General features: G+C 44.3%; 1 protein-coding gene and 1 long non-coding RNA gene across 6 annotated transcripts; one reads left to right on the top strand and one right to left on the bottom strand.

Moving 5' to 3' along the window:
• Positions 1 to 30,752: 30,752 nt before the first annotated feature.
• Positions 30,753 to 67,803, top strand: LOC118371335 (A-kinase anchor protein 11-like). 4 transcript variants are annotated; one of them, XM_052493478.1, is made up of 14 exons: positions 30,753 to 30,847; positions 42,815 to 42,911; positions 43,028 to 43,138; positions 43,222 to 43,275; positions 43,368 to 43,499; positions 47,124 to 47,367; positions 47,507 to 51,195; positions 51,329 to 51,487; positions 51,594 to 51,898; positions 56,116 to 56,262; positions 57,969 to 58,052; positions 65,284 to 65,330; positions 66,413 to 66,609; positions 66,720 to 67,803. In XM_052493478.1, exons 2-14 carry the CDS (start codon positions 42,852 to 42,854, stop codon positions 66,897 to 66,899), a joined length of 5,409 nt encoding a protein of 1,802 aa, XP_052349438.1. In that variant the 5' UTR covers positions 30,753 to 30,847; positions 42,815 to 42,851; the 3' UTR covers positions 66,900 to 67,803. The 4 variants fall into 4 exon arrangements, with proteins under 4 accessions (XP_052349438.1, XP_052349436.1, XP_052349439.1 ...); XM_052493476.1 differs by having other exon boundaries at positions 47,121 to 47,367; XM_052493477.1 differs by having other exon boundaries at positions 30,777 to 30,893; positions 47,121 to 47,367.
• LOC127915065 (uncharacterized) lies at positions 67,569 to 71,444 on the bottom strand. 2 transcript variants are annotated; one of them, XR_008090084.1, is made up of 11 exons: positions 71,296 to 71,444; positions 70,970 to 71,025; positions 70,813 to 70,936; positions 70,125 to 70,598; positions 69,907 to 70,090; positions 69,687 to 69,778; positions 69,122 to 69,632; positions 68,499 to 68,699; positions 68,227 to 68,336; positions 67,729 to 68,170; positions 67,569 to 67,694 (listed from the first exon to the last, which is right to left on the bottom strand). It is a non-coding gene; the product is annotated as an uncharacterized LOC127915065 (long non-coding RNA). The 2 variants fall into 2 exon arrangements; XR_008090085.1 differs by lacking the exons at positions 69,907 to 70,090; positions 70,125 to 70,598 and having other exon boundaries at positions 69,122 to 69,778.
• Positions 71,445 to 72,089: the final 645 nt, after the last annotated feature.

Here is a 72,089-nt window from a genome sequence, read left to right as displayed (position 1 = left end):
GCACTTTACATACACCTTACATTATGATACTTTCACACCTCATTCCCTTTTCTTTGTTTAAAGTTAATAGTGTTGGTTTACAATAAAGAACCTTTTTGATTGGCCTATACCTGTTGTTTACGTCCCCTCATTTTTGCCACAGGCTATGAGCCAGCCTGTGACAGTATCCTCAATGAAGGGGCGGCAGGGTAGCCTAGTGGTTAGAGCGTTTGATTAGTAACCCACTGTTCCTAGGCTGTCATTGAAAATAAGAATTTGTTCTTAACTGACTTGCCTAGTAAAATAAAGGTAAAAAATGAAATTATAAAATATACAGATCACAAATTCCAACTGGCTTAAACTCTTTAACATCATGCTTAGTTCTGGAATCTTCCCCAATATTTGGAATGAGGATGATGTTAAAGATGTTAAATGATGATGATGTTAAAGATTTTAAGTACAGCCAGTTGGAATTTGTGGTCTGTATATTTTATAATTTCCTTCTTTTTTTTTTAACCTTTATTTTACTAGGCAAGTCAGTTAAGAATTTATGAATTTAATAAATTCCAGTTGGAATTTATGTATCAACAGCAACCTTTGGAAAATCCTCTGCATTATCCTTAACAGCAGAGTCGTACATTTCCTCAGTGAAAACAATGTTCTAAGCAAATGTCAAATTGTCTTTTTACCAAATTACCGTACGACAGACCACGTATTCACCCTGCATACCCTAATTGACAATCAAACAAACCAAAGTCTTCTCGTGCTTTGTTGATTTAAAAAATCCTTTGACTCAATTTGGCATGAGGGTCTGCATACAAATTGATGGAAAGTGGTGTTGGGAGAAACATACGACATTATAAAGTCCATGTACGCAAACAACAAGCGTGCGGATAAAATTGGCAAAAACACACACATTTCTTCCCACAGGGCCGTGGGGTGAGACAGGGATGCAGCTTAAGCCCTACCCTCTTCAACATATATATCAACAAATTGACGAGGGCACTAGAAAATTCTGCAGCCCCCGGCAACACCCTACTAGAATCTGAAGTCAAAAGTCTACTGTTTGCTGATGATCTGGTGCTTCTGTCCCCAACCAAGGAGGGCCTACAGCAGCACCTAGATCTACTGTACATATTCTGTCAGACCTGGGCCCTGACAGTAAATCTCAAAAAGACAAAAATAAGGGTGTTCCAAAAAAGATCCAGTTGCCAGGACCATAATTCCAAATTCCATCTAGACACCGTTGCCCTCTGGCACACAAAAAAACTATACATACCTCGGCCTAAACATCAGCTCCACAGGTAACTTCCACAAAGCTGTGAACGAGCATCAAAAGGAACATAAAATTCGAAATATACCAATTAGGATCTGGCTAAAAATACTTGAATCAGATAGAATAGAATACATTGCCCTTTATGGTTGTGAGGTCTGGGGTCCGTTCACAATCCAAGAAATCACAAAATGGAAAAAACACCAAATTGAGACTCTGCATGTAGAATTCTACAAAAATATAATCTGTGTACAAAGTAAAACACCAAATAATGCATGCAGAGCAGAATTAGGGCGATACTCGCTAATCATCCAAATCCAGAAAAGATCTGTTCAATTCTACAACCACCTAGAAGAAAGCAATTCCCAAACCTTCCATAACAAAGCCATCACCTACAGAGAGATGAACCTGGAGAAGAGTCCCCTAAGCAAGCTGGTCCTGGGGCTCTGTTCACAAACACAAACAGACCCCACAGAGCCCCAGGATAGCAACACAATTAGACCCAAACAAATCATGAGAAAACAAAAAGATAATTACTTGACACATTGGAAAAAATTATCAAAAAAAGAGAGCCAACTAGAATTCTATTTGTCCCTAAACAGAGTACACAGTGGCAGAATGCCTGACCACTGTGACTGACCCAAACTTAAGGAAAGCTTTGACTATATACAGACTCAGTGAGCATAGCCTTGCTATTGAGAAAGGCCACCGTAGGCAAACCTGGCTCTCAAGAGAAGACAGGCTATGTGCACGCTGCCCACAAAATGAGGTGGAAACTGAGCTGCACTTCCTAACCTCCTACCAAATGTATGACCGTATTAGAGACACATATTTCCCCCAGGTTAAACAGATCCACAAAGAACTCTAAAACAAACCCAATTTTGATAAACTCCCATATCTACTGGGTGAAATACCACAGTGTGCCATCACAGCAGCAATATTTGTAACCTGTTGCTACAAGAAAAGGACAAACAGTGAAGAACAAACATCATTGTAAATACAACCCATATTTATGTTTATGTATTTTCCCTTTAGTACATTAACTATTTGCACATCATTACAACACTGTATATAGACATCATTTGAAATGTCTTTATTTTTTTGCAACTTCTGTGAGTGTAATGTTGACTGTTCATTTGATTGTTTATTTCACTTTTGTTTATTACCTATTTCCCTTGCTTTCGCAATGTTAATATTTGTTTCCCATGCCAATAAAGTCCTTAAATTGAAATTGAATTGAATTGGGTAGGGGGAGAGAGAGAATAGGGCGAGAGAGAGAATAGGGCGAGAGAGAGAATAGGGGGAGAGAGACAGAGAGAGAGTAGGGGGTAGAGAGAGAGTAGGGGGAGAGAGAGAATAGGGGGAGAGAGACAGAGAGAGAGACAGAGAGAGAGTTGGGGGTAGAGAGAGAGTAGGGGGAGAGAGAGCGAAAGGGGGAGTGAGAGAGGAGAGTGCTGATCTGTCAGAACACAACCCTTGTCCCTCCTTCACCCCTCCTTCATCCATCGCTCCACATTCCAGAGTAATCGAGCAGATGATTAGTCTAATAATCAGCAACACAATACCAGCTGTCTGAACCTCAACCTGCATAAATACAGACAGCGAGCCAGGCTCAGGCTCATAGGGCTCTGCCTGCACTGGTATCACACTACCCTGGTTGAGTCCTGGAGGGGGAGGCTCTAGTCTAGGAGTACCCTATTACAACCATGATTTAGGTCCATATGGCAGTCATAACCGAAGCTCTATACCCCAAATCACCCCACCCTCTCCCTCTCATCCATACAGATCCTCTCTCCTCTAGTCATTGGAGCTAATTGTTTGTCCTCATGCCAGGCAGCAGAGTGGTTGTGAGGGGGTGTTATGCTGGTATTAAGTGTGTGTTTGGGTATTAGGGGTGGTGTAAGGGGTGTGGTTGGTACTTGGTAAGGGCAGTACTTTCTCTGTCAACAGTCTCTAGTGAAGCATGCTGGAACCGGTAGAGATCACATGTCCCCTGATTAGTGTAATTGGTCGTTTTTCATGTTTAAAGTGTCACCTTATCCCTCATTAATGAGCGTTATGAACACACACAGTTTGGAATACACAGGCAGCTGTTATTAAAAGTCATCAACAAGCTCAGGTAAAAGAGAGTATTTAACTGATGTTGACTTTCTCTCAAATTTCTCTGAGCATATTATCACCTCACCCAGCCTGCTTGACAAATTAATTCATGTGGTCAGACTAATCACACAGTTGAGTGACATCTGACATATGGCTTTACAAATCTCAACCACTGACACTGACACTGTTCACTGTTCAAGTGTTTCAACGAGTGTTTAACTCTGCATTTCCTCACCGCAGTGGAATCTGCCCTCAGATAGATGTAGCACTTCAATATGTTTGATTATGTCCAATAAGAAGTGGTGGTATCTCTCTTTCCACCGCAGGCTTGGTGTTTACAGTACACTAGCCATGGCGTGTGACACAGACTGAGGAATAGTTGCAGGGAGCTGTGAAATGACTGTAGCATGCATGTGGTCTGTTGGAACTAGCAGCTGACAGACACTGATGTTAAATCAAAGTGAAATACACAGTGAGACTTCAGGCTCAGATCTACAGTGATGAGTGTTTATGGTCTGTAGTAAGACTATCTTCTAACACATGGCTAGGCTAGACCTACTCTACTCCACCTGACCACCCACTGTAGTTGGAGAACAAATACACTGTAAGAGAAAATCCTGTACATTTACAGCAGGGATGCTGTAATATGTTTTTACAGTATTGTGTGTAGGGCTGTAATGCAACAAAAGGGGGAAAAAGTCAAGGGGTCTCAATACTTTCTGAATGCACAGTATTTACTAAAACAGTGTATCATTTGACAGCACGAGATTGGTGCCTGAAACTGATCAGGCATAAGCTATTACTGAAAAGAAATACCTTCTAATTACAACCTCCTAATTACAATTAATAACAGATTTTTTCAGCATTGTATCAATAATGCTGTGCAATCTACAGAAAAGTCTTACAATGTACCTCTAACATTCTCTCTCTCTCTCTCTCTCTCTCTCTCTCTCTCTCTCTCTCTCTCTCTCTCTCTCTCTCTCTCTCTCTCTCTCTCTCTCTCTCTCTCTCTCTCTCTCTCTCTCTCTCTCTCTCTCTCTCTCTCTCGGGGTGGGGTTAGGGGTATGACTGGGGTGTTGTAGCCAATGCAGAGCTGTATGTGGAGGAGGATAAAGAGTACAAATTGGGATATTGGGACCCAAGAGACAACTAATAGGAGCAGGGGATAGAGCATAAGAGGGATAAATGATAGAGGGATGAGGTAAAATATAGAGGGATGAGATAAATGATAGAGGGATGAGGTAAATGATAGAGGGATGAGGTAAAGGATAGAGGGATGAGGTAAATGATGGAGGGATGAGGTAAACGATAGAGGGATGAGGTAAATGATAGAGGGATGAGGTAAAGGATAAGAATTTGTATGTCTTATAAAATTGAGAGGGACAAAATGGATGGGCTCATGTCAATGGTTCATATGGAGAGACTGACCGGGAACGTACCTGCTTCTTGGAACACACACACCTGCTGCTTAGGGGTAGTATGTTAGGGGTAGAAGGTTTGTGACCGGCTTAGACATTTATTCATCATTATTTAAAATCATCAACAATAAGCACAACATCCTCTGACCAATGGGGATGCGCCAGGTAATTGCTTTGAGTGAAGTGTAACTTGACCGGTTCAGGGAGGGGTGAACGAGACTAAACCATGAGGAGGACCATCATCACTACCAGGCCTGGCCAGCTGAGACCCTGTTACCCTTCTCTGTAGGACAGTAACAATCTGTTATTAGCCCCAAAACCTACAGAGTGAGCATACTGAAATGATGAATAAATCACTAGACCTGTAGACAGAGACTTGTTGTCAACGGACCAAAATATTGAACATTTTTTGAATACTTTATACATAAAATTAAAGACCTACAGGTACCAGCAAAAATAAAGTAAGCACCAACATAAAGTGTCTTAATAGGGTGTTGGGCTGCATGGATCACTTCCTCATTCCCTGGGGAAGTTGGTGATGACATAGCTCCCAGCAGCCTAGAGGTGCTATTCATCCAAATCCAAAAAGTCTGGTGGTATTCACAACATATTTTCCATTCAGTGCATATGGCAGGGAATCTTTGAGTATATCCCTGTGAAAATGTATTGTTGTATAGAACTGTTTATGATTTCCATTCCAGAAGAAAGAGAGAGTTGTCTGTATCATGTTGAGAGTAGTTCATTCACAAAACCCTAGTAAAACAGTTCTGTCTTTAAACTCTTTCCTAGAGCCAAAGCCAACAGCCCAGTAACAGTAACATAGCTGGATAACCACCCAGCAGTAACATAGCTAGCATACCTCTGCTCTGTAATAGCAGACTAGTGGGCAGACAACACCTGTTTCTCTGACTCAATCTCTGGCAGAGGACTGCTCTGTCCCACTACTCTACTGTTCCACAATTCAGCCCCATCCTGGACAGGTTATCAAAGGCTATTCTGTATGTGGAATCACAGTTGTATGTAATACTGTTTGTGTGTAAAATGTGTGTGTATGTGTTCCTCTTCCCATCCCACTGCCCTGCTGGTCTCTGACAGACCCTACTGTGGAGAATCCCCCTAAATACACACACCCCTCCCTTCACACACAAAGCCATTGTTAGTTAACTGAGTTAGAACAGTGCTGGGGGTTCATATAGGAAGTGATCTGTCACAATCCTGTCACGTTTCCAATCAGACTGTACTCCTAACTACAGCCTGGCGTATTATGTATTAATAATCTATTTAATCATGTATTATTCCTCATTAATTATTATACTGCCGGTTTGAACATTTAGCAGGTCGTACATGGACCAAACTAGTACTGAAAGCCAGAGAGTTTCTCCACATCTGTACTGCACAGGGCAGATGGTAGGATATGTTTGCTGGAGTACATAACTGTATCTTATGAAGGTGTGTATGTGTTTCTGTAGAGAGTGTTCGTAGCTTCTGTAGCTGTTTGAATTCCTTCAGGAAGAACCCTGCAAACAGTAATAAGTCACTAAGTCTTCAGGACATTGTGTCATGGTCCCCTGTAGGTTTAGTCTAGTTCCTGGTTGGTGCCCATGATGTCCCCGAGGTCATTTTTAGGACATTCTTGGGATGTGTCATGGTTCCCTGGTTGTTTTGTACAGTTACCGGTTTGTCTTGAGGATGTCCCTGAGGAAGTTTTTAGGACTTTCTTGGGATGTCCACGGGACAAACTGGCAACTAGACAAAACCTGAAATGAAATGTGATTTAAAAGTACTTGCTGCTACTGTTCCGTGCTGACCATACCATATATACCACAGGCCTATAATGACTTACCACAGGCAGCGAACCCTGTCCGCAACCTATGTGTGTTTGTGTGTTTGTGTGTGTGTGTCGGCTAGCCGTGGTATCATACACTTCCCACACTGTGATCAGGCCAGCGGAGAGTGTAATCTCTCTGAGGAGAGAGAGGGATGAGAAAGGAAAGATAAAGGGATAACATCCTTTTTCCCTCTCATCCCTCTCTCTCCTCTGAGTTCTTCTCAGGCCTGACAGAATGACAAGTGTATAACTGTAGCCTTAAAGAGGAAATCACACTAATTGGCAGCTAATTCCTTACTCCCCTGAGCTAGTCTTTGTCCTGCTGTCCAGTCCTGCTCCCTACAGCCCAGGGAAGTCCCTCTGAGAGCCCCAGCAGGGCAGCTTGTCTAGGCCGGGTTCTCTGAGGCCTACCCACTGGGGCCTGTCACTGAAGCCTGGACCTGGAGTTTGGAGCCCCCCCTCACAGCAGGCACCCTGCTGGGCACATCTCTGCCAGAGCGACAGGAGAGCCGGCCCCGAATCAGCCAGCCCGGCCCCCCTTGTCACATAACCTTTCACTCTATTCACACACACTCTACAAATATATAAATTCACACACTCATATTATCGCTGAACACACATGCACACTCTGTAAAAATGACCCTAAACACATACTACAAATACACAAGATCTCTATAAAAGTAAATACAGCAACAAACTCTACAGACATACACACACTCTCTCCAGCTACTGTACTTCCACTCTGCAGGTGATTGACGGGTGTTTGCAGGGCTGCTGTCAGGAAGACATGTGACATATGTGAGTCCCGCCCCCCTGTCATGTCCGACTACCCATGAGGCCTTTGTGCTGCTGGCGCAGGTGGCAGGAGACGCCAGGACCCCGCCACAGAGAGACAGGAAGGGCTAGAATAACACACACACACACACATCAGTTGTCAACCTCCCCCCTCAGGTGTCCATGGCTGGGGCTATACTCCGGGAACGCCTGCCTCCTCTAGATGTCTCTATCCTGCCTCTCAGCACCCACAGGGAGAAAGACAGAGAAAGAGGGAGAGACCTCCAGTAGATGACAGAAAGTGGGGGAAAGAGAGGAATCTGGAGAGACAGAATGGGGCAAGAATAGTGGTTGAATGGGAGGAAGTGGTGTGTATTCTTTGTGAGGGGGCAGTGTGTGAGTGGAATGTGTGTGTGATAAAGGGCCTTGGCAGCTCTCCTCTGCTTGCCTACTGCTACAATGGTATCATTGACAGGCAGGAGAACGGGCTATTGAGGGATGCGGGTAGTGACACCACACAGTGTTGTGAATGTTTGGCATAGCTGGCATTGCATTCCCTCTCGTGCCCTCCACAGGGCTCCAGGCTTATCATACATTCTTCTCCACTTTCTCTGCCCCCTCAGCCTTTGTCTCGCTCTCTCTCTGTGTGTGTGTGTGTGTGTGTGTGTGTGTGTGTGTGTGTGTGTGTGTGTGTGTGTGTGTGTGTGTGTGTGTGTGTGTGTGTGTGTGTGTGTGTGTGTGTGTGTGTGTGTGTGTGTGTGTGTAGACATGGACATGACAAAATAACATAACATAACCAGTGGAAGACAAAACATAGCGGGAATTCAAGCAAGCATAACACAAGTATAACGTCTCTCTGAGCTCTGAGGGTCATTTCTGAGATGATAGTATTAAATGCCTGCATGATAGATGATAGTATAACATGCCTGTATGATAGATGATAGTATAACATGCCTGTATGATAGATGATAGTATAACATGCCTGTATGAGAAACTAATAAGTGGAACCTGAGTCCATCTGAGCAGAACATCAATAGAAGACCTGATTGAAAATCCAGAATCATTTAAAATCCTGGTCTTTCCTAAATGATGCATTGTCATGCTGTGTCCTACTGAAGGAGACTTGACCCTGCTTGTACAGAGACAGGTTCTGTTACCGAAGCGTTCTGAAGAGAGAGAGTTATAGTGTATTGTGTAGAGAGAAAATATGAAGCTAGCAGAGCTGTTATTGTGGGCAACTGATCCAGTCCAGGGGACAGGAAGAGATTTGGACTGGATCTGTGTCCTGCTCCTCCTACTTTCCCTCACCCTTTACACCCACTCAGCCTTCCTCACCATCTTACAAAAAACTACAGATTTTATAAAGAGAAGACAAACATTCCTGCCCCCAACCCCCAGCTCCCCCTTCTCCCCCCATCTTCTCTTCTCTCATGCAAAGTTTCACATTTTATTAGTCGTATGTACAGGATAGGATACACATGGTATACATCGTCCAATAAGAAGCTTACCTGCAGGATCCTTCTCGACAACGCAACAACAATAAGAAATAATAAAAGATAAGAACACAAGCATAAAGTAAATGGCTCAGTAGAATGGAATAAACAATTTAGCATCAGTATAATACAGGAAGGCACAGTTTATAGTCCAACATACAGCACACATGTGTTGGGGGGGAATGGGGGGCACGTTTTTTAAGAGTCTGGTACCTGCAGATGTGATGCGTGTGTAACGTGAATGTGTGTGCATGTGTGGATGAGTGTATATCTGTGTGGGTGTATGCGTGAGTGTATGTGTGCTAAGGTGCGGCGAGTGAGTGCAGGTGGTCAGTCCAGTTCAAGTGTACAGCAGTCTTATGGTTGTAGATAGAAATAGTCTCTGAGCCTTTTGGTATCAGACCTCATCCTCCGATACTGTCTGCCCCACGGTAAGAGCAGCCTGATGATGCTGTGGGCCTTCCTCAGGCACCGTTTCGAGTAGATGTCCTGGATGGGGGGGGGACACACGTGAAAGGTTGTTAACGTTGAGGGAAAGGTTGTTGTCCTGGCACCACAATGCTAGTTCCCTTACCTCCTCCCTATAGGCTGACTCGTCAATGTTGGTTATCTGGCCAACAACCATAGTGTTGATGATGGAGTTGATGTCGTGCAAAGCCACACAGTCGTGGGTCAACAAGGAGTACAGCAGAGGGCTGAGGACACACCCCTGGTGGGGCCCTTTGTGAAGAGTCATTGTGGAGGAGGTGTTGTTTCCAATCCTCACAGCCTGTGGTCTGCCCGTCATGAAGTCCAGGATCCAGTTGCAGAGGGTGGTGTCCAGACCCATGGTTCTGAGCTTGGTGTCGAGCTTGGAGAGAACAATAGTTTTGAGCGGTAGGCAAATTGGAGTGGGCCCAGTGTGCCTGGCATGCTGGCCTTGATGTGGGCCATGACCAGCCTCTCCAAGTACTTCATGATGACTACCTTGAGTGCGACGGGGCACTCGTCATTTGGCCATGTCACCTTTTTTTTCTTGGGCACTAGTACGATGGTGGTCTTCTTAAAGCAGGTCGGGACCGGTGATTTTAATGCAGGAAAACTGGATTCTGTCTTGCCTAATTTCGACCAGCATGTCACCTGTGCAACTAGATCATCTTTACTCCACACACAGAGAAACATACAAAGCTCTCCCTCACCCTCCTGCTTACAAGCAAAAACTCAATCAATCAGTGATGCACTCAATACGGAAGAGGTCAAATTAAATGGATGGTAAGCTACAGGACTGTTTTGCTAGAATGGAATATGTTTGAATATTTATTTGAAGTCCATTGAGGAGTATACCACATCAGTCACCAACTGGCATCAGAAGCCATGGATTACAGGCATCGTCAACACTGAGCTGAAAGGTACAGCTGTCGCTTTCAAGGAGCAGGACACTAATCTGGATTCTTAGAAGAAATCACACTACACCCTCCGACGAACCATCAAACAGGCAAAGCGTCAATACAGGGCTAAGATCGAATCTTACAACACCGGCTCTGATGCTTGTCGGATGCGGCAGGGCTTGCAAACTATCACGGATTACAAAGGGAAACCTAGCCGCGAGCTGCCCAGTGACGCGAGCCTACCAGATGAGCTTAATGCCTTCTATGCTCGCTTCGAGGCAAGCAACACTGAACCATGCATGAGAGCACCAGCTGTGTGATCACGCTGTCCATAACCGATGTGAGTAAGACCTTTAAACAGGTTAACATTCACAAGGCACTAGGGCCAGACAGATTACCAGGACATGTACTCTGAACATGCGCTGACCAGCTGGCAAGTGTCTTCACTGACATTTTCAACCTTTCTCTGACCCAGTCTGGAATACCTACATGTTTCAAGCAGACCACCATAGCCCCTGTGCACAAGGATGCAAAGGTAACTTCTCTAAATGACTATCGCCTTGTATCACTCTCATCTGTAGCCATTAAATTCTTTGAAAGGGACCCTCGGATTAAACACCTCCCTCTGTAACTGGATCCTGGATTTACTGATGGGCTGCACCCAGGTGGTGAGCGTAGGCAATAACACATCCGCCACCCTCAACATGGGGGCCCCTCAGGGGTGCGTGCTTAGCCCCCTCCTGAACTCTGTTCACCCACGACTGTTTGGCAGCACACGACTCCAACACCATCATTAAGTTTTCCGATGACGAGACCGTGGTAGGCCTGATCACCAACAATGATGAGACAGCCTACAGGTAGTAAAGTTGAGCACGGCCCCAACGGGACTGTAGTGGAGCGGGTCAAGAGCTTCAAGTTGCTCGGTGTCCAAATCACTAAGGTTCAAACACACCTTGGCCCTCAGATCTTCAAAGAATTATACAGCTGCACCCAAGGGCATCGTTAGGGTGGGGAAAACATGAATGATTTATGCCCCTAAATATTTTGAGAATTATTTGTTTATCATTTCAAAAACGCTAGATAAAAAAATCTGTGGTGAAAATTAAAATGTATAACCATAATCAGATCAGGCATCTCTACCTGACCATCCTGTTTGTACACCCCCCATAATGTGCATGGTTTGGTCCATTCTCCAGAAGGAGACAGTTGCTCCGGCATGTAGCCTAAGCATTCATGAGAGATAATCACTATGCCCCCCCAAAAAACGAAATTGGGTTTACAGAAAAGGAAAGAAAGGAAACAGAGACAGATACAGCAAAATTCAGGAAAACAATGACTCAATACGTTTTTTTCCCAGAAAAAAAACGAGGAGGATTTGAGTGGTAAGTCAGTGCAGACGGCCTGCCAAACTGAGTAGCCTAGCTAGCCAATATAGCTAGCTTGATAGCTTGCTAGCTACAGGTAGCTGCCTACCGTGGACCCACTTGGCTCGGTCAGAGCAGTAATTATTAACATGATGATGATGAGCTACCATTACCAGCTATGGCTAGCTAATTAGCTATTAGTTAGATATTATAACTGTATTCCTAAATATTTCCGTGATATTTTTTAGCTAGCTAGACTAAAGTAAAAACCTAACATGTAGCCTACTGTAGATACTACTACTGCTGCTGTAGACTACTGCTGTAGACAAACAGCAGACCTTGGAGGTGAGGTAGTTGTTTTGTAGCAGCAGCATAACTAGACCTTTTTAAAAAAATTGTAAGGTTAGGCACATGATGACTTAGACACACTTAAATACGTATTCTATTTGATATGTATACTGTTAAAATGTTTTTATTTCAGTCGTAGATTTTTAGTATTAGTATTTTTAGTACCTTTGTAGGAGCGAACATTAAACCTAAAATGCCCTTTGTTTACTCACTTCCTAATGCCTAGAGAGCCCCAGGTAGGCAGAATCTCAGCAGAAAGCTGTCAGACAGACTCTGATGCAGAGGAGATAAAGAGTAGCAGCACCAGATTTTTAACTTGGCAAGTCAGTTTAGAACAAATTCTTATTTTTAGTGGGTTAACTGTGTTGTTCAAGGGAAGAACTACAGATTTTTACCTTGTCAGCTCAGGGATTTGATCTTGCAACCTTTCGGTTACTAGTCCAATGCTCTAACCACTAGGCTACCTGCCGCCCCAGTGAAGGAGTGACAGAAGAGATTTAACAAGCAAGTAATAAGGGAGAGGAAGAGTATGGACAGATTCGAAGTGAGGAAGATGAGCTTTTAGATGATCCAGCACTGTGGCCAGAGAAAGTACAAGACCATAAAAGAGAAGCTATTGTGCTATAAGTTCAAGCACACATACTGCAAAAGAATCCACTGGCCACATACTCACCTTGTGCCTCTCATACTCTTAATCTTGTGGGTGTACATGCAGCTCAGTCGTGCCCAGAAGAATCAACTTATTTTGGCTGTGTAAATGGTCTTTCCAATCTGTTGAGTGCCAGCCCAGAGTGATGGGCCATTCTCAAGGAAAATACTGGCTGCTGTCTTAACTGCCTTTTACCCCCTTTTTCTCCCCAATTTCATGGTAACCAACTGTTAGTAGCTATTATCTTGTCTCATCGCTACAACTCCCGTACGGCTCGGGAGAGACGAAGGTCGAAAACCATGCATCCTCCGAAACACAACCAAGCCGCACTGCTTCTTAACACAGTGCGCCTCCAACCCAGAAGCCAGCCGCACCAATGTGTCAGAGGAAACACCGTGCAACCTTGTTTAACCCGCACTGTGCCCGGCCCGCCACAGGAGTCGCTGGTGCGTGATGAGACAAGGATATCCCTACCGGAGGCCTCAGACAGGAAATAATTATCTGGCTCACATTGAGGCGCTACAGGAAGAAATACAGGTTCTGCGTCATCAATGGGACGCTCTTCTGGCAGAATCCTCCATGGTGGCAAATGAAATGGGTGGAACTACTCAGTTTCACAGTGAACAGAGGAGCTGTCAGAAAAATAAAATGTTTCCCTGATGAGACTGAAGATGACGTAGTAAATTAACAGAAGTCAGACACTGGATTTCACAACACAGTGTTTTATGTGGCTCTGGATAGTATAATCAGTCATTTGGACATGCGCTTCCACACGATTGCAGCTATATGCAAAGAGTTTTCACCAATACTTACATTTAGGAAAATGACTGAAAACCATATTCATGAATCTTGCCACAAATTGAGAAACAAGTACTCCAAAGATCTCACAGATGGATTTGAAAATGAAGTGCGACATCTAAAAACGATATATGGTGCCCCTTTTTCAGATGGTCTTTCTCCTGTAGAGCTCCTAAATGCCATCCACAAGGTGCAGCTACAGAGCATTTTTGGAGAGGTGTGCACTGCACAGCAAATCTTCTGTACAATACCTGTAACAGTTGCTGGAGGTGAACGTGCCTTCAGTAAGCTGAAACTTATAAAGAACTATCTAAGATCTACAATGTGCCAAGACAGGTTGATCAGCTAGCTAAAACCAGTTAGCTAGAAAACATTAATTTAGAGACATTCTTTAAAAAAACTTTAACTAGGCAAGTGAGTTAAGAATACATTCTTATTTACAATGACAACCTACCAGGGAACAGTGGGTTAACTGCCTTGTTGAGGGGTAGAACAACAGAGTTTTACCTTGTCAGCTCCAGGATTTGATCCAGCAACCTTTTGGTTACTGGTTCAACACTCTAACCACTAGGCTACCTGCCGCCCCAATTGAGTTCGCTCCCAAGAAGGCTAGACGCTGGGCTCTTGGTGCAGTGTAACCTCTGAGTTTTGTTTACAGGGAACAAACACAAGAACAAATGCCTTAACCTGTTCTACCCAAGCCTGCCCAGGGACGGGCAAAATACTGTTTCAGAGTACGTTCTGCTATGGTTTATCTCCTGTACAATTTACTAAAGAATGCCCACATAATGTCTTGACACTACAGTTGCAGTTTCACAGATGCTTGTTCTCTGTAGGTACCACATTTATGCCTGCAGTACACATAGTTCAGGATTTTATTTTATTTTGGGTATGTTATTTAGACATATCTTTAGGAATTATAATAGGGCAGAAGATTGTTAGCCTTGTTTATAAGAATTGGTAATACATTATTTCATCTGAAACCTCGATTATTGGTAATTTCTTCATTAAAACTGACTACAATACCATAAATTTAAAAAGAAGTCACCAATTGTGTAGTTATTTTAAAAAAAGCATCATACAAATCTCATGACACAGACGGCTTTTGTTAACATTAGGATCCACAAATGTTTGCAATACTGTTAATATAGGCAAAGAACGAAGGTGGAAACTAGAATCGGCAAAATTATAGTAAGAAGCTTCTAGTTAGTATATTTAGTAACATATATTGTTCGGCACGATATTTTAACCTGACACATTCTGATTTCTATGTTAGGGGTCTGATAGTGTTTTTTTCATGGGGACCCAAAATTCTGGCAATGCTCCTGGCTGCACCACAGAAAGCATCTTGATTAGCTGAATCACCACTTGAGTGACCGCAAGGTGCTACAGATGGGAGTGTGTACAGCCCAGTACAGTGCCTTCAGAAAGTATTAATGACTTGTTCCACATCTTGTTGTGTTACAACCTGAATTCAAAATGGATTAAATATGATTTGTTTCTACACACAACAACACCCCATAATAACAAAGTGAAAATGTTTTGAAAAATTCAATACAGAAATATCGAATTCACATAAGTATTCACACCCCTGAGTCAATGCATCAAGTTTGAGTCTGTATTGTCTTTTTGCATCCCTAATGGGTTTGCGAAGCTCTTACCTGCTTGCCATGTATGCCTCACGCATCACCCACAAAGTCATTGGGGTTCGTTCTGCTGATATTGAATGCTGCAGCGCAGGCTCTCAGCATGGTACGGATTTTTCCGTTCATTCAGGGTTTTTGGTTGGGGTATGTCCGGCTTGTTATAGTGGGTACAACATCATCAACACATTTCCTAATGAAGCCTGTGACTGATATGGTGCCCACATGTGAGCCATCAGACACACAGAGCACATGCACGCACGCACATACACACACACACACACACACACACACACACACACACACACACACACACACACACACACACACACACACACACACACACACACACACACACACACACACACACACACACACACACACACACACACATACACACACACACACAGCTTTTGCTGTACCAGTTCAGTGCCAGGGTGTTGTAAGTCAGTGTTTGATCGCCTGGCGTTGCAGCTGTAACATGACTCTGCTGTTGTTTAGCGTGTGTGTGCACACGTGCGTGTCTGCGTGTGTGTGTGAGAGAAAGAGAGTGTGTGCTTGGTGCAGCTGTAAAGTAAGTCTGCTCATGTTCAGTATGTGTATATCTGCTAACGCTCTCTTTCTTTCACATGACACCTCACTACAAATATCTCAGACTGTGCTGTTCATAGTACGACTTGGTGATTAGTTTCAGACTGCTGCATTAAAGATCTGCCCTACAGCAAGTCATCAGTATCTCTGCATCTATTACATAGCCTTCATTGGCATACAAATATAACAGTGGTATTCACAGCAGACGCCTTAAACACACCAGATACTTCTAAATTGCTGTATTATGTCCTGAGCTCATACACACACACACACACACACCGCCCATTAAATCCTACGGTCTCCTGGGATGTTCCTGGAGCAGAATCAGAGCCTCTTCAACACCGCCCTGGGAATAACATTAACACAAGGAATTATCCATCAACCATTCCTGACACACCTGGGAATACTGTATAATGGGTGCTGTGTGTGTGTGTTGTCTGTTTCTGCACTGCTGAGTTTGCATTTGCAGTAACACATGAGACTGTGTATTATCTGTTTGGAGTGATAAAGCAGAGAGATGGAGGCGATGAGAGGAAAGTCCTGACACATTCTGCTCGAACTCCTGATAAGTGCACGTGGGATAATGAATGTAAACTCTGTAAAGGTGCACTGCAGGTCAACAGCACCAATTCAAAATTCACTCCCTTCATGCTCTGTGCCAAGCTACTGTAGAACATGAGTGGACCATGCACTTTCTGAATGTACTGTAGTCTGTGGAGTTTGGGCTCCAGGGAAGTTGCCTTCAGATTTAGGATCATCTTAGGCCTACCTCACACATTTCCCATCCTTAACCATTAGGAGGGAAAACTAAAGAACTGGCTTCAGATAAGTGTCTAGGGGTATTCTGGGGTTTGGCCCTGAGAACCCAGAGATTTAGTCCGGTTATTCCCAACCAGCCCCTGGCTTTCAGCCGACTCACATTCCACAACTTTTAGACTTCCAGACAACTCCAGATTTCCAGGGGAGACAGCATTGGAGCGCTCACATGACATTCCCAAAAAAGGCTGTTTGGCCCAAAACTACCCAGCATGCTCCACATGACTCAACCAGCCAGGAATTACAGTGAGAGACGCAGAGTGACCAGACCCCCCCCACACACACACACAGTCCTGCTCTCACACTCAGGGTCCTATGTTTGTGTCTGTGACAGTATTGGTCAGAGTATCCCAGTAGTGTATGAGTCTAATCTGCAGGCTTCTGACTAACGCCTGTTTATAACAACACTCTGTCTTCCCGGGCACTTCCCTGGCAGCTGCCATACACACTGGACTACTCATTAGCAGTGTCACATAGTTTCACATACACAGGAACACACACACACACGCCACATACTCGCACACACACACATATTACAGCTTTACACAGGCACACACAAAATCCGAGGAATGTTCTAGAAAACTAGAGCGGTTCTGTGTGTGTATGCCCTGTAGTGGGAGTAGAGGTCGGGAGCAGGAAGGGGCTTTGAACACACAGAGTGTGTAGTACTGTATGTAACCTAGTGAGTGTGTTAATGTATTTTCCTACTATAGAGTTTAAGCAGTCTATTTAACAGTAAAGACAGGTCGATCCCATTTCAGCAGTAGGACCAGCTGGGAAAAGGGAGTTTGACGCTAACTGAAAGTACTTTTTCAAGGATGGTTGGATACCTGTAATTTCTAGCCCTGACCAAGGTCTCATATAGGAGATTAGCAATGACTCAGCTGGGGTCAGAGATGAAACAAGCAGTACACAGCAGAGTACAATACAGTACGGCTCTCCGTGAGCTGCATGTGTCTATCATCCGGTCTCTGAGTTTAAGAGGACATTGGACAGTTTCTCTACGTACTACATTATATCCTAACCTTAACCATCAGGAGGGGAAATGCTAACTGACTTCAGAACAGCATCTAAGGGTTAGGTGCGTGAAAGAAAGGGTGAGAGAGAAAGGGTGAGAGTGAGAGGGATGGACAATGGACGATTCTCCTGAAGCCTCTCTCTCGCTCTTGCCGGCGGAAGAGAAAAACACTCCTCATTAATTCTCACTGACAACTTTGTGAAAACAATGAAATTCAATCATGGCCAATTACTGAGAACATGAGAGGAGTGAAGGGGAGAGCCAGACACAACAGACTTGTTTTTGGTAGGCCTGATAACCGTTGACGATGAGACAGCCTAAAGGGAGGAGGTCAGTGACCTGGCAATGTGCTGCCAGGACAACAACCTCTCCCTCAACAAGTAAAAGGAGCTGATTGAGGACTACAGGAAACGGAGGGCCGAGCACACCCCCATGCACATCGACGGGTCTGTAGTGGAGCGGGTAGAGAGTTTCAAGTTCCTTGGTGTCCACATCCCTCAGGAATGAACATGGTTCACACACACCAACACAGTCTTGAAGAGGGCACAACAACGAATCTTCCCCCTCAAGAAGCTGTAAAGATTTGGCATGGGCCCTCAGATCCTCAAAACGTTCTACAGCTGCACCATTGACAGCATGTTCACTGCAGTGGAGGCCGCTTAGGGAGGACGGCTCATAATAATGGCTGGAACGGAGTAAATGGATTGGCATAAAACGCATGGAATTTGATACCATTCCACCTATTCCGCTTCAGCCATTACCACAAGCCTGTCCTCCCCAATTAAGGTGCCACCAACCTCCTGTGGTTGGCTGGCTGTATCAATGTTTGCTATGGCATCTGCTTGGTATCCGACCGCAAGACGTAACAGAGGGTAGTGGGTGCGGCCCAGTACATCGCTGGGGCTGTGCTCCCTGCCATCCTGGACCTCTATACCAGGTGGTGTCAGAGGAAGGCCCTAAAAATGGTCAATGCCACCCAAGTCACACACTGTTCTCTCTGCTACAGCACGGCAAGTGGTACCAATGCACCAAGTCTGGAACCAACAGGACGCTGAACAGTTTCTACACCCATGCCATAAGACTGCTAAACACAGTAGTTAACCAACTAGTACCTGGATTATCTGCGTTGACTCTTTTTGCACAAACTCTTTTCACTCATCATATGTTGCTTCATTCACCTGACAGGTGTGGCATATCAAGAATTTGATTAAACAGCAGGATCATTACACACCTTGTGCTCGGGACAATAAAAGGCCACTCTAAAATGTGAAGTTTTGTCACACAACACAATGTCACAGATGTTTCAAGTTTTGAGGGAGCGTGCAATTGGCATGCTGACCGCAAGAATGTCCACCAGAACTGTTTCCAGAGAATTTCTCTTCCATAAGCTGCCTCCAATGTAATTTTAGAGAAATTGGCAGTACGTCCAAACTGCCTCACAACCGCTGCCCACGTGAAACCACGCTAGCCCAGGACCTCCACATCCGGCTTCTTCATCTGCGGGATCGTCTGAGCCCAAACACCCGGACAGCTGATGAAACTGTGGGTTTACACAACCAAATAATTGCACAAACTGTCAGAAACAGTCTCAGCAGGGTCTTGACCTCACTGCAGTTCAGCTTCTTTCCCGACTTCAGTGGGCAAATGCTCACCTTGGGTGGCCATTGGCACGCTAGAGAAGTGTTCTCTTCACGGATTAATCACAGTTTCAACTGTACCGGGCATATGGCACATAGCGTGTATTGCGTTGTGAGGGCGAGTGGTTTGCTGATGTAAACGTGGTGAACCGAGTGCCCCATGGTGGCAGTGGGGTTATGGTATGGGCAGGCATAAGCTACGGACAATGAACACAATTCTATTTTATCAATGTTAATTTGAATGTACAGAAATACCGTGACAAAACCCTGAGGCCCATTGTCATGCCTTTCATCGACCATCATCACCTCATGTTTCAGCATGATAATGCATGGCCCCATGTAGCAAGGATATGTACAGATGAAAATGACCCAGTTCTTCCATGGCCTGCATACTCAGCAGACATGTCACCCATTGACTATGTTTGGACAGCGTCTCCTGTGGCGGGCCGGGCGCAGTGCGCGCTAACCACCAAGGTTGCCAGGTGCATGGTGTTTCCTCCGACACATTGGTGCGGCTGGCTTCCGGGTTGGATGCGCGCTGTGTTAAGAAGCAGTGCGGCTAGGTTGGGTTGTGTATCGGAGGACGCATGACTTTCAACCTTCATCTCTCCCGAGCCCGTACGGGAGTTGTAGCGATGAGACAAGATAGTAGCTTCTACAACAATTGGATACCACAAAATTGGGGAGAAAAAGGGGTAAAAATTGTTAAAAAAACACACAAAAAAATAAATAATAATAATGTGAAATGTCAGTATAATAGTAGAGAGATGTCACGTTCGTCCTCTTCTTCTGACGAGGAGTAGCAAGGATCGGACCAAAGTGGTACGTGTTCATGACGATATTTATTCAACTCAGAACACTAAAACAAAAATAACAACGAGAGTGATAGGAAACAAAACAGTCCTGTCTGGTGACATACACAAAGACAGAAAACAATCACCCATGAAACACAATAGGAAACAGGCTCCCTAAATATGGTTCTCAATCAGGGACAGAGATTGACAGCTGCCTCTGATTGAGAACCATACCAGGCCAAACACAGGAATAGAAAATCATATCAAAACTAACATAGCCAACCCACCCAACTCACGCCCTGACCATACTAAAACAAAGACATAACAAAAGAACTGAGGTCAGAACGTGACAAGAGAATGATTTATTTCAGCTTTAATTTATTTAATCACATTCCCAGTGGGTCAGAAGTTTACATACACTCAATTAGTATTTGGTAGCATTGCCTTTAAATTGTTTAACTTGGGTAAAACGTTTGGGGTAGCTTTCCACAAGCTTCCCACAATAAGTTGGGTGAATTTTGGCCCCTTCCTCCTGACAGAGCTGGTGTAACTGAGTCAGGTTTGTAGGCCTCCTTGCTCACACACGCTTTTTCAGTTTCAGTTCTGCCCACAAATGTTCTATAGGATTGAGGTCAGGGCTTTGTGATGGCCACTCCAATACGTTGACTTTGTTGTCCTTCAGCCATTTTGTCACAACTTTGGAAGTATGCTTGGGGTCATTTTCCATTTGGAAGACCCATTTGGGACCAAGCTTTAACTTCCTGACTGATGTCTTGAGAAGTTGCTTCAATATATCCACGTAATTTTCCTTTCCTACATCATGATGCCATCTATTTTTTTAAGTGCACCAGTCCCTCCTGCTGCAAAGCACCCCCACAACCAGATGCTGCTACCCCCATGCTTCATGGTTGGGATGGTGTTCTTTGGCCTCCCCCTTTTTCCTCCAAACATAACGATGGTCATTATGGCCAAACTGTTCTATTTTTGTTTCATCAGACCAGAGGACATTTCTCCAAAAAGTGCGATCTTTGTCTCCATGTGGAGTTGCAAACCGTAGTCTGGATTTTTTTATGGGGGTTTTGGAGCAGTGGCTTCTTCCTTGCTGAGCGGCCTTTCAGGTTATGTCGAATAAGGACTCTTTTTACTGTGGATAAAGATACTTTTGTACCTGTTTCCTCCAGCATCTTCACAAGGTCCTTTGCTGTTACTCTGGGATTGATTTCCACTTTTCACAACAAAGTGCGTTCATCTCTAGGAGACAGAACGCATCTCCTTCCTGAGCGGCATGACAGCTGCGTGGTCCAATGTTGTTTACACTTGCATACAATTGTTTGTACAGATAAACATGGTACCTTCAGGTGTTTGGAAATTGCTTCCAAGGATGAACCAGACTTGTGGAGGTCTACAATTGTTTTTCTGAGTTCTTGCTGATTTATTTTGATTTTCCCATGATGTCAAGCAAAGAGACACTGAGTTTGAAGGTAGGTCTTGAAATACATCCACAGGTACACCTCCAATTGACTCAAATGATGTCAGTTAGACTATCAGAAGCTTCTAAAGCCATGACATCATTTTCTGGAATTTACCAAGCTATTTAAAGACAGTCAACTTAGTGTATGTAAACTTCTGACCCACTGGAATTGTGATACAGTGAATTATAAGTGAAATAATGTGTCTGTAAACAATTGTTGGAAAACTTACTTGTGTCATGCACAAAGTAGATGTCCTTACCAACTTGCCAAAACTATCGTTTGTTAACAAGAAATTTGTTGAGTGGTTGAAAAACTAGTTTTAATGACTCCAACCTAAGTGTATGTAAACTTCCGACTTCAACTGTACATATCCTACCACACTGGCTCTGACGCTCGTCGGATGTGGCAGTGCTTGAAAACTATTACGGACTAGAAATGGAAACCCAGACGAAAGCTGCCAGTGACGCGAGCGAGCATTCCAAACGAGCTAAATGCCTTTTATGCTCGCTTTAAGGCAAGCAACACTGCAGCGTGCACGAGAGCACCAGCTGTTCTGATGACAGTGTGATAACCCTCTCGGTAGCCGATGTGAGCAAGACCTTTAAACAGGTCAGCATTCACAAAGCTTCGGGGCCAGACTGATTACCAGGACGTGTACTCAGAGCATGCGCGGACCAACTAGCAATTGTCTTCACTGACAGTCTGTAATAACTACATGTTTCAAGCAGACCACCATAGTTCCTGTGTCCAAGGAAGCGAAGGTAACCTGTCTCAATGATTACCGCCCCATAGCACTCACGTCATTAGCCAAGTGTTTTGAAAGGCTGGTCATGGTTCACATCAACAGCACCCTCCTGGGTGCCATAGACCAACTCTAATTCGCATACTGCCCCAACAGATCCACAGATGACACAATCCCAATCGCATTCCACACTGCCCATTCCCACCCGGACAAAAGGAACACCTATGTGAGAATGCTATTCATTGACTACAACTCAGCGTTCAACACCATAGTGCCCACGAAGCTCATCACTAAGCTAAGGACCCTGGGACTAACCACTTCCCTCTGCTACTGGATACTGGACTTCCTGATTGGCTGCTCCCACGTGGTAAGGGTAGGCAACAACACGTCTGCCACGCTGATCATCAACACCAGGGCGCCTCAAGGGTGTGTACTTAGTCCCCTTCTGTTCTCCCTGTACACATGACTGCGTGGCCAAACATGACTCCAACACCATCATCAACTTTGTGATGACACAACAATGGTAGGCCTGATCACCGACAACGATGAGACAGCCTATAGGGAGGAGGTCAGAGAACTGGCAGTGTGGTGCCAGGACAACAATATCTCCCTCAATGTGAGCAAGTCAAAGGAGCTGATTGTGGACTACGGGAAAAGGCAGGCCTAACAGGCCCCCATTAACATCGACGGGGCTGTAGTGGAGCGGGTCGAGAGTTTCAAGTTCCTTGGTGTCCACATCACCAACGAACTATCATGGTCCAAACACACCAAGACAGTCGTGAAGAGGGCACGACAAAACCTTTTCCCCCTCAGGAGACTGAAAAGATTTGACATGGGTCCCCAGATCCTCATGAAGTTCTACAGCTGCACCATCGAGAGCATCCTGACCAGTTGCATCACCGCCCTGTATGGCAACTGCTCGGCAGCTGACCGTAAGGCGCTACAGAGGGTAGTGCGTACGGCCCAGTACATCACTGGGACCAAGCTTCCTGCCATCCAGGACCTATGTAATAGGCTATGTCAGAGGAAAGCCCATAAAATTGTCAAGTGGTACCGGCGTGCCAAGTCTAGGACCAACAGGCTCCCTACTCGCTGTTTATTATCTATGCATAGTCACTTCACCCCTACCTACATGTACAAATTACCTCAACTAATCTGTAGCCTCGCACACTGACTCGGTACTGGTACCCCCTGTATATAGCCTCGGAATTGTTATGTTAATGTCTTACTTTTTATTATTTTCTCTTTTCTTTATTGGTAAATATTTTCTTAACTTTTTTGAACTGCACTGTTGGTTAAAGGCTTGTAAGTAAGCATTTCATGGTAAGGTTTACACTTGTAGTCAGCGCATGTGGCAAATAAAGTTTGATTTGATATACAAAGGGAATACCATATGGTGATTAGGCTTAGATGTAACTGTACGGAACCAAACCATATGGATACACTCAAGTACTGCCTGAAAACCCCTATCGGTATCATGAGGATAATTATGTGATATTAAACAGCTAATCTAAAAGTCTGATTAGATATTACGGTCATTAAATAATTCAGATATTTCCAGACATTTTTGCCAAAACATTGTTTTTAGAGTTTAAAACATTGATCAGGTTGACTCTACTCTACTGATCCCTCTATCCCTGGAGGCTGCTACACCACAGCGGGTTGGAGGTAAACACTTAAATATTCATGCATCAATTAAACCTGATTAAATGAATCTCAGAAATAACACCTGACAAAGCTTTCCTAACTGCTATTACAACTGTTTTAACTCCAACTTTATTATGAAGATAAATCCTGTCCTGTGCTGCCTATGGTCTATACTGTCTGTACCCAGTGATACTCATCAACATTTTTCACTGCCAGGTGGTTGTAAAACAAGACCCTTCTAGTAGCACCCACTAAGATAGAGGCAAGCTAGGCCCTAGGGGGACTGCTGCGCTCTCGGGTGTCTCGTCAGGGAGCAGGACTGAGTTACAAACCCTGTAAGTCTCTGGGGGTGAGGGGCTGGGGGTGAGCGGCTGGGGGTGAGGGGCTGTGGGTGAGCGGCTTGATGTACTGTATATGTATTTGGGGAAGGGGTGAGGGGTTATGGGGTTTCTGGGGGTATCCCTCTTCTTGGCCCTGGTCTGAAAAGTGAAATTGCTCGGTCTCTCTGAGCCTCTGCTCTTCCTTACAGCTGTATTAACATATTTAACACATCTCCCAGGACCCACTTAACCTAAAAGCAATCATTTTCACAGCAGAACACTGGCATCACAGATTAAGCAGTGTGTGCGTGTGTGTGTGTGTGTCTGCATTGCTTTGTATCAGGAGACAGGAGATAATTGCCTGAGCAATAGAACATGTTAAGATGCTGGTAATTCAGTGATTGCTTCTGTATGGTTAACTCCCCAGACTGGCTGTGTGTCAGAAAACAGACGGTAGAGACAGTAACTGCTGGACACACACACACACACACACACACACACACACACACACACACACACACACACACACACACACACACACACACACACACACACACACACACACACACACACACACACACACACACACACACACACACACACACACACACACACACACACACACACACACACACACACACACAGCTCCAGAATCAATTGAGCAGTAGGTCAGCTGAGAGCACACCCAGGGGATTCTTCATGGCCATGCTATATTAAAAAGTGAATATGACATTACAGTCTGCCAACAGTGCTGCTGTTTAGACATAATCCCATCCCACCTCCCCTATTAATTTACAGTATGTCTTTCTCACAGCAAACCTATATGAGGCTTTTACCACACAATCGTTTTTTCTACAAATCAGGGAGACAATAGGAGAATGTTTATATGTTAGTTAATGACTGGGTTCTGTCTGTCTCATCTTATGCACCATAAGTATCTCTCACTTTCTTTCACAAGAATGACAGTAACAAATGTTCCCTCCACCTGAATATGGTTTGATACTGTTCCATAATGCTCAATGAGACTTGAAAGAGCATTATACTCCTGCATAAGGACCACAGGAGGTTGGTGGTGCCTTAAAACCTTTGAAGGCTCCTGAGTGGCGCAGCGGTCTAAGGCACTGCATCTCAGTGCTAGATGCGTCATTACAGACCCTGGGCTGTATCACAACCGGCCATGATCGGGAGTCCCATAGGGACAAATGGTCCAGCGTTGTCTCCCACAAATGGCTCCAGCGTTGTCCAGGTTTGGCCAGGGTAGACCGTCATTGTAAAATAAGAATTTGTTTTTAACTGACTTGCCTAGTTAAATAAAGGTTGAATAAAAAAATATGGGCTTGTGGAAATGACGGGACCGGAATCAGTGGAATTGTAATCAAATACATCAGACACATGGTTTGTAGACGTTTGATGCCATTCCGACCATTATTATGAGCTATTCTTTACTCCGAAGCATCCTGTGATAAGAACATATAGATAAAGGACATATACGTAAATACAAGGGGTAGATATGACATGGCTTGTCCTGGGTGTGCAACTACTGCCCCCTTCTGGCCAAAATCTGACAACACAGTCAGATCTGTTAGGTCAGGAAGACAAGAATGGTATGCATTTACTCTCCTTTGTCTGATTATAGAAAACCCACTCAATTTCACAGTTTAAATTAACTGACAAAGTCAATAGATATCATCTAGATAAGTCTGAACTGTGCAATTAGAGTGATTGGCTAGATGTGTAACCTCGGGGACAATGGGATTGGCTGAAAATGGTTCTAATGATGACTGCCTACTAATTACCCAGAGAAAGGCATCCATCTTCCAAAAAAAAGAGTGAAAACTACCAGCTATGGCCACCAACTCACTTCTCACAGTAACAACTATGAACACAGAAAGCTGAACTATAAACAGCCGAAACTGAGCAAAACAGCTGTCGTTGGAAGGCTATGTGATGCCTACAATGCTAAAAAGAGGGGAGACATGGTTTTATGGGGAAGAGTCCAACACAGTCAGGACCAGCACATTAACATCACTAAAATGGTATACCGAACCTAATAACACTATCATTTTTGCAGTCCCCACTATAGGGTTACGGTGTCCAGTATAGTTGCTTTGCATGCACTAATGCCCATTGGAATTAGATTGTCGCGGTACAGTGGTTGTTAGGCATGGCCATAGAATTAGAATGCGTACATTCTAAGAATGTAACATTGAAGAACTACGGCAGGCAGAAGGTGACCCAGGTCATGGTCTGGGTCACCTTCTGCCTGCCGTCGTTCTTCAATTCCAACAGTCTAATCAAACATTCCAAACATCAGATGTCACCTATCTCATTTGGTGTGAGGCTTCTTTTTCAATTTGATCGGATTTTACTCTTCATTATTGAGAAATGTGTTACTATTGTTATCTGGGTGGGTGTTTTGGCATTACACATTGGAGTCCCAGATAGTGAGGCTCTTTGTAAGGCTTGGATGCCCCCCATGATCCCAAAGCAGTGGGCCAGCGCCTCACCTATCAACATCGACACACACACACTGTTCTAAGAAACATGGAATCAGGCCACTATCAGAACTCACTTCTCACCAGATCACCAGAGATACTACGCCCAGCTTTTCAGCCATGTTTGTAAAACCTCTTACCCGGTTAACTGAGCTGAGGAGTGAGGAAAGAGATGGAGTGGCAGAGCTTGTCTGGAAGAGGAAGGTTGGAGAGGTCCATGGGAGAGCTGAGAGGATGAAGGCTGCAAGATGTGTGTTCTGTGGCCCCTTTGCTCACATCTACCGTCTGTTGGGCGGCATGGGACTGATCCGTTTCTGGTGGCTTCTACAGGTACAGTGATGTGAAGGGGCACAGGGGGCATGAGCCTATAGGAGAACACCACAATGTTACACATTGGCAACAAGGCAATAAGATGAATGAAAAATTGCACTTTATATATAACTTTTCTTCTATTCCATCGATGGGGGATGTGTCAGAGGTGTGAGACGCACAAGAGAAGAAGGGTGTTGAGTGGAGAACTGACAACTGTAAAGCAAGCGAAGCTCATCCAGTATCAACCTCCCAATGTTTCACCAAGAGAGGCTGTCGCTCTCATCAATATGGGACATCATTCATGCTGACATTCAGAATTCAATTAGCTAATAAAATATACTTTTTCTTTGCACTGAATTGTCTCCAAAAAAGAATCAGTAGTTTGAGGAGGGTTGAAACGATATAAATTCTAAAAGTAGTCAAAGTATTGATATGTGACAAAGGAAGGGTACATGCAGGGGGGGACTGGGCTGGTGCATATTAGCCTGTCTTTTGCCCAAAATGATGGGGGCCTCAAGGAAAGAAATGGGCCGGTGTGTTAGAAATGCCAGAGACGGCCCCTGCGTACATCAAGAACAGTGGAGGCTGCTGAGGGGAGGACGGCTCATAATAATGGCTGGAATGGAGAGAATAACTATGTGTTTGATGTATTTGATACTATTCCACTCATTCCGCTCCAGCCATTACCTCGAGCCCGTCCTCCCCAATTAAGGTCCCAACAACCTGCTGTGATCAAGAACCATTAAAGCTGAGGTTCTCTGATGATGATGCCCCACATTAGGACATGCCTGCGCCTGTGAAACCCTACCACCTGCTGGTCTGTCAGTGAAGTGCACCTGGCTGCAGGGGAGAGGTATAGTGCATTAATCACCAGGACTAACTACTACTCTAACCCAGGCCATTTCAACCAGAATGAAAACACTGGAATTAGCTGAAGTTGGTTCTCATTAGCACCTCTCCCTAAAGCTACGAGTTTAATAATGAAAATGCTCACTCATAGTCAAACCCTATGAAACCCTATGATTAACTGGCTAATTGGGAGGAATCAGACACAAGACCTAGCCTAATGATGGAGAGTTTTAGACACACATACAGTCCAATACTAGCAATCCCCTCACAGTCTACTCTACACCATCACAGCCTGTATATGTCTTTATGTATAATTGCAGAGTATTGAAGGTGCTGAAAGTCATTTACAAAATCCTAATAATTGTAGAATGAAAAAGAAAAAAGGTGTAGTGGGTAGTTTCTCATCTGACTGAAGAGATCAATGTGTCTGTGTAGAGTAGCACTGTAGAGAGGATTTATCCACTAACTCTAATGCACATTAAACGGTTTACATTCTGTCAATGCTCTTGGCAATTGTTTATAAAACCAGACTCATTGTTTGAAAAAACAAGCCTTTATTCATCGACATTTCTAGCATTTTGAGGGCCCTAAACAAGATTTGGTAGGGGGGCACCTCGCAACAAAACATTTTAGTGGCCCCCCCCCTCTTGACGGCGGAGATAGAAATGTGTAGCTTTAAAGTTAATTTCTTGCAATTCCACACATTTTGCCATGGGGCGTAGAGAAAATGTTGCAGTTTTAAGGCACATCTTCTGCAATTCTACCAATTTGTCTATGGGGCACAGAGAAGATTTGGCATCTTAAAACAAATTTCATGCGATTCTACACTGTGCCATCCTCTTCACATTTTGCGATGTGATGGAGGGAACATTTTTCCAGTTTTAAAGCTAATTTCCTGCAATCCTAAACATTCTGCCATGACTTAGGCCATGTTCATATGATATCTGAGTGAGAATCACTAACAAAATCAATAGGGGCCCGCTGGAGGTCAGAGTCCCTGGGCTCATGCCTTGTGTTATGATCATCGTTATGATCATGCTGTTTAATCAGCTTCTTGACATGCCACACTTGTCTGGTGGATGGATTATCTTGGCAAAGGATAAATGCTACCTAACAGGGATGTAAACAAATGTGTGCACAAAATTTGAGAGAAATAAGCTTTTTGTGAATATGGAACCTTTCTGGGATCTTTTGTTTCAGCTCATGAAACATGGGCCCAACACTTTACATGTTGCATGTTTGTTGAGTGTACTTTAAAATGACTAAAGCCAAATCGAAACTGTGTAGAAATGATAATGGACCTACATTCCTAAAGTTCCTTGACTGTGTCCAGCTAGCTAATAACCACCGAAATGAAAGCTAGACAATCAGGGAGCATAGACAATTCCAACAACGATGGATAGAGAACAAAAGTCCTCTATCAATCTATACATCGGCCGACTTTATTTTATACTTGATTTTTTATGCTGGCATGGCATCTCATCTCAGATATAACCATGGATATGACCATATAAATATCATTAATTAGAATGAAATAGTGTTAGCTCTATTTCTATGGATATCATGCAATCGATTAGTCTGGCTGCGCTTTCTTCCTCCCGGAGAAAGCGAGCGGTGTGTGGACCTGTGTGAAGCTAGCCACATTAAGGATTATCAACAATAGTGGAACAAGCTGTTCGACTTCAAAATAAATGTTCCCCATTGAAAGTGATTCGAACTACATTAATTTCACATTTCCTTTCAAATGGTATCAAAAATATGAATATCCTTGCTTCAGATCCTGAGCTACAGACAGTTAAATTTGGGTATGTCATTTTAGGCGAAAATGGAAAAAAAGGGTCGGACCCTTAAGAGGTTTTTAATAAATTTTAGAACAAAGCTGTAACGTATCTAAATGTGGAAAAAGTCAAGGTGTCTGAATACTTTCCGAAGGATCTGTATATGCACTGTACAGGCTTACATATGGAACGTGGGTCCATGAAATGGGGTATCAGCCCACTTACTCAGTGACACCAACCGATTACCATTCTAAAAAGGTTTACATACATTTTAGTGTCAACGTCATCATATTAGGGAACTTTAACTGTGGGAAATCACCTAACTATTCATCATATTGTGGGTGTTGAACGTTCACATTGCAATGTACAGCCTTACCCCATTTCATGGACTCAAGATCCATAGGTATCAGCCTATTCGGTGACAGCATTTAAGATTCCCAATAATGGCAAAATCGAACAGAAATACTGTTTAATCAGTATTTATTTAAAGAAACAATTTGTGCGTCTACAACTTTCTAACTCATCATTATTCACGAATAATTCAGTACTATCCGTAATCATGGTAGCATCCACATTAAAGTAGAAGTGTTTAGAAACTTATTCAATTCTTATTTACAATAAAAGTGACTCCAAAAAAGGCACTACACATTATTTACTATTAATTTCTATTGGGCACAAAATAATCTGAAACACAACCAAAACAAGCAGCAAATCCTTACAACATGTTTGTAGAGTCACAGGCTTGATGTAATCATTGCATGTTAGGAATATGAGATCAAATAAGTGAATTTGTCCCAATACTTTTGGTTCCCTAAAATGGGGGACTATGTACTAAAGGTGCTGTAATTTCTAAACAGTTCACCCGATATGGATGAAAACACCCTCAAATTAAGGCTGACACTCTGCACTTCAATTTCATAGTAATTGTATCATTTCAAATCCAAATTGTTGGAGTACAGAGCCAAAAAAATAGAATACTTTCGGAGCTCACTGTAGGTGTACCCCTAATGCAATTCAAAAGTCGAATACATCCACAGTGTGATTTCAACAGATTGGTTCTTATTTTGTGTCAAATTAGCCAATTATTGTATTTTGTTAAAGTTAAAAAAAACAAAATGCTGACCTTGTTTAGCGTTATCTTGTCCAAATACAGCATGATGGCACTATTTGTATCCGTTTGTATCACTGTCAATGGGGGACCTTTATTTTGAAGGCAAACCGCAAATTCCACTGTTGTGGCTAAGTCTTATTGTGGCTAGCGCTGAGGGTGATTACTACTGCCTGAATCAGTCTTGTTTTCATGGAATTAACTTTTGTTGGAACATCATCTCGCTTCAACACGGTGGGAATAACATGACTGGAGTGGGAGGTTGAATGACGATGTTGTGGTGAATTGACAATACAATATTGTATATTCAGGATGTATTATGCAGTGATTTGTAGCTAAATGTTAACGCCAGCTAGCCAGCTGTTTTAACGTTAGTGTAATGTGACATGATGATGGGACCGAGGCCCATTGCTAGCTAGCTAGCTAGCGTTAGTAGTTAAAGTGTTTGACAGTTAGTTAAGCGATCTTGTTGACACTAACTAAGTAGCTCGCTAAAATAAGTGATTGATTTGCGCAGCGTCGACGCTGATTCAAAATGTGACAGCTACAGCTGTGTATTGGGATGTCACGTCAAATGAATAATTTCCATCCTGTGTGAAAATGCGACACTGCTCGTGTGATGGCCTGCCACAACGTTAAGCTTGATTGCCAGTTAGCGATGTGTGGCTACAGTTATTAATTAATAAGTTACTGATTAAAGACACGTTAGATAAAACTAAAAGTTGTTTACTAATCAAACCTATTTGGAGTCAATTCTAATGGTAAATTAAGCTAGCTAGCTCGTTGCTTGATCAGCTGGCTTGCTTGTTGTGGTCAGCTATGGCAGTTAGTTATGTGATTGTGGTTTCATAGCACGTAGGCCTGTCACCACCTCCCCAGACAATGTGGATCTGTAGTTAGGAAATTGCTATACAATATTCCTTATTTTCCAGCCTGATCTTGAATCGAGCTTCCAAGTAAATAACCCCCGCTCATCACACAATAGCAAGAATTAAGATTGCTAGCTACCACTCCCCCTATTGTCAGTAGACTTTATTGAATGCAGTTCCTAGTATCAGCCCAGCAGATGATGTTGTAGCTACACCAACAACAGCTGTACGATAGGAGCTTGGAATTCTGTGCTTCCAACTTTGTGGCAACAGTTTGGGGAAGGCCCTTTCAGCATGACAATGCCCCCATGCACAAAGCTAGGTCCATACAGAAATGGTTTGTACAGATTGGTGTGGAACTTGACTGGTCTGCACAGAGCCCGGACCTCAAACCCATCGAACACCTTTGGGATGAATTGGGGACACTGACTGCGAGACAGGCCTAATCGCCCAACATCACTGCCTGACCTCACTAATGCTCTTGTGGCTTAATGGAAGGAAGTTCCCGCAGCAATTTTCCAACATCTCGTGGAAAGCCTTCACAGAAGAGTGGAGGCTGTTATAGCATCGAAGGGGGGACCAACTCCATATTTATGCCCCTGATTTTGGAATGAGATGTGTGATGAGCAGGTGTCCACATACTTTTGGTCATGTAGCATATACGGTTCACTGAAAACGGTTCTCTGAATACTGTCAGCTGTAGTTTCAGTGCTGCTGCATTCCTCTTCCCCTTTCACCCCTCCGCCCACATAGCCACACATTCATGCTGAAACGCCTCAGACTGACCTATTTTAGCTCTTACACAATTCCTGCCATGGCAGATTGTGCTGCTACATCTCCAAAGCTGCTTACAAAGGCCCTAAACCAGTAGTAGGTTCCTATTCTGCCATATATCCCCACAGTTTGATATGGTCTCTGCATTGACTTCTTGTGCACTGTTAGCCCATTCTTAGATTGTAATGTAAAACATATACCGTCTATTCACAAACCTGTCTGCTGCCCAGTGGCAAAGCTTGGATATTAAAGGAGTAGGCTCTCCTACACTCCTTAACAGGTCATTTGTGGGTACAGTCTGTGATTTGAATATGAATATAAGCTTAAAAGTCTTTATTTATTTTACTAAAATGCTATAGGTTACATGAACTGAGCATCATCAAACTGTCATCATGAGGAAATACAACTTGCAACATAGAAAATGAGAGATAAGACACCTGTTAGACTTCCTAGTTCATTGGGGTCAGTGGATAGTGTGACGACCCTCCCACTCTGTCTGCCGTATTCTCTCTGTTATTTCCTTATTAGGATGCTGGTGGGTGGAGTTGGGAGGGTCGTCAGCTACATGGGAAACACCTGGGCCCGGTGTCTCCCAGGATAAATACACCACTTCCCCATTCATGGAGGAGACTCTCTCCATGCAGACACCTTTATAGATTTGGTTGTTTTACTTGGTGGTTTTTTGGTTGTTTGCTTTGGAACCTTTCAACACCCTGCATTATCACATTCATGCAAAACACGCACACTACTGACTACTGATTACAGACACCATTGTATATTATACTTAGTTACTTATTTAATAAATATTTTATTACTCCTTATCTCCACGTTGTCTCCCTTTTGTTACGGGCTTTGAGCCGGTTCGTGACAAGTGGGGGCTCATCCGGGATATTTGAACTATTGGTTTGGGAGACCGTGAAGGTATGCGTTTGGTTTGCATATTTTGTTTGAGTTTGATAGGCCCAGTATTGGTTGCCTTTGTTGTTTGGTTTGTGTGCTGTGTTGGAGAGAGTATAATGGTTAGTTTCCAGGCCCTGCCTAGCCTGAACTCTTGTTCTACTTTCTGTTGGGACGTCAGTCTGAGGTGAGTAATCGGCTGTGTACCTCGGTGGGAGATTTGGGTAGGGTAGTGGAACTTGCTACCCGGAGCTATAGCCTTTTTCCCCTGATAGGTTTAGCAACATGTTTCATTTTTTGGAATATGTTGGGCATGGTTAATGTTTGTTATTTTTGTGTGGCGTCTGTGGACTGAGCAGTTGTCTCGGGGGCACAGCCGTGGCTTGGTGGAATTTGCCAGCATGCTGGGGAGTTTTTCCTTGCCAGCGGGCTACAGTGTGTAAATTCCCACCGCAAATCTGCACGAAGACTAGGGTTGAGTTATTGTAGGTTTTGGGGAAGCTCCGTATCTCATCTCTCTTCTGTGGTGCTCAGGGTGATTGTCAATTCTCGGGTTATGGTCTGGTGTGCTCAGCAGAAGGGAAGAGCGAGAATTGTAGATAAGTTCATTCGCTCTCCATCAGAGGAATTGTTAGATTTAGGTACTAAAGAACAGCTGTTAAAGGTAGTGGAACACTACACGGTTGAGATTAGTGATAAATGTCTAAAGAATTCTATTAGGTTGATATTGAAGGCCAATCTGATGGAGAGTGGTATTCTTGAAGTTACCACCGGGCCAGCCTCTGCTGAGGATTTGTCATCTCCCCATAACGTTACAATGGCCATTCCATCGGTTAGTCCTAGTAGCCTTCTTTTTGAACAGCAGAAAGAACTGCTTTTGTTACAGCTGGAGCATGATCGTGAGAAGCTAGAGCATGATCGTGTAAAATATGAAAAGGAATTGGCATTTAAACAAGATATGGAGCGTGCTAAAATCAAGTTGCAACAAGAACGTATAGAGTTGGTTAGGGAAGGAAAGATCTCAGGGGAGAGTTTGTTTTGGGAAGGTGACCCAGATTTACCTAGGGGTAGTTCCGCTTTTGGTCGTGCCCCAGAGACATTTGATATTGTTGGGAACTTACGGTTATTGCCTCGGTTTAATGAAAGGGACCCCGAGACATTCTTTTCGTTGTTTGAGCGGGTTGCTGACGCTAGGAGTTGGCCTGATTCTGACCGCACTTTAATGTTGCAGTGTGTGCTGACTGGTAAAGCGCAGGAAGCATATTCAGCTCTTAGTGTACATGACAGTGCCAGTTATGATAAAGTTAAAACTGCTGTGTTACAGATTTATGAATTGGTCCCTGAGGCTTACCGCCAACGATTTAGAACTTTTAAAAAGGGATGATAACCAGGCTCATGTTGAGTTTGCGACAGTTAGCTTTACAGTTTAATCGCTGGTTTTCCACCTCTGCAGTTGTGACTTTCCAAGGGCTGTGTGATCTGATTATGTTAGAGCAATTTAAGGACACAATTCCTGATCGTATTGCCACGTATATTAACGAACAGAAAGTAAAGAATGTTGCTGAAGCTGCAGTTTTGGAGGACGAGTATGTGTTGACTCACAAAAGTGTCTTTGCAGAGCCCCGTATTCGGAAAGTTTGGTGGCGTTCGGATAGATTTGGGCTTCGCTCACCGAGATACTTTGGTTCTCGGGCAGAGTTCTATTCAACTAGGGTTGAGCCTGACTCCCGTGGTAAAGCTGACTTTGGGCAGGAGTGTCACTACTGTCAAGGTTCAGGTCATTGGAAAAACGAATGTCCACTTCTCAGGTCAAAGGGTGCTTACGCTAAATCTAAGCCTACTGCGTTAGCTGCACCTGTTCCACATCAGTTCATTCAGGACTCATTTCCTCAGGCCCAGGAGAATGTGAAAGTCCATATTGATCCAGACTCTTTACCTTTTATTACGGAAGGTTTTGTATCTATGTTAGGAAGTAAAGACCTAGTGCCAGTGAAGATCCTGAGAGACACAGGTGCCTCTGAATCATTTGTGTTGGAGTCTGTGTTACCCTTTTCTGCTGAGACTGATTTGGGGAATAGTGTTCTAATTAGGGGAATAGGTTTGAACACTCTGTCAGTTCCATTGCATAAACTGATGTTGGATTGTGGGCTGGTGACGGGTGAAGTTGTTGTGGGGGTGCGTCCTTCGTTGCCTATTGAGGGTATCGATGTTATCCTTTGGAATAACTTGGCTGGTGAGCGTGTATGGCCTGTCGTGTTTCCATCTCTAGTGGTCTCCACTAAGTCGTCATTTGTTGAGATTCCTGATGAGTGTACAGAGTTTCCCAGAGGTGTTCTCTGCGAGTGCAGTGACACGTTCTATGAGCCGTGGCGAACTGGTCACTGCGCCGACTAATGATGATAATAATACAAAGTATGTCACTGTTTTCCCTGTTATCCCGTTATCTGTAACCCGCTCAGATCTAATCAATGCGCAACGGGATGACCCCACGTTGGAAGAGTTGCGTGATCAAATTGTGCCTATAGAACAGTTGGGAGATGTCGCCCATGGCTATTTTCTCCAAGAGGATGTCCTGATGAGAAAGTGGGTGTCTCATGATAGTTGTTTTCTGGGGGAGGCAATTAGTCAGGTTGTTGTACCAGTTAAGCTTTGTGTGTTGGAAACTTCTCACAGCGACGTTGCTGGACATACGGGGGTGAGAACCTACAATTGCATATTGAGACATTTCTTTTGGCCTAGATTAAAGAGGGATATTTCTGATTTATCAAAACTTGTCACTCCTGTCAATCAACTGGTAAGCCTAATCAAGCTATTAAACCAGTACCATTGTTTCCTATTCCTGTACTCAGCCAACCTTTTGCGTATCTGATTATTGACTGTGTGGGTCCTCTGCCTCGTTCTAAAAAGGGTAGCAGTTACCTGTTCACTGTGATGTGTAAGACCACTAGGTTTCCTGCTGCCTATCCTCTCCGATCTATCACGACTAAATCGGTGTTAAAAGCTTTGACTCAGTTTCTCTCATTGTATGGAATCCCTAAGGTCATTCAGAGTGATCAAGGATCTAATTTGACCTCTAATCTGTTTAGTCAGGTTATTCAACAGCTCCATATTGAACACAATTTGTCTAGCGCCTATCACGCGCAAAGTCAAGGAGCACTGGAGCGTTTCCATCAAATACTTAAGTCTTTGTTGAGAGCTTATTGTACTGAGATGGATAAGGATTGGGAGGAGGGGTTGCCTTGGTTACTGTTAGCCGCTAGGGAAGTTTCACAGGAGAGCACAGGTTTCAGTCCAAATGACCTTGTGTTTGGACATAGGGTGCGTGGACTTTTATCTGTTTTCCAGGATAACTGGAAGTCTCCCGAGCCTCCTCAGTCCCTGTTACCGTATGTGTGTGATTTCCGGCGACTGCTGTACGCCGCTGGTGAAATGGCTAAAGAGAAGTTATCATCTTCACAGGAGAGGATGAAGGGCATATTTGATCGCCGAACTGAGCCTCGTCACTTTAGTCCAGGTTCTTGCTCTGCTGCCAATTGTTGGTTCTCCTTTTCAAGCCAAGTTTCTTCTTTTCAAGCCAAGTTTCAAGGTCCATATACAGTGGTGCGCCAGTACACTGAGCAAAATTATCTAGTTGCCACTCCAGAACGGAGGAAAGCACACCAGCTTTGCCATGTAAATCTGTTAAAACCCTATTATGCACGTTCCTCTGAGACTGAACAGTGGGTTTCTACAGAGGACGGTAAAACCTGTTCTTTTGGCTGATACTGTTGTTTCCTTGGGTTCTTGTCGTGCTAGATCTGTGCATGAGGAGGAAGATGTTCCTGGTCCTGACGATTGTATATTGCAGGGTAGATTGAAAAATTCAGAAACACTGGATATTTTAGACAGTCTTCTCACTCACCTACCTGTTGATGGGTGGAAAGAGATGGTTGGTCTGATTCAGAGATTTCCAGGTTTGTTTTCTGATACACCTACACGTACAAACTTAATAGAACATGATATTGACATTGGAGGTGCTGACCCCATTCGTCAGCGGTTCTATAGTTTCTTCAGAGAAAATACGTTGTCTGGATGCTGAGGTCAAGTACATGCTGGAGAGTAAGATAGCAGAGCCTTCTTTCTCCAGTTGGGCTTCTCTCTGTATCTTGGTCAGTAAACCGGATGGAACAAACCGTTTTTGTACGGACTACCGTAAGGTAAACAGTGTCACAAAGCCAGATTAATTTCCTCTTCCTCGGATGGAGGAGCGTGTTGATCAAGTCGGTGCAGCTAAGTTTGACCTGTCAAAAGGCTATTGGCAGGTGCCACTGACGAGTAGGGCACGTGAAATCTCTGCCTTTATTACACCCTTTGGTCTGTACTCTTATTCGGTTATGAGTTTCGGTCTGCGCAATGCACCTGCTAGTTTTCAGCGACTTATGAACAGGGTTGTCGCCAGTCTGACCGTGTGCGCTGTTTATTTGAACGATGTAGTGATATATGCAGATACTTGGGAAGAACATCTGTCCCGTATTCAATCCTTGTTCGAATGTCTGGCTGCGGGTCGCCTCACAATCAATCTGGCTAAATGTGAGTTTGCTCAGGCGACCGTTACATACCTTGGAAAAGTGTTTGGGCAGGGTGAAGTGCGTCCTGTTTGGGCTAAAGTGGTGGCTATTGATTCTTTTCCACCACCAACTACTAAAAATTAACTGATGCATTTCTTGGGTATGATTGGTTATTACCGTAGTTTTTGTAATAACTTCTCTACTGTGGTCGCTCCCTTGACAGATATGCTGAAAGCTAAGGCTGTTTACGTTTGGTCTACTCGTTGTCAACACGCTTTTGAAGAGGTTGCTTACCTCAACTCCAGTGCTGGCTGCTCCTCGCGTGGATTTGTCATTTACCTTTTAGGTGGATGCTAGTCATTTCTGGGGAAGGTGCAGTTTTGCTGCAAGCAGATGTGTCTGGGGTTGAGAGGCCTGTTAGTTTTTTTCCCAAAAAGTTTAACGATTATCAGTTGAACTATTCGGTTATTGAAAAGGAAGCGCTAGCACTCATTTGGGCGCTACAACACTTCGAAGTGTATGTCGGGTCGGGGGTAGTACCTATTGTGGTCTACACCGACCATAAGCCCTCACTTTTTTGCGATGGTGTTTATTTTTACAATCATTCCATCTCGATGTGAGGCACATCCGGGGGACTGAAAACGTGATTGCTGATGCGCTCTCTCGTGCGCCCTGTTCCTAAATGTTTACGTGACTGACCATTGTTTTGTATTGTCATGTTCTCTCTGTCCTGTTTGCTCCCTCATGGTCTTGTTTTCTTCTTTCCTCTTAAATGTTGCTTCCTGTGCGAAGGTCGCTGAGGTCTGGGGAGGAGGTTGGCTGGGGCAAATTGTAAGTGTGAACACGTAAACCCTCATCAATTTGTAGCGCAGAAGCTGTGTCAATTTGGAACTTAGAGGCTGGTATTTTGTTCCGGGGTCCTTGTTGGTCCCCGGTTTTATGGGGGGTGTGACGACCCTCCCACTCTGTCTGCCGTATTCTCTCTTGTTATTTCCTTATTAGGATGCTGGTGAGCGGAGTTGGGAGGGTCATCAGCTACATGGGAATCACCTGGGCCCGGTGTCTCCCAGGATAAATACACCACTTCCCCATTCATGGAGGAGACTCTCTCCATGCAGACACCTTTATAGATTTGGTTGTTTTACTTGGTGGTTTTTTGGTTGTTTGCTTTGGAACCTTTCAACACCCTGCATTATCACATTCATGCAAAACACTCACACTACTGACTACTGATTACAGACACCATTGTATATTATACTTAGTTACTTATTTAATAAATATTTTATCACTCCTTATCTCCACGTTGTCTCCCTTTTTGTTACGGGCTTTGAGCCGGTTCGTGACAATAGCAGAACAGCCTGGGGGGGTAAGCAAGTGGGCTGTCCATTATTTCTGCTGCTTGGTTCCCATACATAGAGGACAGTCATCCTGTCAGAGACTAATCGTCTAGACTCATACTCAACCAGCTGCTTTGGACAGCACCTCAAAGAACAGCTCACATTTCTTGGGAAACTTTCTTCCTCATTCACTATAAATATTTGTTCTTCCCTGGGTTAGTGTTCAGACTCTAGGTCCACACCCCAGTTGTCTCTACGGCTGTTTGATCATCCATGCAGGCCTTGGGTCTGAAGGAGGGTGTCAGGCATACATAGTTACTATGCCAACATCTAAGGCTGCTGGAAACCTGATAGAAACCTGATCTCTAATGTATTTCACTTCATCTGAGTGTTGTTTCAGTGCCTCAGTTCAGTTAATCTCCACCAGTCTTTATTTTAATGAGGGCTGTGCTGTTGTTGTACATCTAACCTCTTGACCTCTACAGCTGACTTCCTGTTATGACTGTTTCTCAGGGTTTGTGTTAAGACTGGATAAAAACGGAGGCTTGTCATCCATCAGTAGGCCCATCTCACTATTTTGTGTTGATTGCATGAACAGTCTTATCGTCTAACAGTATCTCACTATTCCCACTATGCTGGCAGTGGAAACTACCTGCTTTATCATACTGTTGCGCTGTGATGCAGAGTAGAATCTAGCAGCGATACAGAAAGCTTATGTTGGCCAGTGTCAATCTCTTTACTGACCCATTACAGTTATGTGTGTAGATAGACATGCTGCAGGTCCTTTCTAACCTATGTACAGGATAGGAGGCTGGTGGGAGGAGTCCCTGGAGGGCAGGTTCATTATAATGGCTGGAATGGAACAATCATCAACTCTTTTATTTGATTTTATTTGGATCTCTTTTAGTCCCCATTTGGACTAATCTTCCAAGAGTCCTTAAACATTAAAATACAAGTTATAATACGAACACATTTCCACATATAACACACTATTACAAACATACATAATATACTAACATAATGACCCAATAAATACTCAATCTAAAAAATATTGATTCTTCATCTACTATTGTCCCACAACATCTCTATATACTATATTTAAATTGTTTTTAAATAATGTTTACATTTTGAAAGGTTTCTGGTTTGCTCAGTTCATTTATTCCATTTCTTTATTGCTCTAAATCTAAATGTTATTTTGCCTATTTCTCTTTTCTGTCTGGACAACGCATAGATGGTGGACAATCTATATTCTCCAAATCTCATTGTAAAGCTTGCTGTACCTGTTGAACCAATTGTCTTGCTGAGTAAATTTTAGTATCATCTGCAAATATATTAGCTTGAGTTTCAGCTAAGGCATAGGGAAGGTCATTGGCATATATTAAATAGAGAAGTGGCCTAAGGCATAGGGAAGGTCATTGGTATATATTAAATAGAGAAGTGGCCCAAGGCCACTACCTCCTTAAAACCATAATGCATTAATTTTGTCAATTATTTCATGATCCACTAAATCAAATGCTGCACTGAAATCTAAAAATAGTACACCTACAAATTTGCCATTATCCATAGCATTGAGCCACTGGTAAGTCATGTCAACCAATGTAGTGGAATGGTTCATCAGATCATTCTTTTCCATGTATTCCTATATTTGTCTACTCACAATACCCTCCAATAGTTTACTGAGTGAAGGGAGTAGACTAATTGGTCAACTATTGGCAGGAGTAATGGGTTCTTTGCAGTCTTTTGGAATAGGACAGTTTTGCATGCTTCTATACATTTGCAAACATCCCCTTTTCCAGTGACCAATTAAACATGTATCTCAGTGGAACTGCAATCTGGGGAAAAGCACAGCGAAGCAAGAAATTGTCCATAAGATCATAACCTGTATATTTACCATCAGGTAATGACTTCAATAAGTTTAACACATCCAGTAACACCGTTTGTAGACTAAAAGAGCAGATCTTATTGCTCATAATATGATCATCAATCCATTGGACAATAGCTTGTTTGGAAGAATGTATGTCTACATTGTTGGTCAGTAATTACATTTTCTGTGTAAAAAAATCTGCAGAATGATTGTCAATATCAACTGGTTTTGTTATTATTCTCCCGTCAAACTCCACACTAGATGGGCATGATGAGATAGATGTACCAAGTAAGCCCTTAACTGTGTTCCATACCTCTTTACAATCATTTTTACAATCAATAAAAGCATTGTTGTAAAATAACTTTTTTTCCCTTTAGATTCAATTTAACTGCATAATTACGTAATGTTCTATAATTCTGTTCATCAATTTCTAATTTTGACTTGGCTGCTAAGACTTTTGCCATATTTCTTTGAGACAAAGCCTCACCCAGTTCATCATCAATCCATGGAGATGGACGGGCACCAACTGTACTCTTTCTTATAGAGGCATGATGGTCCATTACCTCAGTGAGCAAATCAATAAAACATTTTGTAGTGATTTAAATCACCCTCTAGATAAATCAGCTCCCAGGGTACAGCAGCCAAATTATTTAGAAATAGCTCATGATTAAATGTTTTAATATTTCTCTTGACCACAATTCTTGGGGGTTTCTTTGGAACCTTGGTGTTTATGGTTAGGGTCACAGTATTATGGTCTGTCCAGCCCACTGGCATTGATCTGGCTTTTAAGCATTGCAATGGTATATTACAGAAGATCAGATCAATGCATGTTTCTGAGTGATGACCCAACTTAATTGATGATCTAGTAGTATCATTAACCATATGCCAAGAACTGTGGTTTGAAACAAATCTCATTAATTTTGTTCTATTCAAATTATTGTGATCCTTCCAATTTATATGAAAATCACCCAAGATAAATACATCTCTGTTGGTATCTGTGGCCTGGTCAAACCCAGTACATAAGTCATCCAGATAGGACACCTTAGAGCTAGGAGGTCTATACACACATCCTACCAATATGGATGCCTGGTGAGGCAGATGTACTTGAGCCCATAGTGCCTCTATTTGACATACAGTGGGGAGAACAAGTATTTGATACACTGCCAGTTTTGCAGGTTTTCCTACTGACAAAGCATGTAGAGGGTCTGTAATTTTTTATCATATTCACACTTCAACTGTGAGAGACAGAATCTAAAACAAAAATCCAGAATATCACATTGTATGATTTAAAAAAAAAAAGTAATTCATTTGCATTTTATTGCATGACATAAGTATTTGATACATCAGAAAAGCAGAACTTAATATTTAGTACAGAAACCTTTGTTTGCAATTACAGAGATCATATGTTTCCTGTAGTTCTTGACACTTTACATCAAGCAATGTTTCTTTAAGTTGTTTGTTCTCCCTTTGGCACCACCTCCACCTTGCCATGAATAGAGTCTACAGTACCTTTCAGCGCCGTGTTCTCTTTCCTTGGATCATCAATCTGACGTTGGCTGAATTCTAGACTGGCACATAATGCATTGATGTCCTCTCGCAATATATCCAAGAATTGATATATGAAGCCCTTTTTACATCAGTGGAGTGCTTATACAGAAACCCAGCCTAAAACCCCAAACAGCAAGCAATGCAGATGTAGAAGCACAGAGCAGATGTCAATGGAACGGAGTCAAACGTGGTTTCCGTATGTTTGACTCCGTTCCATTAATTCCATTCCAGCCTTTACAATGAGCCCATCCTCCTGTTTTTCATTCTTATCTTAGAGACTTGTTAGTAAGTCAGAATTGAATGATATCAAAATGTATTTGGCGTGATCTCAACTCTCTCCTTCTCCTCTTTCTCTCCTTCTACAGGTGAGTGGCTAGTCCGTCACGCTGAGCCTGCATTGCCATGGACGCCTGTGCCCGTATCCGAGGAGTTCCTCTCAGGACCAGAGCCTCCAGGAAAGAGGTTTTAGTCAGAATGCCATCTTCGGATTGGTTGATTTAATATAATTCTTGAAGGCTTGGTGCTGTGTGTGAGGTCGTTCATGTGTGTAACCTGAGTTAACCTCTAATTGTGTGTAGGCGGTGCGTGACAGCGGGACTCCGTGTATGAAGAGCCTTCTGAGTAGCAGAAAGGAGCTGTGCAGCGTGGGATTGGAGCTGCAGACCAGAGACACTCCATGCCTGACTGAGGTATGTGTCACAGCTCTCACCCACACTTTGATAATGACTTCATGATATGCAGAATTTCTCTGATGTCCCATTTCTTCCCTCAGATCCATTTTGTGTGTTTGCCTGGCCACTCTGAAGGGGAGGATCTAACTCTACAGGTGACCTGCACCAGCTCTGACTTCTATAGTTCAATTAATATCTTATTAATTGATGTTATTAATGTGTTATTTGTGTGATGTTCTGTCCCCAGGCCCTTTCTTCTCTCCCGGGGGACCTGGCGGAGCTGCTGAGGTCTCTCCACGTCACCAGCCTGAGAAACGAAGAGGTGCTGCTACTGAAGGACAGCAGGAGATCAGCCGACAGGAGGGACTCTTCTACTCAGGTTAACATGACAGGAGAGGAAGTTTCTAATAGTTAAAGGGTCTGTAGACTGCTTCAGAGGAAATACGGTATTTGACAGGTAAATAAGAGTTCAATATACAGTACCCTTAAAGTTTGGACAAATCTACTCATTCAAGGGTTTTTCTTTATTTTTACTATTTTCTACATTGTAGAATAATAGTGAAGACATCAACACTAAGAAATTATACATGGAATCATGTAGTAACCAAAAAAGTATTAAACAAATTAAAATATATTTGAGATTCTTCAAAGTAGCCCTTTGCCTTGAAGACAGCTTTGCACACTCTTGGTGTTCTCTCTCCCAGCTTCTTGAGGAATAGTTTTCCAACAGTCTTGAAGGAGTTCCCACATATGCTGAACACTTGTTGGCTGCTTTTCCTTCACTCTGCGGTCTAACTCATCCCAAACCATCTCAATTGGGTTGAGGTCTGGTGATTGTGGAGGCCAGGTAATCTGATGCAGTACTCCATCACTCTCCTTCTTGGTGAAATTGCACTTAGACAGCCTGTAGGTGTGTGTTGGGTCATTGTCCTGTTAAAAAACAAATGATCGTCCCACTAAGCGCAAACCAGATGGGATGGTGTATCTCTGCAGAATGCTGTGGTAGGCATGCTGGTTAAGTGTACCTTGAATTCTAAATAAATCAGTGTCACCAGTAAAGCACCATCACACCACCTCCATGCTTCATGGTGGGAACCACACATGTGGAGATCATCCCTTCACCTACTCTGTATCTCAGAAAAATCTCAAATTTGGACTCGTCTGGCCAAAGGACAGATTTCCTCCGGTCTAATGTCCATTTCTCATGTTTCTTGGCCCAAGCAAGTCTCTTCTTATTGGTGTCCTTTTAGTAGTGATTTCTTTGCAGCAATTTGGCCATGAAGACCTGATTCACGGAGTCTCCTGAACAGTTGTTGAGATGTGTCTGTTACTTGAACTCTGGGCTGCAATCTGAGGTGCAGTTAACTCTACTGAACTTATCCTCTGCAGCAGAGGTAACTCTGGGTTTTCCTTTGCTGTGGTGGTTTCATCATAGCTCTTGATGGTTTTTGCAACTGCACTTGAAGAAACTTTAAAAGTTCTTGACATTTTCGGTGTTGACTGACCTTCATGTCTTAACCTTTCTAGCACAGTTCCGCTAGCGGAACCCCTCGACAACATTCCGCTGAAAATATATATTTTTGAAATATGTAACTTTCACAAGTCCAATACAGTAAATGAAAGAAACTTCTTGTTAATCTACCCATCGTGTTCGATTTATTTAAAAAAATGCTTTACAGCAAAAGCAAAACACATGATTATGTTAGATCACCATAAAAAAAAAACACAGCCATTTTTCCAGCCAAAGATAGGAGTCACAAAAAGCAGAAATATAGATAAAATGAATCACTAACCTTTGATCTTCATCAGATGACAATCATAGGACATCATGTTACACAATACATGTATGTTTTGTTCGATAATATGCATATTTATGTCCAAAAATATCAGTTTACATTGGCGTGTTTCGTGCAGTAATGTTTTGATTCCAAAACATCAGGTGATTTTGCAGAAATAAACATAAATAAATAAAATTAATAAAAGATACAAGTGTTATTCACAGAATTAAAGATAGACTTCTCCTTAATTAATGCAACTGCGGTGTCAGATTTTTAAAAAACCTTACGGAAAAAGCATAATCTGAGAACGGTGCTCAGAACCCAATCCAGCCAGAGGAATATCTGCCATTTTGGAGTCAACAGAAGTTAGAAATAACACTATAAATATTCACTTACCTTTGATGATCTTCATCAGAAGGCACTCCCAGGAATCCCAGTTCGACAATAAATGAATGATTTGTTCCATAAAGTCCATCATTTATGTCCAAATAGCCACTTGATGTTAGCGTGTTCAGCCCAGTAATCCATCTTCGTCCAGACAAAAACTCGAAAAGTTCCATTACAAGTCTTAGAAACAAGTCAAACGATGTATGGAATCAATCTTTAGGATGTTTTTAACATAAAACATCAATAATGTTCCAACCGGAGAATTCCTATGTCGGAAGAAAAGCACTGGAACGAGAGCTAACTCTGTCGGGAGCGCGCGTCACGAGCGTCACTGACTCAAACAGGTCTCATGAGCCCCTCCTTTATAGTAGAATCCTCATTCAAGTTTCTAAAGACGGTTGACATCTAGTGGAAGCTGTAGGAAGTGCAACTTGACTCCAAAGACACTGTATTCGGTAGGCCAAGCTTTGAAAAACTACAAACCTCAGATTTCCCACTTCCTGGTTGGATTTTTCTCAGGTTTTCGCCTACCATATGAGTTCTGTTATAGTCACAGACATCATTCAAACAGTTTTAGAAACTTCAGAGTGTTTTCTATCCAAAACGAATAACAATATGCATATATTAGCAGTAGGAGGCTGTTCTCTCTGGGCACGCTATTCATCCAAAAGTGAAAATGCTGCCCCCTATCCCAAAAAGGTTAAAGTAATGATGGACTGTCATTTTTCTTTGTTTATTTGAGCTGTTCTTGCCATAATATGGACTTGGTCTTTTACCAAATAGTGCTATGTTCTGTATGCCATCTCTACCTTGTCACAACACAACTGATTGGCTCAAATGCATTAAGAAGGAAAGAAATTCCTCAAGTGAACTTTTAACAAAGCACACCTGTTAATCGAAATGCATTCCAGGTGACTGCCTCATGAAGCTGGTTGAGAGAATGCCAAGAATATGCAAAGCTGTCATCAAGCCAAAGCGTGGCTACTTTAAAGAATCTCAAATATATAAAATTGATTTTGATTTGTTTAACACTTTTGGGTACTACATGATTCCATGTGTTATTTCATAGTGTTGATGTCGTCACTATTATTCTACAATGTAGAAAATAGTAAAAATAAAGACAAACCCTTGAATGAGTAGGTGTCAACATTTTTGACTGGTACTGTAGTTTCCAAGCTGATTCATTGGACCTTCCTTAGACTGTGTGCAAAAGGTCTGAGAGATTCTGTGTTTTCACCCTGTTGACCAGAACCAGGTGTACAGATTTCTGGGATAGTGTGGCTGCTTGTTTTCTCACCAGTGTTTGCCACGTTGTCTTGCCTTGTGTCTGCTAGTGTTCAGTCTGGCTCTGCAGCTTTGTGGTTACATTGTTTGTGACTGACAGACACGCAGACATATGTGTGGTTAGTGTGTGTGTGACAGGCAGATAAACAGAAAGGCAACAACTAAAACTCAGCCCCTCTACCCACGGTGGCCAAGATAGAAGTGGTGCAGAGTGTTTTATATTCTGCATATACAACAACACATCAGACCACATTCAGACATGCAGACATAACAGGGCTGTCCTAGTAGAGCCCCTCTCTCTGTAAGACACATACAGAAGAATAGAAAACACCTGTGTGAATTCCTGTGAGTTTCCATATCCAGATACACTCAGATGATTAGAAGGCTTTGGTCTGATACACTCCCGGACATGGCAGGCACTGACAGTCTGCAGACTCTGTTTACCAGTGGCAAGTGTTCGAGTTGTTTTATTCCTCAAAGAGCTGATTGTCCCTTTGCAGTAAGAATCAACAAGGCAGCCAGCAAACTTGTCTTTTCTCTCTCCTCCACAGCAGCAGTGCTGGCTGAAGGCGGTGTGTGTTCTGAGACCCAGCCCCAGCCAGGCCATTGTTGGTGTGTTGGTGGGCCTTCTGGGGCGTTACGCTGCAGGGGTCCGCTATGCCCTGGAGCTCCAGGCCCTCCACAAGGGCACGGCTGAGTCCTGCCAGCCTGAGGACGATAACACCAACCAGTCTGTGTCGTCCATCGAAGACGACTTTGTCACCGCTCTGGAACACCAGGAGGAGGAAGACGACAACTGTAGGTTCATCACAACTATGTAGCGGGATGTTCAATAGAGGTTGATGTGTTAATTTACTGTTGCATAATCTGAAGTGTTTTTTAAATTAAGACATCCTTGTTTACCACTGCTCTCTATCCCTCTTGTCTCTTTCCCTAGCCAATGGCTCTTATCTCCATGGAAACCAGCGTGATGTGGCCTCCCAGACTGTCCCCGCCCACAAGAGAAACAAGGATCTATCAGGTTCCAGGATCATAATCAGCTCTGCCCCAAGGAAGTCCTTAACCAAACGCAGGTCTCCCCCAGAGGTGTCCATTACCGTACAGCACTCCAGAGGAGCAGAGTCCCAGTGGACACTCTACAGCCCAAGAGCCCAGCTCCCCTCCCCCACACGACCTATCAGCGAATCAGAGGAATCGGATGGCTCAAGCCCTAGTCCAATCATCTTTCTAGATGAGGTTGGCTACCAGAAGAGTCTCAAAGCGACACTGGACATCCCTCAGATCCCTGGGGGACCAACAGACAGGGTGGAGGACTCTGACTCTGAGGTTAGCGAGTTCTTCGACAGCTTTGACCAGTTTGATGATCTAGACGAACTGAGCTCAGAGAGCTGTACACTCACTCTGCCTCTAGACCCGACATCTTCCATTTCTCCCACCGGCCTAGACCAGAAGAAGAAGTACTCTGAGGCTGGTACTGGCAAGTCAGGGTCCAAGAAAGTGTCCCGAAGCTGTTCCACTATGAACCCCCACCGGTTCGACCAGCGCACCCTACCGGCCAATGTGAAGAAACCCACCCCGCTCAGAAGCCCCCTTCCCCCTGGCTCTCCCTTCGGATCCCCTGACTCCCCCCGGCCGGCCCGGACCTCCTGTGAGGAGAGTGGAGGTCTTCTCTTCAGCCCTGTCAGCTCCTCAGCCTTCAGCCCTTTGGCAGACGGAGGAGCTCTGGATTTCTTCTGGAAGACCGAGGGAGAGGTAGGAGACATGTCAGAGCTACGGAAACCCCAGGACCTTTGTACCCTCTACAAAACCTACTCAGACTTTGCCAGCAGTTTGTCCAAGGAGATCCTGGGCTCTGTGTGTGGATACCAGTCTCCCGTGGACCTCAACGACAATAAGAACCTGAGCTGTGTCTGTCACAAGGAGTTCCAGAACCAGGCTGGACACGTCATGAAGCTGTCTGAGATCCAGGAGACGGTGACTGTCTCCAAGCTGCAGCAGAAGCCCCAGTCTCTGAAGGACGGCATCCAGAGGTTTGCTACAGACTTGGTAGAGATGAGTCTGGGCAGCGCTCTGAGAGACCTGCAGAAGGGAGTGTCCTCTTGCACTACCACCCTCTGCCACCTGGCTGCCAGACTCACCTCGTCTGTCTTCCAGATGGCCTTCCAGGAGATCGGCATGCGCCGCGCCTACGCCCTGAAGGAACGGGCCGTCAACGGACTGGCTGGGTTCCTGGTGGGAGAGGCGGTGTCAGGGGCTCTGAAAGACTTCCTGATGGTGAAGAAGCAGATGTTCAACAGCACGGTGACGCAGTTTGCCGCTGACCTGGCAGAGGAGCTGGTGTTTGAGGGGATGATGGAAGTGTGTCAGTTCTCCCATCCCTCCACCCCCCTCACCCCCAGCGATTGGTCCTTCGGGGTGGGGGAGGACGACGATGAGGAAGTGGTGTCTTCCTATGCCTCGGACCTCTCAGAGTCTGTCCTCCAGGAGGCCTTCATAGAACTGTCCCAGGCTGATGTTGCCTTCAGTACCCAGGCAGCCATCAGTGTCTCTGTGAACAACATCTGCTACGTCAGCGCTGTCGACACACACACCACCTGCAGTACCGCCGCAGGCCACCAGGCTTTCCATGTTAACCCAGCCGAGGAAGGCCCAGGTCCATCAGGCGAAGGTGGCTGTACGGTGAAGAAGGCGCTGTTCTGTGTGTCTGGAATGGCCAGCTGTGTACCGGTCCCCCAGGCAGGCCAGGCCATCTCCCACCTCCACGACTCAGAGGAGATCTGCCAGTGTAAGACCAGCCACAAGAGGAGCTGCAGCTCAGAGAACAGAGTGGTAACCACAACCTCCTCTGATGCTACTGCTGCCACACAAACTGACCTGCTGTCAAAGACCCGCTTTCATAACTTCTCTGGCAACATGGTGGATATGATAGTGAGTGAAGCATGTGAACTGATGACTGCCACAAAGATGAAGAAGAAGGTGGAGGACTGTGCTGACTTCCTTTCTAAGACCATAGTGGGTCGGGGACCTCCATCCGGACAGGAGGGTAGTGTCACTGACCAGACCTCCCTCTACTCTCTCCACCCTCCCGTTCAGCCCCCAGGAGGAGTGAACTCTGAGTCAGGCTCCAAGACTGGCAGAGCAGTCGCTGAGACCCTGCCTGTGATGATGAACACTCTAGAGGTGCCAGGGTTGGAGATTGGAGGCTGGGGAGGCAGGAAGATGACCACCTGCGAGGAGATGGTTCCCAGTCCTGGTCACAAGTCCAACAGGACCCCTGGTACACCCCCCTCGACCCCCAAGCAGCCCAGTGAGGTGTCCCAGGAGAAGCAGATCAAGCAGTTCTCCAAGAAGCTGAAAGAGAAGCTGGCCAAGGAGTTCTCCACTGCCACCCCTCCTCCCACCCCACACTACCAGCCAGGGCCCGAGCCCAAAGAATCCACCTCTGAGACAGACAAGGCTGACTTCATGCTCAAACTGATGAGGTCTCTGTCTGAGGAGGCAGATGGGAACGAGGAGGAGGAGGAGGAAGAAGAGGGTGGAGTAGAAGGGGTTAACTCTGTAACTGAGACAGGAAGCCGCATGCAGCCAGAGCTCAACTTCTTGGATGGAGGACACAAGATGGCCGACAAGGGAGCCCTCCATTACGCAGAGCGCCTGGCGTGCCACATCGTCTCCATGGCGACAGAGATAGACACCCTGGGAGGAGTGGAGGATGGAGGTAGAAGGACGGTGGAGGGCAGGGAGGAGAGGAGAGACAGCATGGCCCAGTTCTCAGCGCAGACCCTGAACACGCTGTGGATATACGCTGGCGAGGTGGCGGGAGAGGTGATCAGCGACGTGAAGAGGATAATGTGGTCAGGACAGTGTCGCCACAGTGCGCTCACACAAGGCAGCCAGGAGCAGTCGGGGGAATGCCCTCACCACCACCAACCCCAGCCCAGTGAACACAGCAGGGACTGCAGGGTGGGTCGTCTGGCTGAACTGTGGTCCAGTGACCTCCTCTCGTCTGTCCTCCACCCATCCACCTCTACCCCCAGCTCTGGTCTATCCTCTGACTACCCCAGCTGTGAGAGTGTGACAGATGAGTACGCTGGCTACCTCATCAGGGTGCTAAAGAAAGAAGGAGGCAGCAGGGAGCTGGTCCTGGATCAGTATGCCAGCCGCCTGGCCTATCGCTCCATCAAACTGGGCCTGGCCCATGCTGCCCGCAACATGAAGAAGAGACCCTCCAGGCACCACTCCTCCAGGAGGCTCCAGCAGAATGGCTGCAGGGGACCCAATGCCGAGCCATTCATACCCAGGGACGAAGCAGGGAGAGTGAGATCTCCTTCCAGAGACGTTGATGAAGGGAGCCAGAGGGAGTACATGGAGCTGGTGAACTTCGCAGAGTCGTTGGCGTGCAACATCACCTGTGACGTCACACGCAAGCTCTGTGTGCCGTCGGTCCGACTACCCAAGTCCCGGACTGACTCGTGTCTGTATAAGAAGTCCAAGCTGGAGGACATGGCAGAGCGCCTGATCAGGAACTCCTTCTCATGCCCCCTGCTGTACAAGGAGGGGAATAGCAGGCAGTACCACAGCACAGGCAGCCTGTACGACGGTGGCTACAGCAGTGGAGTCATGGAGGTTAGTTTGGTTTATTTCATATTTATATTTTAGTAGGCAAAGATACTGTTAACATGGAGAAATTGAATGAAGAAGTCTGATTCATTGTAGCATCACATCAGCTTGCTCTAATTCCCAGCGTTTGTCTCTGCAGGTCCTGGAACACTATGCCAGGAACATAGTGGACGACACGTTGGAGATGGGCCTGGCCTCGGCAGGAAACCCAGCCCTGCAGGGTCCATACAGACACCTCCACTCTGAGAGGCGAGCAGTGGGCTCTGCACTAGGGGAAACAACCTGCCGATACTGCCAGGTCAGGAAGTCTATTTTTTTCTATGGATTACTTATGAGGATCTAGCACCCACCAATTTTAGTTTTTTGGTACAGTCTTTGAGTATGCATGTTGTTTGTTATTCCAGGTCAGGGAGTGTCTGTTCTGCTCACGGCCCAACAGGCAGCACCTCCTCGGGGGAGGAGCAGGCCAGAGGAGGAGGCTGGAAGGGGATGTGGGGGTGTGCGGCCTTGAGATCCCTGAGATCCACATCAATCTGGACCGCAGGGCCGTGTTCGCAGAGGAGATGGTCACTACGGCGATGGAGGGGGCCAAGCGCGAGCTGAGCAACACCAGCCTGAACGCCGACAGCGGGATCGGACACGACGGGTACAGCTTCGCCGAGATCATGACATCAGCACTATCCAACACACGCCAGACCACCAACCTCAGGTACACTGTGACAACACCAGTATTGAAACCTTCCATAACTACCTTCCGGTGCATGCATTATAACATTGGCTGAAATAGTACTCACACACAACTACTTCATGTTTCTAAATGATTTCTTAATTCAGACAAAGGGTACTGCAATGGGATCCCCCGTGGCTCCTAACTATGCTAATGTGTATGTGGGTTACATGGAGAAACAGTCAATTCTCAATCTTCTCAAAAATGTTTTCTTGCCTAACATTATTATGTGGAAACGGTACACTGATGATATTTTTGTTCTATGGAGGGGTGATGCTAAACAGCTCCAGGCATTCCATGCTTTTACTAACTCTTATTCTGAGCACCTGAGATTTATTATGCAATCTGAGACACGTCAAATCAGTTTTTTGATCTTCTGATCTTGTGTGACGATAATGTTCTATACACTGATCTTTACAGGAAACCTACTGATCCTAACAGGGTTGATAGCTGTCACCCGCCTCCCTTGAAAAACAGTTTGCCCTACAGCCAATTCTGTCCAATCAAAAGAATTTGCGAAAAACTATCAGATTTCGACAGAAATATGACTGAGATGCAAAGAAAATTCAAGGAGAAGGGGTACAAAAATGGTCAGATTATTACTGTCATTGAGAGAAATCCAAAACAAATCGAGACATGATCTCTCAAGGACAGTCTCGCAAAAAGAAGCATTCTTGTGTTCTTACTACCTGCTATTCAAAGTGTTCTGAACAAATTAAGGGAATCATTCAAACGTTGGCACATTCTAAGATCCGATGACCGTATCGGTAATGTATTTTCAGACCCTCCCTTGATCGTATTCTCACGGGACAGAAATCTCAGAGACCAATTGGTACACTATGATTTACCACAATACCCCTGCACAACGTCTATTCACGCCCCTACTGGATGAAAACTACAAGTGTAATGGCTGTGCTCAATGCAAAGGCACTTACAAATGTAGATCCTTCAAACACCCTCAAACAGGGAAAGCGAGCCATTCCAAAGGCGTTATCACATGCTCCACTAAGGCAGTTATTTATCTGATACCGTGGCAAGGAAAAAGTATGTGAACCCTTTGGAATGACCTGGATTTCTGCATAAATTAGTCATACAATTTGATCTGATCTTCAGCTATTCACAACAATAGACAAACACGGTGTTTAAACTAATAACAAACATTGTATTTTTCTTATCTATTGAATATACAATTTAAACATTCACAGTGTAGGTTGTAAAAAGTATGTGAACCCTTAGGCTAATGACTTCTCCAAATGCTAATTGAAGTCAGGAGTCAGCTAACATCAAATCAAAGTTAATTTGTCATGTGCGCTGAATACAACAGGTGTCGTACAGTGAAATGCTTACTTACAGGCTCTATACCCATAGTGCAAAAAAAGGTGTTAGGTGAACAATAGGTAAGTAAAGAAATAAAACAACAGTAAAAAGACAGGCTATATACAGTAGCGAGGCTATAAAAGTAGCGAGGCTACATAGACACTGGTTAGTCAGGCTGATTGAGGTAGTATGTACATGAATGTATAGTTAAAGTGACTATGCATATATGATGAGCAGAGAGTAGCAGCAGCGTAAAAGAGGGGTTGGGGGGGGGCACACAATGCAAATAGTCCGTGTAACCATTTGGTTACCTGTTCAGGAGTCTTATGGCTTGGGGGTAAAAAAAAACCTGGAGTCCAATCAAATGAGACGAGATTGGAGATGTTGGTTAGATTTGCCCTGCCCTATAAAAAAACTCACAATTTGAGTTTGCTATTCACAAGAAGCATTGCCTGATGTTTGTTTATTAATTTATTTCACTTTTATTTAACCAGGTAGGCCGGTTGAGAACAAGTTCTCATTGACAACTGCGACCTGGCCAAGGTAAAGCAAAGCAGTGCGATAAGAACAACACAGTTACATAAACAAACGTACAGTCAATAACACAATATAAAAAACTATATACAGTGTGTAAATGTAGTAAGATTAGGGAGGTAAAGGCAATAAATAGGCCATAGTGGCGAAATAATTACAATTTAGCATTAACACTGGAGTGATAGATGTGCAGAAGATGATGATGTGAACCATACCTCGAACAGAAGAGATCTCAGAAGACCTGAGATTAAGAATTGTTGACTTAGATAAAGCTGGAAAGGGTTACACAAGTATCTCTAAAAGCCTTGCTGTTCATCAGTCCACTATAGGACAACTTGTCTATAAATGGAGAAAGTTCAGCACTGTTGCTACTCTCCCTAGGAGTGGCCGTCCTGCAAAGATGACTGCAAGAGCACAGCGCAAAATGCTCATTGAGGTTAAGAAGAATCCTAGAGTGTCAGCTAAAGACTTACAGAAATCCCTGTTACCTGCTGGTACATGCTAACATCTCTGTTGACGAGTCTACGATACGTAAAACACTAAACAAGAATGGTGTTCATGGGAGGACACCACAGAAGAAGCCACTGCTGTCCAAAGAAAACACTGCTGCACGTCTGAAGTTTGCAAAAGTGCACCTGGATGTTCCACAGCACTTCTGGCAAAATATTCTGTGGACAGATGAAACTACAGTTGAGTTGTTTGGAAGGAAAACAACACTATGTGTGGAGAGGAAAAAATGGCACAGCACACCAACATCAGAACCTCAACCGCCTTCTGCATTCTGTGGCCCAGTCAGAGTCCTGACCTCAACCGCCTTCTGTGGCCCAGTCAGTGTCCTGACCTCAACCGCCTTCTGCCTTCTGTGGCCCAGTCAGAGTCCTGACCACAACCGCCTTCTGCCTTCTGTGGCCCAGTCAGTGTCCTGACCTCAACCGCCTTCTGCATTCTGTGGCCCAGTCAGTGTCCTGACCTCAACCTCATTTGAAAATGCTGTGGCATGACCTCGAGCGGTTCACACCAGACATCCTAAGAATATTTCTGAACTGAAACCGTTTTGTAAAGAGGAATGGTCCAAAATTCCTCCTGACCGTTGTGCAGATCTGATCCACAACTACAGAAAACGTTTGGTTGAGGTTGTTGCTGCCAAAGGAGGGTGAACCAGTTATTAAATCCAATCACACACTTTTTCCACCCTGCACTGTGAATGTTTATGCTGTGTGTTCAATAAAGACATGAAAACGTATAATTGTTTGTGTGTTATTAGTTTAAGCAGACCGTGTTTGTCTTTTGTTGTGATTTAGTTGAAGATCAGAACAAATTTTAGGACTAATTCATGCAGAAATCCAGGTCATTCTAAAGGGTCACATACTTTTTGTTGCCACTGTACGTGTCCTTGTGGTAAACATGATTTGGGTAAAACGAAGCGCGAATTAAATGTATGAATTTCGGTGCTTCGTAGCTCCATTAGGTGCAAAAACTCGACGTACCCTGCTGCGGCCCACTTTTTGGAAGCAAACCTTCGCTATTTCAGCATCGAACACATCACCCTGTGTGAGGGGGTGACCTTGACAATGTATTGTTAAAACGAGAGGCTGCCTGGATCTTTAATTTACAGACCCTTGCTCCATTCAGTCTCAACGTAGACTTTGATCTGAAGCCATTCTTGTGATTACTGTGATTCTACTATCCATTGTAAATATTTATAGGCCTATGTAGCCAAATGGTATCTATGATCGTATGTTATTCATTCATGCTTTTTATGTTCTATTATCTATAAATCAACCAATGGAATCAAGCCAAATCTATCCATGATTACAGACACCTGTGTGTTTCCTTTGACACTATATAAACTAGTGACACGCAGTGTTTGTCATTATACCCTGATGAAGAAAGATTGTCTGTCAACGTTGGTTATTAGGTTAAATGATTGCATCTGAGCTCCTAGAGTGTGTGGCTCTCCTTTTTTACAGTTTTTAAGACACAACATCACCACTCTGTGACCAGCGCTAATGTTGCAGAGTACAACCACATGCGGAGACAATTCCTGTAACTTTACATGACTGTTCACATGGGTTTCCTTATGGGTTAACTGCAATGGTTAGTAATAGGTAAGGCAAGTTCTTGTGACGCACCATATTGGGCAATTCATTGTAGAGTGAGTCCAAACATTTTTTATTTCCGTATTTGACCAGATTACACAAACATAGTAAAGGAGCCAAGAAGGGGTTCACCATCTTGATAACTAACTATTCTCTGAGTCCCTATGTTGATACTGTTACGAATGTGTATTTCTGTGTATAAAACTGATTTATTAATGTGTCTGGTTCCCTCCCCTGTCCCTGTGGTAGTTTCCCAGGCAGGGAGGCCACAGAGTCCTCTGTGTCCCAGCAGCTCAGTCTGAGTGTGGGAGATGACAGCCTGGGCAGCTGGTCCCGCCTCAGCTTCGAGGACGAACACCCTGACGAGACCAGCAGCTTCCTGCACCTCAGCGACAGGTAGAGAACACACAGAACATCATGTAGTCTCAAACTATTCTGCTCTGTTCTTTTAGTTTCTCTGAAGGCTAAATTAAATGTCTCTAGTCTAGATTAGCTGACTAATGATTCACCTCTTGAAACACTTCTCTATTGTCTTTGAGCACTGTTGTCTCTCTCACACCAGCGAATGACTCTAACCCATGTTCAATGTCCACAGATGGATAGATATGAGTAGTAGAGCTTTCGACTATGGTTGTGGCATTCAGCCTAGACTTAAATGAATGCTGAAACTAATGAATGCAAGTCAGTTATCACCGTTTTGGCTCCACTGCCAATGAGAAATAGGTGTATTTTTTTTCAGTTGAGAGGTCAAATGGTGTTTCCCATGTTGTTTTAAGGTGGCTGTGGTGATTTAGTGATAAGCTGTTTTGATCCTGTGAGACTGAGTTGAGATCGGTACAAGACAGGTTCCTCCATGTTGCCTGTCAGGCTGACGTTAGCAGGCCACTGGAGGATATGAAGTCACTAGGTCACTGACAGCAGAATGTATCATTTGGGAACCTCTAGAATAGTGCTATTACACTCTAACCAGGTCTAAATCGGTGCCTGGTTGGAGGTGAACGATTAAGAAAACACAATGGAACTGGCTTTGAGGTCCAGTGTTGAGTTTGAGGGATCTAATACCTTCCCCTGCCATGAAACGATTAACTTTGATTTGAGCAAATCTAGTCTCTCCTCGTGTCAATGTTATAGATTTTAAATGGCTGTTAAATGCCGAGTTCTGCTGAGATTGTTTGAGTAACTGCATAAGGATAATGTCAAGCTTTAAGAGAACTGGCTTTTCCTTTCTGATAGACACACACGCACACACACACACACACACACTGGTCTGTTGGTGTGAATCTGGTGTAATGCTCTGAGAGTGACATGGTCTCACCAGTCTATAGTCTCAGGATAGGAGTAGAGTTCTTGACATTCCAAGTCTCAGCCTGCTATCTCTTATTTTACAGACCCAGTACACATGTACACTTCTCTCCCCAGATAGTGAAAAGGAGACTGTGGGGAGATCAGCTAGTTACTTTGGCCAACAGCCTAGTGAAAGTATCATAATATTTTCTAAAGGTTGTGTCTGTAGCAGCCTGTCTCTTTCTCTGCCCCAGGCCCTTTTCACAGGAACAAAGTCCATCCATGTGTAATTCATTAGCCTCTCTCCCTTCAAAAGACGTATCCAACCATCTCCCATTTGTCAACAAAATAACCCAGGAAAGGAACGGCTTCATTTGGAAAGTATTCAAACTTTGAACGACCTTTCAGCATACCACTCTCACAAACCACAGCTCAAGAGACACTTCTATCTTAGCTGGGTCATTAATGAGCTAATTGACATAGATGGAGTTATTTTTAGATTTCCACATCATTCTCTACATACCAGAGCAGGTACCAGCCAGCCTGGTAATGGGGACTAATTACAGTGATAGATGTTGTGTTGTGATGGATGTCCTGGTGGAGAATGCAGTGATCTCACATAATTAGCAGTCATCAGTTGTTGCTTTGATTGAAAGTTCTTTCAGGACGAAGCCTCACATTTTATATGGACAACATTAATAATGGATGACTTGTTTTTGCCAGGTAAGAGACCTTTGTGTTTCCAACACCTCAGACTGTGTGTTTGTTTGTGCCCAGTGTTAGCTGCCAGGGTTGAGCAATGGTCTTGTCTCTTGCAGCAATGGGAACAGCAGTAGTTGGAGCAGCCTGGGGTTAGAGGGAGAGGTGTATGAAGACCGCTTGTCCTTCTCTCCCTCTGACAGGTCGGTCCGTACATACAGCTAACCGTGCTAATTCTAACCGCTAGTCTCTTTATAGCTCCAGATCTAGGGTCAGATCCTATCCCCATATCCTAACCCTTACCATTACATCATCTGACCCGGTCTCAGTAGTTAGGGCCAACTTCTGCTTATGCCCCCTAATCACTGCATGATGTCAGAGCTGTGATCAGCAAAGCTGTAGAATGTGACTGTGTGTCTGTGTTTGAGACAACAGCTTCTACCCTCTACAGATCCCTCTAGATAACCATAGAGGACAGAGCATGTCTTTGTCACAGTGTGTCCCCACTTTGTCGGCACACTAGTGGAATTAACCTAGGCAATGTAATCTGTGTGTGTACAGTGGCAAGAAAAAGTATGTGAACCCTTTGGAATTACCTGGATTTCTGCATAAACTGGTCATCAAATTTGATCTGATCTTCATTTAAGTCACAACAATAGTCAAACATTATGTGCTTAAACTAATAACAAACAAATTATTATATTTTTCTTGTCTATATTGAATACATAATTTAAACATTCACAGTGTAGGTTGTAAAAAGTATGTGAACTCCTAGGCTAATGACTTCTCCAAATGCTAATTGGAGTCAGGAGTCAGCTAACCCGGAGTCCAATCAATGAGACGAGATTGGAGATGTTGGTTAGAGCTGCCTTGCCCTATAAAAACACTCACAAAATCTGAGTTTGCTATTCACAAGAAACATTGCCTGATGTGAACCATGCCTCGAACAGAAGAGATCTCAGAAGACCTGAGATAAAGAATTGTTGACTTACATAAAGCTGGAAAGGGTTACACAAGTATCTCTAAAAGCCTTGCTGTTCATCAGTCCACGGTAGGACAACTTGTCTATAAATGGAGAAAGTTCAGCACTGTTGCTACTCTCCCTAGGAGTGGCCGTCCTGCAAAGATGACTGCAAGAGCACAGCGCAAAATGCTCATTGAGGTTAAGAAGAATCCTAGAGTGTCAGCTAAAGACTTACAGAAATCCCTGTTACCTGCTGGTACATGCTAACATCTCTGTTGACGAGTCTACGATACGTAAAACACTAAACAAGAATGGTGTTCATGGGAGGACACCACAGAAGAAGCCACTGCTGTCCAAAGAAAACACTGCTGCACGTCTGAAGTTTGCAAAAGTGCACCTGGATGTTCCACAGCACTTCTGGCAAAATATTCTGTGGACAGATGAAACTACAGTTGAGTTGTTTGGAAGGAAAACAACACTATGTGTGGAGAGGAAAAAATTCCTCCTGACCGTTGTGCAGATCTGATCCACAACTACAGAAAACGTTTGGTTGAGGTTGTTGCTGCCAAAGGAGGGTGAACCAGTTATTAAATCCAATCACACACTTTTTCCACCCTGCACTGTGAATGTTTATGCTGTGTGTTCAATAAAGACATGAAAACGTATAATTGTTTGTGTGTTATTAGTTTAAGCAGACCGTGTCTGTCTTATTGTTGTGACCTAGATGATCAGATCCAATTTATGCAGAAATCCAGGTATTTCCAAAGGGGTCACATATTTTTGCCATTGTACGTGTGTGTTTACGTGTGTGTTTACGTGTGTGTTTACGTGTGTATTTACGTGTGTATTTACGTGTGTGTTTACGTGTGTGTTTACGTGTGTGTTTACGTGTGTGTTTACGTGTGTGTTTACGTGTGTGTTTACGTGTGTGTTTACGTGTGTGTTTACGTGTGTGTTTACGTGTGTGTTTACGTGTGTGTTTACGTGTGTGTTTACGTGTGTGTTTACGTGTGTGTTTACGTGTGTATTTACGTGTGTGTTTACGTGTGTGTTTACGTGTGTGTTTACGTGTGTGTTTACGTGTGTGTTTACGTGTGTGTTTACGTGTGTATTTACGTGTGTGTTTACGTGTGTGTTTACGTGTGTGTTTACGTGTGTGTTTACGTGTGTGTTTACGTGTGTGTTTACGTGTGTATTTACGTGTGTGTTTACGTGTGTGTTTACGTGTGTGTTTACGTGTGTGTTTACGTGTGTGTTTACGTGTGTGTTTACGTGTGTGTTTACGTGTGTGTTTACGTGTGTGTTTACGTGTGTGTTTACGTGTGTATTTACGTGTGTGTTTACGTGTGTGTTTACGTGTGTGTTTACGTGTGTGTTTACGTGTGTGTTTACGTGTGTATTTACGTGTGTGTTTACGTGTGTGTTTACGTGTGTGTTTACGTGTGTGTTTACGTGTGTGTTTACGTGTGTGTTTACGTGTGTGTTTACGTGTGTGTTTACGTGTGTGTTTACGTGTGTGTTTACGTGTGTGTTTACGTGTGTGTTTACGTGTGTGTTTACGTGTGTTTTACGTGTGTGTTTACGTGTGTATTTACGTGTGTGTTTACGTGTGTGTTTACGTGTGTGTTTACGTGTGTGTTTACGTGTGTGTTTACGTGTGTGTTTACGTGTGTATTTACGTGTGTGTTTACGTGTGTGTTTACGTGTGTGTTTACGTGTGTGTTTACGTGTGTGTTTACGTGTGTATTTACGTGTGTGTATTTACGTGTGTGTATTTACGTGTGTGTTTACGTGTGTGTTTACGTGTGTGTTTACGTGTGTATTTACGTGTGTGTTTACGTGTGTGTTTACGTGTGTGTTTACGTGTGTGTTTACGTGTGTATTTACGTGTGTGTTTACGTGTGTATGCGTAAGCCTACTAGTAGCTGTGGAAAGGGCTGAAGCTGGTTTCTCTGTTTGTCTGCATGCTGCATGTCTGAGTGAGGCAGGCACCCTGACCAGAGCTCTCCTCAGACTCTCCTCAACTAGTGGAAACTGATGACAACAGACTCAGTTAGACCTCCCACCCTAGTCCTGCAGTAAGGGATATCTAGCCAGTAGACAGTACAATGAGAGAGCCCAACCTACTCCAGGAGGAAAGTCATATCTGTATACAGTATAGGCTAGACAATGGGAGAGGTTAATGATCCAAGTGTAATGGAATCTGTTGCCCTGGGATCTGTAAATAAATGTACAACTGTAGATGTATTTTTATAGGTTTGCCGCTTGGCACATCACACTGTAAATATTTGCATTATGTATACACTACCAGTCAAAAGTTTTAGAACACCTACTACTCGTTCAAGGGTTTCTTTATTTTTTAAAACTATTTTCTACATTGTAGAATAATAGTGAAGACATCAACACTGAAATAACATATGGAATCATGTAGTAACCAAAAAAGTGTTAAACATATCAAATTATATTTTATGTCAGATTTTTCAAATAGCCACCTTTTGCTATAACAGCTTTGCACACTTTTGGCATTCTCACAACCAGCTTCATGAGGTAGTCACCTGGAATGCATTTCAATTAACAGGTATGCCTTGTTTAAAAGTTACATTTGTGGAATTTCTTTCTTTCATAATGCGTTTGAGCCAATCAGTTGTTGTGACAAGGTAGGGGTGATATACAGAAGATTGTCCTATTTGGTAAAAGATCAAGTCCATATTATAACAAGAACAACTCAAATAAGCAAAGAGAAACGACAGTCCATCATTACTTTAAGACATGATGGTCAGTCAATACGGAACATTTCAAGAAATTTGGAAATTTCTTCAAGTGCAGTCGCAAAATCCATCAAGAGCTATGGTGAAACTAGCACTCATGAGGACCACCACAGGAAAGGAAGACCCAGAGTTACCTCTGCTGCAGAGGATAAGTTCATTAGATTTACCAGCCTCTGAAATTGCAGCCCAAATAAATGCTTCAGAGTTAAAGTAACAGACACATCTCCACATCAACTGTTCAGAGGAGACTGTGTGAATCAGGCCTTATTGGTTTAATTGCAGCAAATGAACCACTATTAAAGACTACCAATATAAAGAAGATCCTTGCTTGGGCCATGAAACACGAGCAATGGACATTAGACCGGTGGAAAATTGTCCTTTGGTCTGGAGTCCAAATTGGAGATTTTTGGTTCTAACCCCATGTCCTTTTGTGGGTGAACGGATGATCTCTGCATGTGTATTTCCCACCGTAAAGCATGGAGGAGGTGGTGTTATGGTGTGGGGGTGCTTTGCTGGCAGCACTGGGATTCATTTAGAATTCAAGGCACACTTAACCAGCATTGCTACCGCAGCGAAACGCCATCCCATCTGGTTTGCGCTTAGTCCCACTATCATTTGTTTTTCAACAGGACAATGGCCCAACACACCTCCAGGCTGTGTAAGGGCTAAGAAGGAGAGTGATGGAGAGCGCTGCATCAGATGACCCGGTGTCCACAATCCCTGTACCTCAACCCAATTGAGATGGTTTGGGATGAGTCGGACCGCAGAGTGAAGGAAAAGCAGCCGACAAGTGCTCAGCATATGTGGGAACTTCAAGACTGTTGGAAAAGCATTCCAGGTGAAGCTAGTTGAGAGAATTCCAAGCGTGTGCAAAGCTGTCAAGGCAAAGGGTGGCTATTTGAAGAATCTTACATTTGGATTTGTATAACACTTTTTTGGGTTACAACATGATTCCATATGTGTTATTTCATAGTTTTGATGTCTTCACTATTATTCTACAATGTGAAAATAAAGAAAATCCCATGAATGAGTAGGTGTTCTAAAACGTTTGACCGGTAGTGAATATACAGTAGAGATATGGAAAGTATGATTTTATAAGTCCTTAGGCATTACATGTCATCTCCTGCTAATGGTTAAGCATAGTGAAGAGTGAATACTCACTATGGTAGGATTGTAGGACTATGAGAGAAGCTCTGACTCTTTCCACTGTAAGGGTCAGTTGGGGAGAGCTAAAGTCAGGGGACTGGGAGAGATGAGCATGCTGGGAGTTGCTGATGATAAATCAAATTATCGACACCGACCATACCAATCATTTATTGCATGGATTATGCTGATATTGTTCATTACGAGAAGTAACCTGTACTAGAGATGTGAAGTTTGGAAATTAAATAAATTTGCTAATATGGGTGATTGTTAACGGGACAATTGATGGCTACAACCATCAAACTCATTACTGTTATTAACTTATTGTTCTATTTATCATTATCGCATTCATTCAGGCAATTTAACACGATATGGATTTTTGTCAATGTCGCCCAGGTCTAGTTCACTAATGTAATGTCCCAGGTTTAGTTCACTAATGTAATGTTGTAGATATGACTGCAGACAGAAGTAGTGCACTATAACCTATTTGGAATTCAGATTTGCTATATGCCAATTTGCATGTTGGGAGCTGTGGTCTGTCTTGCATGCTGTGTGGCTCCAGAGTCTGCCTGCTCCCTCTCCCTCTCAACTATCTGCTCTCTCTCTGCTTCCTCTATTTGCTCCCTCTCTCTGCTTCCTCTATTTGCTCTCTCTCTGCTTCCTCTATTTGCGCTCTCTCTGCTTCCTCTATTTGCTCTCTCTCCCTCTCAACTATCTGCTCTCTCTCTTCTTCCTCTATTTGCTCTCTCTCTTCTTCCTCTATTTGCTCTCTCTCTTCTTCCTCTATTTGCGATCTCTCTGCTTCCTCTATTTGCTCCCTCTCTGCTTCCTCTATTTGCTCTCTCTCTGCTTCCTCTATTTGCTCGCTCTCTGCTTCCTCTATTTGCTCTCTCTCTGCTTCCTCTATTTGCTCTCTCTCTGCTTCCTCTATTTGCTCGCTCTCTGCTTCCTCTATTTGCTCGCTCTCTGCTTCCTCTATTTGCTCTCTCTCCCTCTCAACAATCTGCTCTCTCTCTTCTTCCTCTATTTGCTCTCTCCTTCCTCTATTTGCTCTCTCTCTTCTTCCTCTATTTGCTCTCTCTCTTCCTCTATTTGCGCGCTCTGCTTCCTCTATTTGCGCTCTCTCTGCTTCCTCTATTTGCGCTCTCTCTCTGCTTCCTCTATTTGCTCTCTCTCTGCTTCCTCTATTTGCGCTCTCTCTGCTTCCTCTATTTGCGCTCTCTTCTTGCTCTATTTGCTTGCTCTCTTCTTGCTCTATTTGCTTGCTCTCTTCTTGCTCTATTTGCTTGCTCTCTTCTTGCTCTATTTGCTCGCTTTCTTCTTCCTCTATTTGCTCGCTCTCTTCTTCCTCTATTTGCTCGCTCTCTTCTTCCTCTATTTGCTCGCTCGCTCTCTTCTTCCTCTATCTGCTCGCTCGCTCTCTCTCTTTCTCCATCTGCTCTCTCGCTCTCTCTTTCTCCTTCCTCTGTCTGCTCTCTCTTCCTCTGTCTGCTCTCTCTCTCTTTCTCCTTCCTCTGTCTGCTCTCTCTCTCTTTCTCCTTCCTCTGTCTGCTCTCTCTCTCTCCTTCCTCTATCTGCTCTCTCTCTCTCCTTCCTCTATCTGCTCTCTCTCTCTCCTTCCTCTGTCTGCTCTCTCTTCCTCTGTCTGCTCTCCCTCCTCTATCTGCTCTCCCTCCTCTATCTGCTCTCTCTTTCTCCTTCCTCTGTCTGCTCTCTCTTCCTCCTCTACCTGCTCTCTCTCTCTCTCTCTCTCTCTCTCTCTCTCTCTCTCTCTCTCTCTCTCTCTCTCTCCTTCCTCTTCCTTCCTATCTTCTCTCTCTCTCTCTCTCTCCTTCCTATATCTTCTCTCTCTCTCTCTCTCTCTCCTTCCTATATCTTCTCTCTCTCTCTCTCTTCCTATATCTTCTCTCTCTCTCTCTCTCTCCTTCCTATATCTTCTCTCTCTCTCCTTCCTATATCTTCTCTCTCTCTCTCCTTCCTATATCTTCTCTCTCTCTCCTTCCTATATCTTCTCTCTCTCTCTCCTTCCTATATCTTCTCTCTCTCTCTCTCCTTCCTATATCTTCTCTCTCTCTCTCTCTTCCTATATCTTCTCTCTCTCTCTCTCCTTCATATATCTTCTCTCTCTCCTTCATATATCTTCTCTCTCTCCTTCCTATATCTTCTCTCTCTCCTTCCTATATCTTCTCTCTCTCCTTCCTATATCTTCTCTCTCTCTCTCTCTTCCTATATCTTCTCTCTCTCTCTCTCTCCTTCCTATATCTTCTCTCTCTCTCTCTCTCCTTCCTATATCTTCTCTCTCTCTCTCTCTCCTTCCTATATCTTCTCTCTCTCTCTCTCCTTCCTATATCTTCTCTCTCTCTCTCTCCTTCCTATATCTTCCCTCTCTCTCTCTCCTTCCTATATCTTCCCTCTCTCTCTCTCTCTTTCTCTCTCTTCTTCCTCTATCTTTTCTCTTTCTCTCTTCTTCCTATATCTGCTCTCTCTCTCTCTCTCTTCTCTGTGTCTACAATGGTGCTGGTCAGTTCTCTTACGAGTGTAATATTTCTCACTCCACAGCGAAGGCACTGAGGACAAGGAGCTCGAGACCAAGGATGAATCATGCGGTATGACAGTTACTTCTATCATTAACTGCACCAGATATCGATGGCAAATAGGCTGCTTTATATTATCCTAGTAATTTCTACATGAAGCATTTGATAGTAACTTGGTTCCTATAAGCTACAAACAGTACATACCTTACCATGTTGCACAGCCACACTACAAACAGTACCACCTCAGCATGCACCTGAGCATCATGAAGACATATCCCTGTCCTTCTAAGTCCTGTGTGGTAATACATAGTTCCCTGCTATAGATTAAGAGTGGTTAGACTAGGAGACTTGGCCCTGTGTGTGTGTGTGTGTGTGTGTCTGTGCTGCTAGGAGGGGAATTCACCCACCGCCCACACATTCAGCCAAACTGCCACCCATTCATCTATTCTGCCTGAGGTCTCTGCCTGAGGTCTCTGCCTGAGGTCTCTGCCTGAGGTCTCTGCCTGAGGTCTCTGCCTGAGGTCTCTGCCTGAGGTCTCTGCCTGAGGTCTCTGCCTGAGGTCTCTGCCTGTCAGACCAGATTCCCCAGTGGACTGAGGGGTTAAGGCTCCAGGCTGTGTCAGACCCGGGCCCAGCCAGCCAAGTGGGGGAGGGAGTGTGGGAAACAGGCTTGGCCCACCACCAGAGGAGAGGAAACACGACTGTCGGACAGAGACAGGACGACTGTCGGACAGAGACAGGACGACTGTCGGACAGAGACAGGACGACTGTCGGACAGAGACAGGACGACTGTCGGACAGAGACAGGACGACTGTCGGACAGAGACAGGACGACTGTCGGACAGCGACAGGACGACTGTCGGACAGCGACAGGACGACTGTCGGACAGCGACAGGACGACTGTCGGACAGCGACAGGACGACTGTCGGACAGCGACAGGACGACTGTCGGACAGCGACAGGACGACTGTCGGACAGCGACAGGACGACTGTCGGACAGAGACAGGACGACTGTCGGACAGAGACAGGACGACTGTCGGACAGAGACAGGACGACTGTCGGACAGCGACTGGACGACTGTCGGACAGAGACTGGACGACTGTCGGACAGAGACTGGACGTGGGAGGAAGCTGATATCTCTTCTCTCCCCTTTCAGGTTCAGTGCGTGTGGGCCAGGCTCAGGCTTACAGGCACCTCCTGGTGGTAAATTCTGAGCTCAGGGAGATGACTCCTGACCCACAGCACATGACCTTTGACCCCCAGCTCAGGAGCATGCTGCAGTGGGCGGCGGCCTCCATGGCTGACTTGCCCATGGTTCAGCTGAGTCCTAGTGGCAGCAGGGAGCTGCAGCAGGTGAGTAACCTTAACCCTCGACCAAAGGATTACACACACAGTGGTACCTCAGTCTTTACTGCGGTGTATTAGTTACTGCTTGCTGAGCTGTGTTCTGTCTGCTCTTCCAGCTGCCTGCGGTGGTCCAGAGGCTGAAGGAGAGGGAGTGGAAGGTGGGAGAGCTGCTCCAAGCCCTGCTGCATTACTGTGAGGAGACCCAAACACACACCCCACCCCAGTCTGAACCCAGAGAGGCGGGGAGAGCATCCCACCACACTCCCCTCTTCCAGTGGCTCCTGGAGCATGCTTAGGCTCACTGCACCTCTCCTACCTCCCCTCCCTCCTTACCTCTCCCCAACACTACTTACTGTACAGTATATCTGTGAAGCCTGCTACATAGTGAGCACTACCTGTTAAACTAAACCCTGTGAAGATTCCCATCACTTCTCAGTGATGTGCAGCGTACCTGCCAAACCCCGAGCCCCCAATCTAGCCTCCTCGTACCGTGGATCCTGTCCCTTATAGGGCTGTACCCCCATCGTTACCCGGAGGGCGCTATTAAAAACAGCAATTCTTATTATTGTGTGCGTGTGTGGGCATATTGCCTACCGTAACTGAAAGCAATTGTGTATTTTCTTCTCTCTTCTCTGGTTTTGTTGTGGTTGTTTTTAAAGGGATTCTTCTGGATTTTCTATTCCCTCCGTCAGATGAACACCCGGATAGCGTTGGCGCAATGACTGGGAGTCTATGGTATCTACTAGCATGCCAGCAGTTACCCATAGACATCCACTCATTGCACTAACACTAGTTAGCATCTTTCAAACTGCACACAGAGGCATATCTGGTATCCATTGGTTTATTTGACTCTTCATTGCCAAAATCCCAAAGTATCCCTTTAACATTGGTCTGTATATCACAGGTTGATTAGTGTGCTGTTGTTGACGACTGGCTTTGTTAAAGCGTTCCTACCCTGGTTCTACAGAGAGTAACTTTAACCTCTGTTACAGACAGTAACCTTCTGTTACAGGGGAGGGTGAGAGTAACTTTAACCTCTGTTACAGACAGTAACCTTCTGTTACAGGGGAGGGTGAGAGAGTAACTTTAACCTCTGTTACAGGGGAGGGTGAGAGTAACTTTAACCTCTGTTACAGACAGTAACCTTCTGTTACAGGGGAGGGTGAGAGTAACTTTAACCTCTGTTACAGACAGTAACCTTCTGTTACAGGGGAGGGTGAGAGAGTAACTTTAACCTCTGTTACAGACAGTAACCTTCTGTTACAGGGGAGGGTGAGAGAGTAACTTTAACCTCTGTTACAGACAGTAACCTTCTGTTACAGGGGAGGGTGAGAGTAACTTTAACCTCTGTTACAGACAGTAACCTTCTGTTACAGGGGAGGGTGAGAGAGTAACTTTAACCTCTGTTACAGACAGTAACCTTCTGTTACAGGGGAGGGTGAGAGTAACTTTAACCTCTGTTACAGACAGTAACCTTCTGTTACAGGGGAGGGTGAGAGAGTAACTTTAACCTCTGTTACAGACAGTAACCTTCTGTTACAGGGGAGGGTGAGAGAGTAACTTTAACCTCTGTTACAGACAGTAACTTTCTGTTACAGGGGAGGGTGAGAGAGTAACTTTAACCTCTGTTACAGACAGTAACCTTCTGTTACAGGGGAGGGTGAGAGTAACTTTAACCTCTGTTACAGACAGTAACCTTCTGTTACAGGGGAGGGTGAGAGAGTAACTTTAACCTCTGTCACAGACAGTAACCTTCTGTTACAGGGGAGGGTGAGAGAGTAACTTTAACCTCTGTTACAGGGGAGGTTGAGAGAGTAACTTTAACCTCTGTTACAGGGGAGGGTGAGAGTAACTTTAACCTCTGTTACAGGGGAGGGTGAGAGAGTAACCTTAACCTCTGTTACAGACAGTAACCTTCTGTTACAGGGGAGGGTGAGAGAGTAACTTTAACCTCTGTTACAGGGGAGGGTGAGAGTAACTTTAACCTCTGTTACAGACAGTAACCTTCTGTTACAGGGGAGGGTGAGAGTGTAACTTTAACCTCTGTTACAGGGGAGGGTGAGAGAGTAACCTTAACCTCTGTTACAGACAGTAACCTTCTGTTACAGGGGAGGGTGAGAGAGTAACTTTAACCTCTGTTACAGGGGAGGGTGAGAGTAACTTTAACCTCTGTTACAGACAGTAACCTTCTGTTACAGGGGAGGGTGAGAGAGTAACTTTAACCTCTGTCACAGACAGTAACCTTCTGTTACAGGGGAGGGTGAGAGTGTAACTTTAACCTCTGTTACAGACAGTAACCTTCTGTTACAGGGGAGGGTCAGAGAGTAACTTTAACCTCTGTTACAGGGGAGGGTGAGAGAGTAACTTTAACCTCTGTCACAGACAGTAACCTTCTGTTACAGGGGAGGGTCAGAGAGTAACTTTAACCTCTGTTACAGGGGAGGGTGAGAGAGTAACTTTAACCTCTGTTACAGGGGAGGGTGAGAGAGTAACTTTAACCTCTGTCACAGACAGTAACCTTCTGTTACAGGGGAGGGTGAGAGTGTAACTTTAACCTCTGTTACAGGGGAGGGTGAGAGAGTAACCTTAACCTCTGTTACAGACAGTAACCTTCTGTTACAGGGGAGGGTGAGAGTGTAACTTTAACCTCTGTTACAGGGGAGGGTGAGAGAGTAACCTTAACCTCTGTTACAGACAGTAACCTTATGTTACAGGGGAGGGTGAGAGAGTAACTTTAACCTCTGTTACAGGGGAGGGTGAGAGTAACTTTAACCTCTGTTACAGACAGTAACCTTCTGTTACAGGGGAGGGTGAGAGAGTAACTTTAACCTCTGTCACAGACAGTAACCTTCTGTTACAGGGGAGGGTGAGAGTGTAATTTTAACCTCTGTTACAGGGGAGGGTGAGAGAGTAACTTTAACCTCTGTTACAGGGGAGGGTGAGAGAGTAACTTTAACCTCTGTTACAGGGGAGGGTGAGAGAGTAACTTTAACCTCTGTTACAGGGGAGGGTGAGAGAGTAACTTTAACCTCTGTTACAGACAGTAACCTTCTGTTACAGGTGAGGGTGAGAGTAACTTTAACCTCTGTTACAGGGGAGGGTGAGAGAGTAACTTTAACCTCTGTTACAGACAGTAACCTTCTGTTACAGGGGAGGGTGAGAGAGTAACTTTAACCTCTGTTACAGGGGAGGGTGAGAGAGTAACTTTAACCTATGTTACAGACAGTAACCTTCTGTTACAGGGGAGGGTGAGAGAGTAACTTTAATCTCTGTTACAGGGGAGGGTGAGAGAGTAACTTTAACCTCTGTCACAGACAGTAACCTTCTGTTACAGGGGAGGGTGAGAGTGTAACTTTAACCTCTGTTACAGGGGAGGGTGAGAGAGTAACCTTAACCTCTGTTACAGGGGAGGGTGAGAGAGTAACTTTAACCTCTATTACAGACAGTAACCTTCTGTTACAGGGGAGGGTGAGAGAGTAACTTTAACCTCTGTTACAGGGGAGGGTGAGAGTAACTTTAACCTCTGTTACAGGGGAGGGTGAGAGAGTAACTTTAACCTCTATTACAGACAGTAACCTTCTGTTACAGGGGAGGGTGAGAGTGTAACTTTAACCTCTGTTACAGGGGAGGGTGAGAGAGTAACCTTAACCTCTGTTACAGGGGAGGGTGAGAGAGTAACTTTAACCTCTATTACAGACAGTAACCTTCTGTTACAGGGGAGGGTGAGAGAGTAACTTTAACCCCTGTTACAGGGGAGGGTGAGAGTAACTTTAACCTCTGTTACAGGGGAGGGTGAGAGAGTAACTTTAACCTCTATTACAGACAGTAACCTTCTGTTACAGGGGAGGGTGAGAGAGTAACTTTAACCTCTGTTACAGGGGAGGGTGAGAGAGTAACTTTAACCTCTGTTACAGGGGAGGGTGAGAGAGTAACTTTAACCTCTGTTACAGACAGTAACCTTCTGTTACAGGGGAGGGTGAGAGAGTAACTTTAACCTCTGTTACAGGGGAGGGTGAGCGTAACTTTAACCTCTATTACAGACAGTAACCTTCTGTTACAGGTGAGGGTGAGAGTAACTTTAACCTCTGTTACAGGGGAGGGTGAGAGAGTAACCTTAACCTCTGTTACAGACAGTAACCTTCTGTCACAGGGGAAGGTGAGAGTAACTTTAACCTCTGTTACAGGGGAGGGTGAGAGAGTAACCTTAACCTCTGTTACAGACAGTAACCTTCTGTTACAGGGGAGGGTGAGAGTAACTTTAACCTCTGTTACAGGGGAGGGTGAGAGAGTAACTTTAACATCTGTTACAGGGGAGGGTGAGAGTAACTTTAACCTCTGTTACAGGGAGGGTGAGAGTAACTTTAACCTCTGTTACAGACAGTAACCTTGTGTTACAGGGGAGGGTGAGAGAGTAACTTTAACCTCTGTTACAGGGGAGGGTGAGAGTAACTTTAACCTCTGTTACAGACAGTAACCTTGTGTTACAGGGGAGGGTGAGAGAGTAACTTTAACCTCTGTTACAGGGGAGGGTGAGAGTGTAACCTTAACCTCTGTTACAGGGGAGGGTGAGAGTGTAACTTTAACCTCTGTTACAGGGGAGGGTGAGAGAGTAACCTTAACCTCTGTTACAGGGGAGGGTGAGAGAGTAACCTTAACCTCTGTTACAGGGGAGGGTGAGAGAGTAACCTTAACCTCTGTTACAGGGGAGGGTGAGAGAGTAACCTTAACCTCTGTTCCACAGAGAAAGGGGAACATGACAGACGTATGGAGACAGAGGGGGGGACCTGAACCGTGTTAGATCGAGAGCGAGGGGTAGAGAAATGTCAGTGAAAGGGAGAGGAGGGAGAAAGAGATGAATGTGTTTTCTGTTAGGGAATCCCCATAGCTGCAGGCCAGATGATGTCATCACCTTAACTCTCCTCTGTGGTGGTGTTTCCACATGATTAGGGACCAACGACACTCACATGAATACACTCTCATGAATACACTCACATGAATACACTCACATGAATACACTCACATGAATACACTCACATGAATACACTCACATGAATACACTCGCATGAATACACTCGCATGAATACACTCACACAAACCAAGTGCATGTTAACCACCAACCATGCATTTTAACCCCCTTCACGATGAGTATAACTGAGTTTAAGATCACATGTCCTTTGAGAAGATAATTGTTTACAACATATGAGTGGTTTCAATATAATGGGTCACATTACATTGTATAATATCTACGTGTCTACTATGTTCTAAGTGTAAAACACACAATGAACCTAGCAGCAGATTTGTTTTTATCAAACATTTTATTTCTAAAGGATGTTACTAAGATTTACGATTTGAAGTGAAATATGAGAAACTGCTCTATTATATGAAGGAAGCCTTGATTATCAGCTAGCTGTATGTTGCCATTAGCTACAGTAGAGACTTCCTACTATAGCGTGCGTGCTTTATCCATGTGATGCACTGGTTATCTA

The sequence above is a fragment of the Oncorhynchus keta genome, chromosome 34, assembly GCF_023373465.1.
Source record: "Oncorhynchus keta strain PuntledgeMale-10-30-2019 chromosome 34, Oket_V2, whole genome shotgun sequence".
NCBI lineage: Eukaryota > Metazoa > Chordata > Actinopteri > Salmoniformes > Salmonidae > Oncorhynchus > Oncorhynchus keta.
Note: the sequence above shows the minus strand (reverse complement) of the source record. Positions and strands in the feature narration are given on the sequence as shown.

Excerpts from the sequence above, each read along its gene's own strand:
- LOC118371335 (XM_052493476.1), top strand. The coding sequence starts at position 42,852 with ATGGACGCCTGTGCCCGTATCCGAGGAGTTCCTCTCAGGACCAGAGCC. Across the intron at positions 43,276-43,367 it reads GGGAGGATCTAACTCTACAG|GCCCTTTCTTCTCTCCCGGG; the intron begins GTGACCTGCACC and ends TTCTGTCCCCAG. Across the intron at positions 51,488-51,593 it reads CAACCTGCCGATACTGCCAG|GTCAGGGAGTGTCTGTTCTG; the intron begins GTCAGGAAGTCT and ends TTGTTATTCCAG.